The 72089-nt window shown below is 42.1% G+C and overlaps 3 protein-coding genes across 3 annotated transcripts; 2 read left to right on the top strand and 1 right to left on the bottom strand.

Annotated features, from left to right (window-relative positions):
* Positions 1-18: 18 nt before the first annotated feature.
* On the top strand, positions 19-1468 carry LOC122027732 (E3 ubiquitin-protein ligase SIRP1-like). The gene has a single exon (XM_042586741.1). The coding sequence runs from the start codon at positions 224-226 to the stop codon at positions 1247-1249; it is 1026 nt and encodes a 341-aa protein (XP_042442675.1). The 5' UTR covers positions 19-223; the 3' UTR covers positions 1250-1468.
* A 41758-nt stretch (positions 1469-43226) lies between these two features.
* LOC122028162 (glutathione transferase GST 23-like) lies at positions 43227-44341 on the bottom strand. The gene is made up of 2 exons (XM_042587194.1): positions 43947-44341; positions 43227-43874 (listed from the first exon to the last, which is right to left on the bottom strand). Exons 1-2 carry the CDS (start codon positions 44271-44273, stop codon positions 43503-43505), a joined length of 699 nt encoding a protein of 232 aa, XP_042443128.1. The 5' UTR covers positions 44274-44341; the 3' UTR covers positions 43227-43502.
* Positions 44342-44918: 577 nt separating this feature from the next.
* LOC122026613 (HMG1/2-like protein) lies at positions 44919-53506 on the top strand. The gene is made up of 6 exons (XM_042585346.1): positions 44919-45034; positions 52639-52749; positions 52995-53037; positions 53108-53188; positions 53271-53399; positions 53486-53506. The coding sequence occupies exons 1-6, from the start codon at positions 44919-44921 to the stop codon at positions 53504-53506; spliced, it is 501 nt and encodes a 166-aa protein (XP_042441280.1).
* Positions 53507-72089: the final 18583 nt, after the last annotated feature.

A 72089-nucleotide genomic window follows, 5' to 3' on the forward strand; every position in this document is an offset into this window, starting at 1 on the left:
CTCTTCCCGGGACATTGAACTGGTAAAGGAAGCTTCTTTTTGCTTTGTGTGTGTTTCATTTATCAACAAAAGGAACGTGATCTATGCATGGATTCGACCGTGGTTTTACTTGCAGATTCGCTCAGATCTGCTCTTCCAAGAACTAGTTTTTCTGTAGATTCATTTTGTTGAATCTTTAGGTTTTTGTTTAGGAATTCGTCGACTGTTTGCAAAAGTAATCAAGATGAGTGAAGGCCCTGGGGGAAGATACTGGTGCCATGCCTGCAATCAATTAGTTAACCCAGTCATGGAACCAGAACTCAAGTGCCCTCTTTGTGATGATGGGTTTGTGGAAGAGATGGAGAGCAGGGGACTAAATGACTCGGACTCTGATTCTGACTCTGCCGGATCCGATAGATCCCTCGCTCTTTGGGCTCCAATCTTGCGAGAAATGCTGGGCGGATCATCTCGGTCTAGAAGAGAGGCAGACCATGAAGACTCCGATCTGGATCGCGAGTTTGAAAACTTCGTTCGGCGAAGGCGCAGGAGGTCTGCCATTATACGCTTGCTTCAGAGCTTACAGGATGATCTAAGGTCAGGAATAAGCAGCTTGGAAGGTGGTGCAGAAAGGGAAAGGGATAGGGACAGGGAAGGCCTAATTGTCATCAACCACCCTTTCAACCAGGCCATAATTCTCCAAGGATCATTGGATGCGAACGGAAACGAAGGCCAAGAGTCGAATAACAGCGGCGTCGGTGCCGCCTCGCTGGGGGACTACTTCATCGGACCAGGATTGGACATCCTGTTGCAGCATTTAGCAGACAATGATCCAAATAAGTATGGCACTCCACCAGCTAAGAAAGAAGCCATAGATGCCTTACCAACAGTGAGGATTGAGGAAGAAGCTATAGGTTGCTCAATCTGTCTTGAGGACTTCGATGTCGGTTTGGAAGCTAAAGAGATGCCATGCAAACACAAATTCCACAGTGAATGTATCCTGCCATGGCTGCAACTCCACAGCTCGTGCCCACTTTGTAGGTCTCAGTTGCCTGCTGATGAATCAAAAATTTCAAATGGGGCTAGGAATAGCAATAGAATGGACATTACTGATGCTGATCGTCATAACAACTTATGGGTTCCTGTCCCATGGCCTTTCAATGGGCTCTTCTCATTATCAGCTTCTCAGAACAGCGCGAACTCAACCTCGAACCCACCACCATCGTCATCCTCTAACCCTGGAAACAGTAACTCCCACAGCGAGGAGAATTGAGTGTGTTGGATCTTTTCTATGGTGAAAGTGGACAACTTATAGGGTTAATTTCAAGGTGTCAATTCACGTTCTTTGTTTAACTTGTTTTGTTCAGGGAAGATGTAAGAATTGAACGTAAATTATGGTTGTATGCACCTTTTGTTTAACTTGTTTTGTTCAGGGAAGATGTAAGAAGTGAACGTAAATTATGGTTGTATGCACCTTTGCCACCGAGAGGTTTGTTGGAAAGATACATAGTAGATGATGTGAAGTATTGGGAATTTTGTGTTCAGGGATTTGGGAATTTGTTCATTATTTACTTTTGAAACAAAAAAGTTCACAAAGTCATTCTGTTTACGGTGAAAATTTCAATGGATCTATCAATGCCTCAAATTTTTTGAGATTGAGATTGTCTATAATCGTAAAGCTTTAAAGTTGTTTTACGTGTCAACTCGATTTTTTTACAAGAAATCTTCTTTTATTAGATATATAAAAATAAGTATGTTTTTAAGGATTTCAGTTTATCATTCTACGTTAAAAACACCGGATCAAATTAGAATTCAAATGAATAATAAGGGGCGTTTGGTTTAGAGGAATAGGAGTGGGGAATGAGAACGAGAATCATTGATTATCATTGTTAATGTTTGGATTATAGAAATAGGAATACAAATAAGGGAATGAATCCTTAAAATTGGGTAATAACTCATTCTCATGTACCTCCCCTTCAATGAGTCATTACCCTATTTTCATCAATCAAAATATTTCCTTATTTCAAAAATACCCTTGACCTAAAACTAAAATTTTCTACCTTAATATCAAATATCAAAATATATTTATTTATTTTTTCTTTCATATCACTTCTCTCCTTGTTCTCTCTCATCATATTTTCTCTCTCATCATTTTATCACACACTTTCTCTCTCCTTAATCTCTCCTATCACACTCTCTTTCCTCTTTTTTCTCATTACACTTTCTCTTTTATCATACTTTCTCTCTCCTCAATCTCTTCCATCACACTCTCTTCCTTTATTTTTTTTCTCATCATACTTTCTCTCTCTTCAATCTCTCCCATCACACTCTTTTTTCTTTTTTTTTCTCATCTCACTTTCGCTCTCATCACACTTTCTCTCTCCTCAATCTCTCTTGTGACACTCTCTCCTTTTTTTCCTCAACATACTTTCTCTTTCATCATATTTTCTCCCTCATCATACTTTCTCTCTTCTCAATCTCTCTTATCACACTCACTGTTCACTTTTTTTTTTCCATCACACTTTCTCTCTCATCATACTTTCTCTCTCCTCAATCTCTCTCATCCCACTCTCTCTCCTCTTTTTTCTCATTATATTTTCTCTCTCTTCATCCTCTCCCATCATACTTTCTCTCACATCATATTTTCTTTCTCATCTTCTCTCATCATGCTCTCTCCTATCACACTCTCTTTTCTCATTTTCTCTCATCACACTTTCTCTCTCTTTATTCTTTCTCATCACACTTTCTCTCTCATCATACTTTCTCTCTCATCATTCTCTTTCATCATATTTTTTTTCTCATATTCATCTTTCTCTCACATCTAATTTTTTTTCTTATTTTTCTTTAAGGGTAAAATAGGAAATTTTAATTTATTCCGATAGAAAATATGCAAGTAACCAAACATTGCTTTTAAGAGTGATATCCATGCTTATACTCATTCTCATTCCACAATACAATGATTCTCATTCCGATTCTTATTTCTAGGAAAGAACCAAACGCCCCCTAAGTTATTTTGGTTTTGTTGGATATAAGTGATATGAATGGAGAAGAGGCGGAAGAGGAAAAAGCTCCATTGTGAATGAATTTTAGTCTTATATTGGGAGTTTTTTGACATGTTGGTTGATTTATATTGATTCACATGCATTGATGATGTGAACAAATGCATGGGAAAAGACTCTCTATCACACGTGGGTGCGTAGGGAGGGTGTAAATCCAATGCCCGGATTGCACTGAATCAAGTTGACTCGTGTGCAAGCACGACCTGCGTGCGCTGAATGCCGGACCGATTGGGGCAAAATTTGCCCAAGTGAAACAACCAATATTTTGTCATGCTTGGCAGAATCACGGTTAACTGTTGTATCCTGGGAAACAAACGACCTGAGTAAACCTCGAACCACATTTGCAGGCCTTAGCCTATTCGTCTGATCGGATTCTTCGCCTGCTCGGCTTGTTCTGTCGCTTGGGCGACACTGTTCACAAATTGCTCTTCTCGATCTGCCCAGTCAGACGCTCGCCTGTTCGACCATTTGCTCACTTGAACGCCCGCTCGGCGTTTGACCTTTCTCTACTCACCCTGTCGACAGTCTCTCACTCAACCGCTCGGCTTCTCTGCCCGTTCGGCCGCTCACTCTTCATCCACTCGGATGCTCACCTGTCTGACCGCAAATTTGCTCGCTCGATCTTTTTCCCGGCTTGGCCTCTGTTTGCTTGACCGGCAACACACTCGCTCAACTTCTTCGTCTGTTAGGCTGCACGCCCGTTCGACCATTCTGCCTTCGGTCGATCTGCCAGGTCGGTCACTCCTCCTGGTCGACCAATCTACTGTTTACCGACCCGACCCTTTAGTCTGTTCGGCCATTCATCGACTGAGACTCGGAGATCGGCAGTCTCCACTGCTCAACCTGTTAACCGCCCGGGACATTAGGCCGCTCGGACTTTACTGCTCGGACACTCTTCTCACTCAGCCACTCTGTGATCAACATTTTGCAAAAACCAGTCCCTACTAGTTAGGGGTGTAATCAAGCCGAGTCGAGCCAAACTCTTGGATGTTTGAATTTGACTCGTTTATAATCGAGCCGAGCTCGAGCTTTATTTAAGGAATATATTCATGGCTCACGAGCTTATTCTAACTTTTATCGAGCCTAAATGAGCTTAATAAATATAAATTATAAATTTAAATATTCATTAAAAACTAAATTATATATTTTTAAAAAATTATAATATTCTTGTTAAAATTTATAATTTTATTATAATAAATAAATTTAATATATTTGTCTATGTTTTTCATAAGTAGAGTGTAAAATCTATAAATTTAATATCAAAATCATTATTATTTTTATTTAAAAGTTACTTCATGAGCTTAACGAACATATTCATGAGCTAACGAGCTGAATATTGTGAAGCTTGAGTTTGGTTTGTTTATCTTAACGAGCCTCATTAAATGAGCTTTTATTGAATCGAGCTTCGAATAACTCACGAGTAGCTTGACTCATTTATACCCCTACTATTGGTAGTCTGAGATTATCTGTTCAGGTTATTTCAATAAATGAATGAATTTAATTTGAATATTTAAATTCAGTTAATTTCAAAAATATCTCCGGATTGCTTGTCCAACGGGTTTGACAATAAGCGATGGGGGTTGATACACAACATGAACCTGAAGTAGGGGACGGCAAGGACGGAGAGCGCTAGTACAAGGACCAGAACCAGAATCACTAAGTCGATGGCAGAGAAAGCGGAGTGCTCGCAGAAGGGGTGGGATAGGGGATTCAAATTAAAGACTTGCTGCTCCTCCTCCTAGACTGGCCGTCCATGCGCTCAGCCAAAGCCTAGGAGTTGGACATGTTCCGGCCGGTCCTGTTCGAAGGTCCTGCAGAACTCGATCAAGCTTCGGCAGTCCACCATCGCATCCCTCAACGCCAGTCACGTAAATTTTCCCAACACGGAGAAAACACCGGAAAGATAGTATCGCACCCGGGAAGCAGCAGGTCCGATCTTTCGAAGAAGTATTGAGGTGGTCAAGTAGAGGAAGGATCAGATCTCAGAAACCGCATGGATTTACGTTTACCTGAATCAGCGAGCATAGGCTAGAAATAATTCTTTATTTTTAATTAATGTGAATTATTTATTATTTATATGTCTTAATTTTATTATGATTAAATAATAAGATTAAATAATTATAATTATTATTAATGTCTATATTTATATTGGACATAAGGAAATTCATATTCATGTAAATGAATTTAAAGAAAGATGAAATATTTTCATATTTATATAATATGAGAATTAATCAGATTACATTAAGGGGTACTTGCTGCAAAAGGTGGGTTCCGCCGCCCAGCGGCCCCCTACGCCTGTCCCATGGTATTGTAGGAGGAAGGTAAATCAGGGTGAATGCTGGGTTGGCAAGTTGATGGTTATTCGAGGCTTTAAGCCAGCAGACGGGAATATTATCCCACATTGCAACTGGCGACACTTGAACCGTCGCTCCATGCTGCAAACATACCACCAACTTACCAACTGATCCAGCCCCTGGGGGCACATTAAGGGGTACTTGGTTGGATGGAATGAGAGTAAGGAATGGGAAAGAGATTGAAAGTGTGTGTTTGGTTTGGGAGATTAGTTGTGGGTCCCATGGATTCATTACCCTAAACATGGGAATGAGTCATTCCCTAGTAAAAGGAGGGGAATGGGAAAGCCCCCATTTCCATTCCCTACTTCTATCAATCTCATTCTTATTTTCATTCCTTTCAATGAACCAAGCACCCCCTAAGAGATAATTGATAAAATCCGTAAATGAAAGACTATAAAATAGTCCTCCCTCTATTTAATATATAGGTCTTTGCTTCATTAAAGAACTGCAAAAGGTGAAATTACTTATCTCCAGTGCCCCCGTCACACCTAATTTAAGGTCATCACGAGAGAGATAAATCACGGTAGTCGAGAGGGCACGTGGAGGGTGGGATGAGGTACACAGGGTCCGGAGATTTATATCCCGACATCCCTATAGTTCGACACCGCGTTCTCAGCTGCAAACGTAACCACCACTTACTATCTCGAATAACAACGAAAATTTTTTTGCTCCATCAAAGAGGCTAAGTAAGAGGAGATGATGCGAACCTCGACGAACAATGTCGCGAGACCCAGCAACAATAAGATTGGAACTCAGTTCCGGGATCGTCCAAAGGAGGTTTCGGAGGGATGGAATATTGACCCGTTGATTATAGAGAATCAAGAACCAATATTATGAGAACAATGGAGAATATCGACCCAATGATTATAACAAAACCAAGAACCGATATTATAAAAGTGCTGAGAATTACAAGTGCTCACCCGTAATCCCTGCAGAGTTGCTGAAGAACAACAAGGAGGAAAACTCTCTCAAAATATAATGTTTGCTACCCTCTTTGATATCTACTCAAGACATTATATAGAACTGAAAATGGTAGTTTCCAAGGCAAGGAAAGAGAAGATAATGAATGCAAATCTTCATGCACACTCCCTTTCCAACAAATGGTAGTTTCCAATGCATGGAAAGAGAAGATGATGAATGCAAGTCTTTATGCACACTCCCTCTAGCGGTCCTCCAACTTGGGAATTCGTCCAAAATGTAGGTGGCATTACATGGCACACCAATTCCAACCAGAATGGTGTGTTTTCCCACCATTCTAGTATGGTATTTGGCTAGGAACATGTTGCATCATGATATTCCATTCTTCCGCAGCTAATTGGCCCATTTTAGGGTCGACTTGTATGAAGTTGATCATTCGGAATGACATCGACTGTAACTCCAAAGCCTGCCCTTCCAAGATACGAGATGTCAATGCTTGTACAACATGTTGAACTTGCTTGACCTCAGTTTTCATTATCAGCTCAGCTGGCATGTGCAAGTCCTCTTCATGCTCCTCGTGGTTCGAGATGTACATCTTGACTTGCAGTCTTGTCTCATTAGCTTGGAGCTGATCCGGAGTTGTATCAGGAGAGGTCAAGAGAGAAAAACACAATTGTCTAAGGGACTTCAAGGTCATTATGATTCAAGATATGTTTTATTTTTAAGTATCATATTGTGAAAATTATTTAGTTCAAAACATTAGGTATTGAGAAATATATAATAACTTAATTTACATATGCATATTCACATTCATGAAAATATATGTTATGATAACAACAGAATCTAACAAACTATAATTATTTTTGATGAATAATATTCCTGTCAAATCCTGTGGATTGCCAAGCTATCAATCAATGAACTTGTTAATTAACGTGTATGCGCTCTAGAGACTATCGATGAAGGAGATGATAAGGCCTGAGATGCACTCAAATAGTGTTAGATTAGCATCATCGTGGGAGCCAATGAGAGGATCATATCTGACAGTCATTGGTTGCCTCCCCATTCATTCAATGCCATGTGTTAATAGAGGGTATCTAGGAGACCATAGTTGACACCCTCATAACCTCTCCTCCAGTTTTCAGAAGTCATGCGTCCTAGAATATTCTCTGTCACTGTTAGTGAGCTCGTATATAGTCTAGTCCTGTCCTTAGGAGGAAAAAGGTGATATCCATGCAGAGTGGCCTTGGGAATATATGAAGTCTAGGTTTGAGACCGAGACAAAGATGATGTCAGAATCCCCTGTTGAGAAAGGGCGTCGATGACTGGGGCTAAGCCAGAGATGAAGTATGAAATTGTGAGACAGCCCTAGATTGAGGGAGAGTATGAGACTGAGAGGGATTCTGAAACTGAGAGAGAGTCTGTTGTCGAGATTGAGAGGGAGTCTGTTGCCGAGACTCAGATAGAGTTTGCTGCTGAAACTGTGAGGCAGTTTGAGACTGAGAGGCAATCTGAGACTGAGAGGCAATCTGAGACTGAGAGGGAGTATGTTGTCGAGACTAAGATAGAGTATGTTGTTGAGATCGAGAGGTAGACCCGACCCCAGGCCAGGTCTGGTCCGGACCCGGCCCGGGCCCGTAACCGGGTCAACGGGCCGGTTGCCCGTTGACCCGGTTCGCCGGGTCGAACCGGAACCGGCCCGGCAAGTTGCCGGGCCGGTTCCGGTTCATGGGCTGTAAACCCGGCGAGTTGAATCGGCGGTTCAGCCGCAAACAATTTTTTTTTTAAACGGCTTGAACCGCTGGTTAACCGGCGGTTCATAGCCGTTGGAACCGCCGGTTAACTGGAGGTTCGTAGCCGTTGGGAGGGTTTTTTGGGTATTTTTTTCAACGGTTAGGATCATTTGACCATTTTTTGATCAATGGCTATGATTTAGTGTCCGTTATTATCAAAACTCTATAAATAGAGAGCTCATTTCATCATTTTTCACACACATCTTCTCTACTCTTAATCTCATTTTCGTATTCTCTAATCTCTACATGCTTTCGTTTTCAATTTTCAATTACAATGGAAGGAGGTCGCGGAGGTGCATCATCTCGAGCTCGGAAGGGAAAGCAAATAATGAATCTGCGGGAGGAGGACCCCAACATTCAATCCACCGATGATGAGATCGAGCATCTTCCGAATCCGACACCCGAAACACAAGGAAGTACCGATACAATTACTTCTAAGGTTCAGGAACTTCCTCCTCTAAAGTCTTCTATTTTTACTAAACATTTTGAGAAGGTCACTCTTCCGTCGGAAGAAATGCGTGCAAAATGTAAGCACTGCAATGCTTCCTACAAATTCCAAGCCGGCGGCGGCTATGGGTCGTTGAAACGACATGTAGAAACGAAGCACCCGACGGAATATGGACTCGACCATTCTCAAACACAATTATCAAGATTTTCTTCAACTAGCGGTAGTACCGATTCCGATTTATTTTTATATTCGGATAATAAATTAAGAGAATCATTAGCTAAATTTGTTTCCGTAGAACATCTTTCTTTTATTTTTGGATCTAAATGTACATTTGAAGATTTTTGTAAATAATCTCTTAATCCATGTGCTAAACGTGTTCCTAGGACTACACTTACTCGTACAATTAAAAAATTAGTAAAACAAGGAAAAAAGAATTTAATTGATGAATTTAGTAAATTAGATAATAAAGTTTCTTTATGTTCCGATATTTGGAGTGATCATTAGTAAACACATTCGTATATGGGTGTGACTTGCCATTGGATCGATAACTCTTGGAACCTCCAAAAAAGATTATTAGCTTATAGAGTTTTTGATGAATCACATAATGCTCATAATATCGCACAATTATTATGTTTAATTTTAGAAGAATATGGTTTAACTCATAAAATATTTTCAATATCATTAGATAATGCTAGTTCTAATACCGCTTGCATAGATGATCTAAAATTTGTTTGTCAACCATTATTGGAGGTTTATTTTTTCATATTCGTTGTGTATGCCATGTTTTAAATTTATGTGTTCAAGATGGTTTAAAAATTTTAGAAAGTTATATTAAACCAATTAGAATTGCAATTTCTTATTTATGGTCTCATCCATCTATAATGAAACAATGGGGTAGGTTTTGTAAAATTAATGGAATGAGACCTAAAAAATTTCCACGTGATGTACCAACACGTTGGAATTCAACATACCAATTATTACAAGATTCATTTCAATATAAAGAATTATTATGTTCTTTTTTTGCACAAAATACTAATACTAATATATATTTATTTTCACAACAATGGAATATTTGTAGTAGTATTTGTGAAATTTTAAAAGTATTTAATGATGCAACTGAACAACTTTCCGGTGTTTATTATCCCACTGCTCAATTAGTTTTAGAAAATTTTTCTAATATAGTATTAGTTTTAAATGAACATATTAATAATGAATCTTTATCTCCTTGCATCTTAGCTATGAAAACTAAATGGGAAAAATATTTTTATTTAATTCCTAAAATTTATTTAATTGCATTTGCTTTAGATCCTAGATTTAAATTAGAAGTTTTACCAGAAATGTTAACTTTATATTATGATGCTTTAATTCCAATTAAAGATTCTTCTTCCATCCAATTAATATTATATATAATGTTAGAATTTATTTATATGATATTTATAATCAATATTATGCAAAATATGGAACACAAATTAATATTTCTGAAATTCAACAAACTACTAGTAGTAATTTAAAACTTACAAAAGCACAACTCTTATTAAAAGAATGGACAAAACGTCCACGAGGATCCTCAAGTTCCACACAGGAACTTGAGAATTATTTTACGACTTCTTTTGATTTTAATGAAGCAGATAGCGAAAACTCGATATCTTAAAGTGGTGGTCACAGAAGGCTCAAAGTTTTCCCGTTCTCTCCGTGATCGCAAAAGAAATTTTAGCTTGTCCAGTGTCAACTGTTGCTGTGGAGCAGACGTTCAGTGCCGGCGGCAACATATTAGATGAACGACGATCAACTTTGTCTCCCGACTCATTGGAAGCCCAAGCATTACTGGACGATTGGACCAGAGCGGAGAAAAGAATCCAAGGAATGCAACTTTCAGATGACGAAGTTGAAGATTTTGATACTGAAGGAACAAATACGACAGGAACAGGAAATGGAAGTGAATGAAAATGTAAAAGGATAAAAATGTAAAAGAACTACGTGGGCTTTGATTCCCCTAAAGGGATACGTAGGCAACTTAAATAAGTGCAAGCCCTTTTTTCAATAAATTTTAATTTCTAATTTTTAATGTTTAATGTTTAATTTTTAATTTTTAATTTTTTTTAACATATTAATCTTGAACCGTGATGAACCGTGACGAACCGTGAACCGAACCGTGAACCGGCGGTTTTGAACCGTGAACCGTAACCGTCTTGGGCGGTTAAGGTTAAGGGTCAACCTGCCTGGAACCGTCGAACCGGCGGTTCTGAACCGTCGAACCGGCCGTTCCGAACCGTGGTCAGGTCTATCGAGAGGTAGTTTGAGACTGAGAGAGAGTTTAAGACTGAGATAGAGTTTGTTACCGAGAGTGAGATATGGCTAGTGGTTTGTCCTTTGATTGTACTTGAACAATGAGGATGAGTGTACTAAGCATGTTCAATCAAGTATGAGTCTCATTTGAGTGGAGTTAACCTTCCTTTGGGTTAGGTTTAATCCATCTTGACTTTGACTGACAGATCAACATGACTCTTGTCCCGCGGGACACGTAAAGGCTGAAGGAAGCCATCACATAATAAGCTTTTCCTTTAAGTCATGTCGGAGGAGCCGTAGTTTGACTGGCTGGACTGTGCTGACTTGTCCATTACCCACCGCTCCAATCTTTTCAAAATATTAGTACAAGGTTGGTTGTTGGAGAGAGAAACCCTCACATTTAAGGGATGTTAAATGCTGGGGCATGTATCACGTTGATGGTTGGTGACCGAGATTGCAATTGAGACTGAGATAAAGGACGATCAAGTCAAAGGCCAAGGCACTAAGAGTGTTGGTGGTTGAGAATGCAGTTGGGATTGAGATAAAAGACTATCAAGTGAAAGGCGAAGGCATTGAGATGTTGACTACTAAGACTGCTACTAAGATTGGGATAAGAAATTGTCAAGTCAAAGGTCAAGGTACTGAGAGTGTTGACGACTAGGGGTGGTTGATGTGGTACAAACTGCAAGTGTACAGTTGTTGTCAACTAATAAAATATCAAATCTATAAGAATTGGTGGCTAAGTACTAGTCTACTAAATAAATGCAATTGTCTAGACTAATTGTGAGGTTTGAGTTGTGTAAGAGTAAGAAATCAAAGGAGAAAAATCAGAGAATATGGTGAGAAAAGAGTATTGAGTGAGACGAGAGAAGAGAAAGGTGATATGAGAGAATTCGATGGGAAAAGTGAATCTTGGATTTTAGTTTCACCACAATAATTGTAAATGCCTAATCTATATTTGGTTTCCTATCCTCAATGGTTATTTATGTAGATAGATGTCCTATAGATGTAAACTTTTGGGACCACATCGGCGTATTTGTTCTAATTCATTGTCTACTTTCAAAGCAACAGAGTTGAGGGATTGCATTGTTAAGGAGATCCCTGTCACGTGATCCCACAACTCCCGAGTTGTATTTTCTTACCGTGTGGTGATGAATTGGAACCGATCCATTAAGATCTATAATAGCCTATTACTCCTCGTGGCATACTGATCTACTTTCGTAGATGACTCTCTAGTCTCAAGTTTCTATGGGTCAGAGGATTGAGTTCTCCTTTTAGATCATCCCTACACCTCATGGGATGTAGGATTGATAACACTCGTGGCTTTTTCACTTGTTTCGGAAAATACAGAATAACGCAGCGGAATAAAGAACAAGTAAGACAAAAGCAATGCTAACACAATTTCTTTTACTTGATTCGGAGTCTATGACGACTCTTACTCCAAGGCCCACGATTGTTGATCGCTTTCGTTGGGCAATCACTATAGATCCGAAAATTCTTTACACGGAACAAGTACAAGTATGAAGCTTTACAAATATTGAAATACAACTTGTTACTAACAACTTGGTGAGATCAGTCTTCTCGCTTGGTCATCGTTGAAGCAGCATTTGGATGTTGTTGAAGTGTTCCGGAGCATCACACAAGAGCATAAGTTGTTCTGCATTCGTTGTCTTGAAGTGCTAACCGAGACCCCTTTTTATAACCACCTCAGACCTGATCCAGATCCACTAATCTCAGGATCAGGTTTGACCTGACTCTGATCGGTCGACTGATCCCCCAGATCGGTTGACCGATCCTGCTTGAATCGGCCCGACTTCTTGTCCAGGTTCTGCTGCTCGGATAGAAATCTCCATTCGGTCTACCAATCCCGTCGTTCGATCGACCGATCCCTAGCTTATCTAGTCCGATCAACTCGGCTGGACCACGTTGACGCCTATCCAATGTTCGGTCGACTAAACCCCAGGTTTGGTCGACCGATCTCTTGGTCAAACCTGATCAGCTCGCTGGAAATCTGATCCTTCTGTTTGAGTGTTCGGTCGACCAATCTAGACGTTCGATGGATCGATCGGGGCATTCAGTCGATCGATCTGGACGAGGCCATCGATGAAAAAATTGTAGGTCCCTTTGGAGGCCGGCAAGAGGGGAGGGGTGAATTTCCCTACAAAATAAAATCAAAAACCCTTCTCGGATATTCAACAAACTTAAAAGAACTTGTAATTAAAAAGGCAGAGACTAATTAAGACAGAAAATAGACACAGAGGAATTACTTGGTTTGCAATCAGAGGATTGCTAATCCAAGGCAAAGACGGCACACTAATTGATTCTCCTCTGGGCGGAGTAGCCTCTTACAGCGTTGAAAGCACAGAAATAAATAACACAAATGAAAGCACTGGATTACAAGTAGTTTTTCTTTATTGATCATTGCTTCTGGACCAAGGCTATATTTATAGTCTTGGTCCGGGCGCCTGGAAGGGTTCCGGGCGCCCCCGGGGGGATAAACTTTATCCCCCAACGGTCAGATTGCGAAAATCGCGATCCTGGTCAAAATCATGCTCCGGGCGCACGGAATGGTTCCGGGCGCCCCGGAGCAAAAAGTCAACTGTGGTTGACTTTTTGTCCGGGATCACTTCTCCGTCAAGTCCCAGTCTCGGTCCGGGTCTGTTCGCTCCGGCTCCGCTAGCTTGGGTGATCTCGGCCTTCCGGAATACGGCTCACCCGAACCCATGTTCCGGCCTTCTCCTTGAGCAGTCTTCCTTCCCGGTTTCTCGTCCCTCGAGCGCCGCGCACGCTCTTCTCGTCCACCGGTGTACTCTTCCGCGGACACCTCGTCCCTCAGACGCACCGAGCCCGTCAGCTCTCTCCCGTGTCGTCCTTCTCGCTAGCCACGTCTTCCGCTCGACTTCCTGTGTTCCTAAGCTCTTGCACACTTAGACACAAGGGTTAAACAAACGCAGGACCTAACTTAGTTTGTTTGATCACATCAAAACACCTTGGGGTTCCAACAATCTCCTCCTTTTTGATGTGAGCAACCCAAGTTAAGTTAGGGTAACCATATGCAATAAAAACAATTTATATTAAAATAAGTCCAAATATTTTTCAATTGAAAAATTATATAGTACCTCCCCCTAGACTTAACATACTTCTCCCCCTTTGATCACATAAAAATTGGGGTTATAAAAAAGTCTAAGGTAAATTCAAACAAGAACTTTTAAGTGTAAAATATTTAGTAAAGACACTCTTCAGAATTCTTCGTTTGAAAAAAAATATTTTTCAGATAAGAACAGTCATAAGTGTTAAAAATTTAAGTTTAAAACTTATCCCAGCATTCCCAAAAAAAATTTTCTAATTTTTTTTTTAAAAAAATCCTAAGAAACAATTCTAAGTCAATTTTTTTTTAAAAAAAAAATGATAAGGCAATTTTAAAAAAATAAGTTAACTTTTTTAAAAAAATTCTAAGTCAATTTTTTTTTTTTTTAAAAAAATGATAAGGTAATTTTAAAAAAATAAGTTAACTTTTTTAAAAAAAAATTCTAAGTCAATTTTCATGAAAATTTCTAAGATAATAACAAATTTCTAAGTTAAGTTAGAAAGTTTTTAACTATTTTCTAACACAAATTGAATAACTCTTTTAAAGCATTAAGTAATTTAAATTAATGCTTTTTCAGTTAGTCAATTAAACTTTTCATTTCCATAGTTGGCTTCCAGGTCGTGGTGAGGCACTAGGCCTTCTTGGTTATTGGAGCAACAACCACTTCCTTAGACAAAGCCTCATAAAGAAATTAGTTGTTTAATTTCCTTGCTGAAAATACTAAGTCTGACTTTAATTTTAAGTTAAACAGGTTTTTGGAATCCAGTAAAGGTTCCTACCTACAGGATTAACCAAGTATTTCCTAGGTATATAGATTTTTGAGATATTTCTAATTTGACTTTGATGAAATCTATAATACCAATTTAAATTTCTAAAAGTAGGAATATTTGAACCATTAGATTTTTTCAATCTTTCTATTTCTTCTTTTAGTTTTTCATTTTCAATTTTCAATTTTCAATTTTTCAAAATTCTCTATAAGACATGATTTTGCCAAAATTCTCTTTGTTTCTAAAATTTCATTTTCTAATTTGGCATTTTTATTTTCTAATTTATACATGGATTTAGTCATAGCTTTGATACCAGAGTAAAGCTGATCAGGGGGTAAGAGGCATACCTCACTTACCATGTCGGATTTGAAGCCTGAATCTCCCCCTGCTTCACTGCTTTCATCCGAGGTCGCTCCCCCTTCATCGATGCTAGGTTCTGATATACTTTGTCTATCGTAGCTTGCCATTAGTGCTATTCCGGCATATTCTTGAGCTTCTGATTCGGATGAAGAAGTGTTGTCCCAAGTTGCTTTTAGGTTGTGTTTCTTGGGAGACTTCCTTTTGGCCTTTTTGAGTTCTAGGTGTCCCTCCTTCCGACACTGGTAGCACCGCACCTTTCTTCTACCTTTTTGATTCCTTTTATTCTGCATTTTAAATTTATTAGATCTAAAAAACTTTTTAAAATTTCTTACCATGTATGCTTCTTGATCGTCTTCGGAGTCTGACTCGAGTTCATCCTTCTGGGTTACGTTCAGCGCCATAGTCTGGGTTGTATCCTTTGTCGTTCCTGCATACCTGGTTTCATGCAATTCAAGAGTAGAAAACAACTCTTCTAAAGTGCTTACCTCCAGGTCTTTTGAGATGTAGTAGGCGTCGACGATTGATGTCCATTCCGGAAATCTTGGAAACACGTTGAGCGTGTAGCGTATAGTGTCCCGGTTTGTTATCGTTTCACCGAGGTTCTCGAGACCAATAACTAGTTCTTTTACCTTTGCGTGTAAACCAGCTACTTTCTCACCTTTCTCCAGACGGATGTTCATCAGTTTGTTGCGGAGGATGTCCCTTCTAGCGAGCTTTGCTTCGGACGTGCCTTCGTGGAGTTCCAAGAACTTCTCCCAAAGTTCTTTAGCAGATAAATAGTTTCCGATGCGGTTGACCTCTTGAGGCGGTAACACGCTCAGCAGGTGATGTTCCGCACGGCTGTTTGCTACCGACTCATTCTGCTCCTTCTTTGTCCAATCGCTCTCTTCTTTTTATTTTCCATCTTTATCTATTGGAGCTACAAAACCATATTTCATAATAAATCGAATTTCAAAATCTGTTTTTAGGAATACCTCCATACGACGCTTCCAGTCTGCGAAGTTCCCCTCGAATTTTGGTGGGACGATGCTCGGTCCGGCCATCTTGTTGCTTCGATCGGCGGTTAGTCCTCCTGAAGCGTGCCTAGCTATGATACCACTTGTAGGTCCCTTTGGAGGCCGGCAAGAGGGGAGGGGTGAATTGCCCTACAAAATAAAACAAAAAACCCTTCTCGGATATTCAACTAACTTAAAAGAACTTGTAATTAAAAAGGCAGAGACTAATTAAGACAGAAAATAGACACAGAGGAATTACTTGGTTTGCAATCAGAGGATTGCTAATTCAAGGCAAAGACGACGTACTAATTGATTCTCCTCTGGGCGGAGTAGCCTCTTACAGCGTTGAAAGCACAGAAATAAATAACACAAATGAAAGCACTGGATTACAAGTAGTTTTTCTTTATTGATCATTGCTTCTGGACCAAGGCTATATTTATAGTCTTGGTCCGGGCGCCTGGAAGGGTTCCGGGCGCCCCCGGGGGGATAAACTTTATCCCCCAACGGTCAGATTGCGAAAATCGTGATCCTGGTCAAAATCATGCGCCGGGCGCCCGGAAGCATTCCGGGCACCCCGGACAGCTCCGGGCGCCCGGAATGGTTCCAGGCGCCCCGGAGCAAAAAGTCAACTGCGGTTGACTTTTTGTCTGGGATCACTTCTCCGTCAAGTCCCAGTCTCGGTCCGGGTCTGTTCGCTCCGGCTCCGCTAGCTTGGGTGATCTCGGCCTTCCGGAATAGGGCTCACCCGAACCCATGTTCCGGCCTTCTCCTCGAGCAGCCTTCCTTCCCGGTTTCTCGTCCCTCGAGCGCCGCGCACGCTCCTCTCGTCCACCGGTGTACTCTTCCGCGGACACCTCGTCCCTCAGACGCACCAAGCCCGTCGGCTCTCTCCCGTGCCGTCCTTCTCGCTAGTCGCGTCTTCCGCTCGACTTCCTGTGTTCCTAAGCTCCTGCACACTTAGACACAAGGGTTAAACAAACGCAGGACCTAACTTAGCTTGTTTGATCACATCAAAACACCTTGGGGTTCCAACAAAAATGACAAGGTCTGAGATGCAAATGGATTCGAGGTCATTCTAACCCTCAAGTTAGAATTATCTTGAGGTGGTATGTTGAAGAATGAAGAAGATAGAGCAGGAAGCTAGAATTGGTAGAGTTAAAGATAATTCGACCCCTGTCTTTATCTTTGTGAATGTCTACATAGTTATTTAAAGAGCATCTTCTAGTCAATCAGAATATCATTATTGTGGGAGCCGATAAGGGGATCAGAACTGATAGCTGTTAGTTACCTCATTCATTCAATGCCACATGTCAGTAGAGGGTACCTAGGAAACTAAATCTGACACCCTCATAACCGTTCTTCCAGTCTCTGTCTCTAGAAGCCACATGTCTTAGAATATTCTCTGTCATTGTTAGAGAGCCCATATAGGGTGTAGACATATCCTTAGGAGGAAAAGGTGATATCGATGCGGAGTGACCTTAGGAATACATGAACTAGATCTGAGACCGACACTAAGATGATGTCGAAATCCCTTGCTGAGAAAAGGTGTCGACGACTGGGGTTGAGTAAAGATGAAGTCTAGGACAGAGAGGCATTCTTAAATTGAGAGAAAGTCTGAGACTAAGATGCAGATTGTTGTTGAGACTAAGGGAGTCTAAGACTAAGAGAAAGGTTGAGACTAAGACACAGCCTGAGACTGAGTTATCGAGACTAAAATAAAGTCTGTTGCTGAGATTGAGATACAGTCTAATATCTTATATTGATAAGGTCTAAGACTAAGATAGAGTTGGAGACTGAAAGGAAGTCTATTGTCGAGACTAAGAGAGTCTATTGTCGAGACTAAATGACAGACTGAGATTGAGAAAGAGTTTAATATCGAGATGAAATCTGTCACCGAGAGTGAGATATGACCAATGATTTATCCTTTGATCAGACTTGAAGATGAGTATAATAAGCTTATTCAAGTATGAGTCTCATTTGAGCGGAGTTAACTTCTTTTGGATCAAATTTAATCCGTCTTGACTCTGACTCTTAAGGAACACATAAGGGCCAAAGTAAGCCACCTCATCAAATAGAATTATTGATTATCATCGGGACAGTCTAGTGGCCAACACATGAAATGCTGCCATCATGAAGTCTAATGTTCGAATCTTGACATAGCTGAGGTAAATGTCTCTCTTATTCGCTAGTCACTATTCCAAACGCTAGTAATCATCCGTGATTTACCTCCTCTGTGTTGACCCAATTATCCGTGATTTACCTCCTCATGTTGACCTTAGGACAGATTGAGGAGAGCACTAGGACGAGCGTAGCCATCTTTTACCACTGATCCGGTGGTAAGGTGGGGCCCGTCCGACAGGAGGTCAAAGTGGTCAACATCCGGGTTATGCGTTCGATTGGGCGAGCTACCTTCCCGATCAACAGGAAGAGTAGCCGACCCGACACTTCGACAGCTCGGCCTGACGCCGAGCTTCCGACGCTCATAAGGCAAAGCGAGAAGAGACGAAGGCCGAGCGGCCATCCCGCTCGGCTAAGCAAGGGACACGGCTTCGACCCTACAGTTAGGGCACCCTCGCTCGACAGGGTGGAGCCGGACAGCAGCTCATTGGTCGAGCGGGCGCTCGGCCCTGCCGTCGCATCACCTGAACAACGGACTGGCCGAGCGTCTCTCCTGCTCAGCCTAATAGCAGACAAAGGGAGCAGTTGACAATATCTTCCTAGGAACCAATGTCATCAACAGTCGGCATGATCAGTGGCATGGTCAGGCAGAGGATCGTACGGTGGAATCTTCCACTGTCATGCCAGGGATATACTCGGTCTGTTCAGGTATGGCGTCAGACACGCTTTTTTGACACGCCCTTTCCAGGTATGCTTTAGGAAGCGTGCACGTCTCGAGAAGCATGCGCGCGCCTCCTGGGAGCTCTATATAAGAAGCCCCAAAGCTTTATCGGAGGTATGTTTTGATCACTATAACTACAATTCCGCTGCTCCTTTCTACTTTATTCTTCATTCGCTTGCCGGTGATTGACTTGAGCGTCGGAGGGCCATCGCTGGGGAATCCCTCCCTGGCTCGGCACTAACGACTTGTGGTTGCAGGCTCAGCTCGTCGGAGGTGTTAGAGTGTATACTAAAAGCCTAGATTTTTATAAAAATTTATTTTGAAATAAAGAATCACATTGGTCAAATGTCTATATTTATATGTTAAGTGTAGTTGTTCAATTAATTGATATTGTAGATAACATGGTGTGTGGTGTCACACACAGAAGATCATGTTATCAGTTCCTTATAAGTTATAAAAAGTAGTTCACGACTAAGATGGAAAGGAACAAATCACTGGAATAGTCATAGTGTAATTTGGTATTAGTTTATCTAATTACACTAGTACACTCTGAGTGTATTGAGCAGGACCATTTGAGGTAGTTTCTTTTTATACTGATTATATAAAAGAACAATACCTCTGTTATTATGGAAGTGTGTACTCTAAATCATGATATAATAACAAGCACATATACTTAATACTTATTTCTTTAATTTATCAAATGGTGCGATTTAGCTAGTTAAATCAATAGGCTCGATAAGTTGGGAAATGATATTATTTATATGGTGTGTTATTGATTATAGAATGAAACTGTGTCCTAGTAATATAGGTTGATGATGTCCCCTTGAGGAGCTCATAAGGATTGTCATGTAAACCCTGCAGGTGGACTTAGTCCGACATGACGATAATGTTGAGTGGTACTACTCTTGGAGTTAGATATTAATTAAGTGAGTTGTCAGTAACTCATTTAATTAGTGGACATTCAATATCTTAAATACAGGGAAAATAACACACTCATGATAAGAAGGAGCTCATATAATAATATGGGATTGGTGCGATAGTGCAATAATAACTCTTTAGTGGAATGAGATATTATTGATGAACTCGAGTTGGTGTTCGGGGCGAACATGGGAAGCTCAAGTTTATCGGGAGACCAAAATCAATTCCTCCTCGCGGTCCCTGTCGTAGCCTCTTATTTATAAAGTATTATACTCATCTAAACTCACCTTCTTACCCATCCATAGGTGGCTGGCCAAGCCAAGCTTGGAGCCCAAGCAAGGGCCGGCCAAGATAAGCCTTGGATGGATTAAGTGGTGGTCGACCCTAGCTTGGAGCCCAAGATTAGGTGGCCGACCACAATAAAAATAAAAAGGATTTTATTTTAAAATCTTTCCTAATGTGGAAGACATGATTTTAAAAGAGAGTTTTAAAATTAAATTTTACCTTTTATAGTTTCAACAAAGGATTAAGAGAAAAGTTTGATATATTTCCTTATTTGTAGATTGAAAGGAACATTTTAATTTTGGAGAAAACTTTCCTTATTGTAATCATCCACATGTTTTAATAGAGAGATTTTAATTTATAAAAGTTTCCTTTTATAACCAACCATGAAGGAAATTTTTAAAAGAGAATTTTTTATTTTAAAAATTTCCGAAAACAAATTAGGAAGTTTTAATTTTGTGTTTAAAACTTTCCTAATTTAGAGAACTTGTAGGGGCCAACCATTAAAAGAATAAAAGAAAATTTTAGTTAAATTTTCCTTTTGTTCATTGGCAAGGGAAAATAAGGAAGTTTTAATTATGTTTTAAAACTTTCCTTATTTGCCAAGACCAAGTAATATAAAAGAGAGGGTAGAGGTGCCTCACCTCAGAACAACACATCTATTTCTCTCCTCTCCTTTCCTTGGTGGTGGTCGACCCTCTCCTCTCTTCTTTCTCTCTTCTCCTTTTGTTGAGGCCGGCGGCACTTGGAGCTCTTATTTCATCTTGGTGGCCAGTTGCTTGTGGAGAAGAAGAGAAAGAAAGCATCCCTTGGAGCTTGGTTGGTGGCCGAAGTTCTTCATCTCTAGGAGATTGTCGGTGGCCGAAACTTGCAAGGAGAAGAAGGAGGCTTGAGTGGATTCTCATCTTGGTAGATCGTCACCCACAGGACGTCCGAGATAAGAAGAGGAATACGACAGAAGAGTGTGAGGTCTATAAGCTACAAAGAAAGGTATAACTAGTTGTCTTGTTCCGCATCATACTAGTTTTTTTGTATGGATTTTGAAATACCAAATACAAGAGGCTAACGATTCTAGGTTTCGAATTTATGATTTGATTTTGTATTTCTTTTGTTTTTCGATCTTGTGATTCGATTGTTCTTAATGGTTAAACCTAGGGTTGCTATGAGGAGATTAAATATTGAATTTCGTTGAAAGACTTTGTCTAAGAAGTGGTGGATGATCCCAAACCCAAGAAGGCCTAGTGCCTCGCCATGTTTAACCTGGAAGCCGATCTCTGAAATAAATATTTAATCGAATTTGTAACATGGGTGGATTTGGATTAATAATGTTAAGCATCGCTTGCGATCCAAATCTAAACCTCTAAGAACAGATAAGTTGAATTTGGAATCAATAATGTTAAGTTCTGTTTGCGATTCTAAATTTAATTTCTAAAGAATATAATAGGTTGTTAGGAAAGGTTCGGGACTTGTACAAAATTTTTGTATAGGGGAACCGGTACGATATTCTGAGTAGCAACCAATAGGAGGATCACGTCATCTTTGGTCAACAGCCAGTCAACATGAGCATCGTCTACCCAGCATCAGTCTACTCACTCTCATACAGGATCAAATTTGGCGCTGTCTGTGGGAACACACCTGAATCCGAGCGTAAAAGATGGAGGAAGCTGGACGTCTCCACACCGTGATGCTCACTCCAGAAGAGCTCGACGCGCTCATTCAAGTATGAGCGGCAAAATTAGTCGAACAATAGTAATAAAAGATGCTGGTCGATCGGCTGGCACAGCAAGCTACATCGGCCTCGGGAGGCCGAGCGACGCATGAAGACCGGCCGGAGGAACTCTCTGTTGGTGCAACCTTAGGTCAAGGTTGACCTGGTTGACCCGACTCGAGTTGACCTGACTCGAGTTGTATTTTGATGTTTGACGAGAACATGATGGGAGATTGTTGGTGCAACCTTAGGTCAAGGTTGACCTGGTTGACCAGACTCGAGTTGACTTAACTCGAGTTGTATTTTGATGTTTGACGAGAACAAGCTTGGGAGATTGTGGGTGCAACCCATGGTCAAGGTTGACCTGGTTGACCCGAGGTGAGTTGACCTGACTCGGAAAAGTCCAAGCAGGGAGCTTGGCACGGGAAAAGTCCAAGCAAGGAGCTTGGCACGGGAAAAGTCCAAGCAAGGAGCTTGGCACGGGAAAAGTCCAAGGAAGGAGCTTGGCACGGGAAAAGTCCAAGTATGGAGACTTGGCACGGAGAAGTCCAAGTATGGAAGCTTGGCACATGGGAAGTCGGAGATGGCTCGGTAGCTCGTTCTCCGGACTGTGGTCAGAGAGGGCTCGGGAGCTCGTTCTCTGGACCAGATGGAAGTCGGAGAGGGCTCTGTAGCTCGTTCTCCGAACTGTGATCAAAGAGGGCTCGGTAGCTCGTTCTCTAGACCGGATGTGGAAAGTCCTGGTGAGTGAAGCCAGGCAGACGGATAAACCCTAGTGAGTGAAGCTAGGTGAAAGTCTTGGTGAGTGAAGCTAGGTAGTGGGGAAGTCCTGGTGAGTGAAGTCAGGCAGTTGGAAAGTCCTGGTGAGTGAAGCCAGGCAGTTGGAAAGTCCTGGTGAGTGAAGTCGGGCAGATTGGAAATCCTGGTGAGTGAAGCCAGGTGAAAACCCTAGTGAGTGAAGCTAGGTGAAAGTCCTGGTGAGTGAAGCCGGGCAAGGGAAAATCCAGATGGATCAAGGGTGATCAGACATCTGGTGTTGAGAAGGTCAAGTAGGTCAAGGGAGTGACCGGATACTTGACACGAAGAGAAAAGTCCAAGTGGATCAAAGGGATTGACCGGACACTTGGTGGGGAGTCTTAGCAGGTCAAGGGAGTGACCGGATGCTAAGCATGATGTACCAACAGGTCAAGGTTGACCGGATGTTGGTTTGGAAGGTTTGGGACTTGGTTTGGGCAAAACCAAGCTCTGGATCGATCGATCGGATCGATCAGTACTTCTCTGGATCGGTCCGGTGATCGATCGAGAACAAACAAAAGCTCATCCTGACAGTTATCTGTCGACCGATCGGGAAACAACGATCGGAAGGCAAGAAGTTCGGGAGAAGCATGCTGATCGGTCCCTCGACCAGAGCCTGATCGGTCCCCGTGACCGATCAGGTCTGATCGGTCCCCGTGACCGATCGGGTCCTGGACCGATCGAGATGTTACGATCGGTCAGCCGCTGCAACGGCTAGTCTTCTGTTCTTCGCTGCAGTGCAGTGAGTGCATTATAAAAGGAGTTCAAGGGCTACAGTGGCACACTCTCTTCTTGTTCTTCTTCTTGCTTCTGAGCTCCTTGTTCTTGAAGCTTCGCGTGAGCTTCCCTGCTGGTTTTCTAGCTGAGCTTAGATCCGAGAAGTTGCTGCTTCATCAGGATTCCAGTCGACAACGAGAAGGCAAGCAAAGGGTTTTACATTTCGATTGTTCTTGTTTGCTTTCTTTTCTATTGTACTCCTTATTGTTGTTGCAAAGATATTGTGGCGAGGTTTCTCCACCCACAAGGAGTATTTATTAGCCGGTTCTCCGGGGACTCATCCACCGACGGATTGATAGGGCTCGTCTACCTTACGGACACGCCGAGGAGTAGGAGTATCATCTCCGAACCTCGTTACATCTTCGTGTTGAGGTTTGCTTCTCCTTTTTCATTTCTATTTAGTTATTTCCGCTGCGCTAACCCTAATCGTAGGAAGAAACGAAAGAATTTGGGGTCGGCTATTCACACCCCCCCTCTCTAGCCGCGATCATCGATCCTAACACTCTCCATATGAGGGCAGAACAAGATGTCGACCAACACTCCTGCAGAAGTTCTGCCAGCGTCCATTCCATTTCACCGGCCGTTATTTCAGATGCCCTCAGAGATTGCTCAGGCCAACCAGGATAGGGGTTCCTCATATGAAGCCCCCACTCGGGACGAAAGAAAAGGCAAAGCGCCCTGAGCTGATTCGTCGCCCGAGCAGATCAACCGACAATTCTCTGAAGCCATTTTGCAAGATTCGCTGCTGAGGCACTACACTCCCTTGGCAATCGGGGAGTATAACGGGTCGACTGACCCAGACCACCACCTCGGTAAGTTTGATAATGCCGCCACTCTTCATCAGTATACAGATGGAGTCGAGTGCCGGGGGGGTCCTCACCACTCTCTCTAGCTTGGCTCAACGGTGGTTTTGGAGGTTGTCGGACGGGTCTATCCGAAGCTTCAAAGACTTCCGAACGACTTTCCTTCACCACTTCGCGAGCAGCAGGCGCTATCAGAAAACAAGCGTCAGCCTATTTTCTATGAAGCAAGGCCAGAGGGAAACTCTACGAGCCTACATCCAACGCTTCAACCAGGTGGCGATGGATATCCCCTCGGTCTCGTCCGAGACCATGATGAACGCGTTCACTCAAGGGCTCGTGGACGGGGACTTCTTCCGATCGTTCATTAGGAAGCCACCTCGTGACTACAATGACATGCTAAAGAAGGTCAATGAGTACATAAATGTGGAAGAAGCCCAGGTGGCCCGGAGGAAGGAGGCTCCATCCGAACCATCGACACCGACTGAGCGACGACCGCCGTCTAGCCACCAACCTCCAAGAGGGCCCAAGCCAAGGGAGTACACCCACACCAGGAAGCAAAGCCACATGTCATCCAGCATGTTGCCGCAGAACGACCAAAGCTTAAGGGGAAGGTATGGACCCCCTTTGCTCTGCTCATTCCATCAGTCTGCATCTCACAACACTCGCGACTATCGCGGGTTTGATCCGGTCGCCCAACCGGTGCCTAGGAGTTATCGGCGTCGATCCCCTTCTCTCGACCGACGACACGAGCATCATCGGGCTGATCGACGAGAAAAAGCAAGGCGATCACTAAGGCGGCCTCATTAGAGAAGCGCGGAGCTGACAAGAGTCGGGCGCAAACGAACCTGGCCGCCCACTCGGGAGGAGGAAAACCAGAGCAATGTTGCTCGAGGCGAGATCAACATCATAGCTGGCGGGCCGACCGGCGAGCATTCCAACCGGCCCCGGAAGTCGAACGTCGGGCGATTAGAAATCCATGCGGTGGGCTGCAGTCGGGAGCAGGCCAGTGGACCCGAGATCAGCTTCGGTCCCCGTGATCTCAAAGGAGTCGAAGTGCCACATGAGGACACACTCATTATCCGAGCGGTAATCGCTAATTACACTATTCATCGTATATTCGTTGACACAGGCAGCTCGGTCAACATCATTTTCAAGAAGGTGTTCGACCAGCTCCAAATTGATAGAGGAAAACTGTTGCCAATGACGACCCCTTTATACGGGTTCATCAGCAATGAAGTCTTGCCAATCGGCCAGATCAAGATGGTCATCTCGCGCGGGGAGGAACCACTCCGAAGGACAAGGGCCACCAACTTCATCGTAGTAGATGCCCCCTCAGCCTACAATGTCATTTTGGATCGTTCGGGCCTCAATGAATTCCGAGCAGTCGTTTTAACCTTCTGCCAGAAGATTAAGTTCTCGGTAGAAGATTGAGTTGGAGAAGTAAAGCGGGATCAGCTGGCTGCTCGGAGATGCTATGTCGAGATGGTCAAGAACGAGGCTAAGACCGCTCGGAAGACACCCCGAATGGAGGTAAACACCATAACCGAGAAACCCCCTACTTTAATTTATAAAGAAAAGGAGGAAGTACAGATACATCTGAGCTGAGCAGAGGCGACGACTTTCATAGCGTCTGACTTGGAGGCCGAACAGAAAACCGAGCTGATCAGATGCCTTCAACAGAATCATGACATGTTCGCCTGGTCTACCCATAAGCTGCCCGACATTTCCCCGAACGTCTCACAGCATGAGCTCCACGTCCGATCGGACGCTCGACCGGTGAAGCAGAGAAAGAGGGACTTCAGCACCGAGCAAAACCTGATCATCCGGGCGGAGATTGAGAAATTGTTGGAGGCCGACAACATACGCGAGGTCCAGTTTCCAAGCTGGCTCGCCAATGTGGTGCTGGTCTCCAAGCCAGGCAACAAGTGGAGGGTCTGCATCGACTTTCGGGATCTTAACAAGGTATGCCCAAAGGACTTCTATCACTTACATAGCATCGATCAGATGGTAGATTCCACGGTCGGGTGCGAACTGATATACATGTTGGACGCCTACCAGGGGTATCATCAAGTGTCGCTCGTCCGTGAAGACCAAGAGAAAGTCACCTTCATCATCGCCGACGGCACGTACTACTACAACGTAATGTCGTTTGGCTTGAAGAATGTGGAAGCCACCTACCAGGGCTGATGAACAAAGTCTTCCGGCGGCAAATCGGCTGCAACATGGAGGTATATGTCGACGACATATTAATTAAATCCCTCCGAGCCGTCGATCTCTGTGTAGACATCAAGGAGTCATGCCAAACCCTTCGGACATTCGGAATAAAATTAAATCCTCAGAAGTGTCTGTTCGCCACTAAAAATGGGCGCTTCCTAGGGTATATCGTCACCAAATGGGGCATTGAGGCAAACCCCAGCAAGGTAAAAGCACTCCAAGATATGCCACCACCAAAAAAACTTGAAGGAAGTGCAACACCTTACTGGGCGGATAACAGCATTGTCAATTCATCTCCAAGTCGTCCGATCGGAGCCTTCCCTTTTTCAAAATTCTGCACCGAACCACCAAGTTTCAGTGGGACGAAAAGTGTGACCGGGCTTTCGAGGAACTCAAAGTATATCTGAACTCACTACCTGTGCTAGCTAAGCCTACTGCCGGTGAGCATCTCCGGATTTATTTGTCTTCAACCGAACACGATGTTGGCTCGGCGTTGGTTCGACAGAATGATGAAGAATAGCCAGTGTACTTCTTGAGTCATATATTAAAGGATGCTGAATCTCGCTACACCGGTCTTGAGAAGCTAGCATTTGCATTGGTACTCGCCACTCGGAGACTTCGTCCATATTTCCTCGCTCACACTATCGTTGTGATGACCAACATCCCTCTGGGAAGAGTCATGCTTAACCCAGAGGCATCCGGCCGGCTGATCAAATGGACAACGGAACTCAGCGAGTTTGATATCCAATATCATCCCCGAATGGCCATCAAAACACAGGCCTTAGCCGACTTTGTCACGGAGGTGCAAAACCCTGAGCCCGACTCAGTATGGAAAATATATGTGGATGGGTCGTCCACTTAGCAAGGTAGTGGGATTGACATACTGCTTATCTCCCCACAAGAAGATCGGGTGCAGTTGTCCGTTCGACTAGAGTACTGGGCAACTAACAATGAAGCCGAGTACGAGGCTCTTATAGCTGGCTTACAAGCCGCTCGGCACATCGGCGCGGGCAGAGTTCTTATCCAATCTGATTCTCAATTAGCCGCTCAGCAACTAGTCAGTGCATTCGAGATCAGTAACACACGGCTCAAGTTGTACGCCGAAGCCTTCGAGAAGCTGAAGGCAAGCTTTCAGGAGGTAATCATCCAGAAAATCCCCCGAGCGGAGAACCAAGTAGCAGACGAGATGGCCAAATTAGCGAGCTCACTCACGCATATCGTCATTACTCAACCGATCGAGCAAGTATCCTTGGTGGCGCACGTCGATCGGATGGAGGGGCTCACTTTCCCCGGCGATTGAAGAACGACCATAATAGAGTTTCTACGATCGGGAGCTACGCCTTCCGATCGGGAGGAAGCTCGCTTATTGAGAAGAAGGGCCGTCGCTTCACCTTAGTCAGGGACCAGCTCTACAAGAAGGTCTTCTCCAGGTCATTGCTTAAATGTGTCGGATCAGAGGATGCCGACTATATATTACAAGAAGCACACCAAGGCTCCTGTGAAGGGCATCCGGGCGGTCGGTCGCTGGCAAGGAAGATCCTACTGGCCGGGTACTCCTGACCGACTCTATAGGAAGATGCCGCTCGGACAGTAGCCAACTGTCTATCCTTCCAGAAGTATCACCCCCTTTCCCACCAGCCGACCGAAGAGATGAAGGCCTCCACTGTGTCGTGCTCGTTTGACCAATGGGGCATGGATATTGTGGGACCCTTCCCCGTGGCGACCGGGCAGTGAAAGTTCTTGCTCTTCGCGGTGGACTATTTATCCAAGTGGGTCAAAGTCGAGCCACTGGCCAAAATAACTGAGCAGATGGTCCAAATGTTCATCTGGCAGCATATCATCTGTCAGTTCGGCATTCCGCGTCGACTCGTCTCAGATAATGTTAGACAGTTCGCCAGACGGAAACTCAGAGAGTGGTGTGAGGAGTATGACATCCAGCAGGCCTTCACCTCCGTAGCATACTCTTAGAGCAATGGGCAAGCTGAAGTCGCCAATCGGGAGATCTTGCGAATTTTACGAGTTCGACTCGACCACATCGGAGGGAGCTGGGTGGACAAGCTCCCTGGCGTGTTATGGGCAATCCGAACGACCCCTAATGAAGGCATGGGTGTAACCCCGTTCCACCTCGTATACGGCGGTGAGGTGGTCGTCCCGGTCGCGGTGAGAGTCGAGTCCAATCGAATACAACACTATGGTGAAGACAACGTCGAGCGAAGGCTTCTAGAGCTGGACTTTGTGGATGAGACACGTGACAAAGTAGCCATTCGGCCGATGACTTATAGGCAGAGGATGAGGCAGAACTACAATCGACGAGTGATCCCGAGGTCATTCCAAGTCGGCGACCTCGTGTGGAAGAAGGTGAAGCCAGTCGACGATGTCACTAAATTAGAAGCTCCGTGGACCGAACCATTCAAAGTCGTGGAGAAGCTTCGCTCGGGCGCCTACTACCTAGAAGATGAAGACAGACGGCAACTAGAACGTCCTTGGAGCGTGAACCACCTCCAGCCGTACCGAGTTGGATGAAAGGTGCGCAAATGTAATTGAAATGTACTTTCTGTTCTTCCTATGCCCTTTGATTGCAGGATTGAAATGAAAAATGAAAGGTTACCCAAATAATCGTCGAGCGGCGACGTTAAACTCATGTCTCCATCGACGGTCGAGCGGTCATCTTAAACCCCGATTGTCACCAAGTCGTCGAGCGGCGACGTTAAACCCATGTCTCCATCGACGGTTGAGCGACGACCTTAAACCCCGGTCTTCACCAAATCGTCGAGCGGCGACGTTAAACCCATGTCTTCATCGACGGTCGAGCGGCAACCTTAAACCCCGGTCTTCACCAAATCGTCGAGCGACGACGTTAAAATCATGTCTCCATTGGCGGTCGAGCGACGACCTTAAACTCCGGCGCGGACGTTAAGACGTAGAGTCAAGCAGCAACTATAAACCCTGGAGGTATGATCCTAGTGAATATTTCAATAATGAAAGTACAGGAGTAACAACCGATCGAAACTATACAGCCAAATACTTAGCAAACAGATGGCATATGAAGGAAAAACGCAAAAGGATCATTGATAATAGGTCACTGCCGAACGGCAGGAGTACATTCAAAATCTTACAAAAATATTCTCTACTAACCCTCGCTCACTCGATGTATTCGAAGGCCTCATCGGGAATGAATTCAAGGAGTTGGACGCGGTTCACGTCTTTATTAGATAGGGCCTCAGAGACATGGTTGTTCGCCTTCAGTTGGCTGAGCGTCGCATCGATCGCCAGCTCAAACGATCGGACGATCTAATCGGTCGCCTTCTCCAAGAATTGGTCCGAGCGGAGGTACTGTTGCTTCAGGGCCACAAAACGACCCGGCTCGGCCTCTTGATAGGTAGTCAGAGAGCACGGGAGGCTGCCGGCTCCTCTTTAAGACACTTCACTTGGCCCTGCAGCTCCACCTCCTTGGCTGAGCGACTCTCTCGCTCGGCAACCAAGGAGTCCTCTGCCTTCTTCAGATCCTCGGCTAGCTGTCGGGTCTCCTTGTTCTTTTCCTCCAGATTGGCGATGACCCGTCATTTCCTTGTGGAAGCTAGATCAAGTTTCCGGTCGTAAGTCTTCAATTGTGCCTCGATCTAGCCCAGCCTACTGGCCTGCTCGACCGATTTTTGCTGCTCTGCTGCAAGAAGTTGTTGGGTCTTTGTCAGATCGACCTGCATACGAGCGACTGGTGGCCCCTGGGAGGAGGCTTCGCCAGAAATTTTGAGCTTCTTCAGCTCGTCCTCCACTTGTGCCAGCCGCTGGTACATGACAATATTCTCCACCCAGTACTGCAAGTAAATATTAGTGTCGAACGGTGGTAACTTATGAATTGATTGTTGAAAATATTAACCCCGATGGACATCTCCAGATGGCTATCAGCAAGCGCGCCCGGGGGTTTCATGGTCGTTCGGGCCCTCGCTTCTTCCCAGATGCGAGCGAGTTAACTACGAAAATAGAGTTGATGCTGGGGAGAGCTAGGATGGTCGCCTGGCGCAAGAAAGTCCTCCGTCGGCAGGCGAAGAGTGGCAGTGACAAATCGTCGCTCGCTCGACTTCCGAGTGAGAAGAAGCGCTCGATCCTAAAGCGTGGGCAGGGGGAACTGGAAGGACAGCGGAGCGGGTTATCTTCTGGCTGGTGGCAAGAAAGCAATCAGCTGCACAGCGAGCGACTCTGGTAACTCAGCCACAGACGGAGTATAATCAGAAGAAGTAGTCTCCATTGTTGTGGGAGCTGGGGATAGGGTGCCTCCCCATGCAGAGGCTTGAACGGCCGAAGTAGCGGAACGGGAAGGTGCGTCCATTCGGCGTCTCTTGCGGGAAAGCGGCACTTCATCGCTCGAGGACCCCGAACCCTCAGCAGGGATGACGGGTGGCGCTGCTCGAGCCGATCCTGGGTCGGTCGTCCCTCCCGCGTTGGGCATCCGCTCGGTGGTCTCGTCGCCCGGAGTTGTTGTTTCCTCAGCTGTGCCCTCCTGTGAGTCAACAGGAGGCAGGCTGAGCCGTTCCATCTGTTGGTGCAATCTTAGGTCAAGGTTGACCTGGTTGACCAGACTCGAGTTGACTTGACTCGAGTTGTGTTTTGATGTTTGACGAGTTATGTTTGACGATGTTTGACGAGAAGAGAAGTTCTATTCTTGATATGGGACAAGAATAGATGTTTGGGAGATTATTGGTGCAACCGTAGGTCAAGGTTGACCTGATTCGGGAAAAAGTCCAAGCAGGGAGCTTGGCACGCGAAAAGTCCAAGTGTGGAGACTTGGCACGGGAAAAGTCCAAGTATGGAGACTTGGCAACTGGAAAAGTCCAAGTATGGAGACTTGGCACGGAGAAGTCCAAGCAGGGAGCTTGGCACGTGGGAAAGTCCTAACTGGGATGTTAGGCAGTGTGGAAAGTCCTGGTGAGTGAAGCCAGGCAGTGGGAAAGTCCTAACTGGGATGTTAGGCAGTTGGAAAGTCCTGGTGAGTGAAGCCAGGCAATGGGAAAGTCCTAACTGGGATGTTAGGCAGTTGGAAAGTCCTGGTGAGTGAAGCCAGGCAGTGGCAAAGTCCTAACAGGGATGTTAGGCAGTGTGGAAATCCTGGTGAGTAAAGCCAGGTGAAAACCCTAGTGAGTGAAGCTAGGTGAAAGTCCTGGTGAGTGAAGCCAGGCAAGGGAAAATCCAGATGGATCAAGGGTGATCGGACATCTGGTGTTGGAAAGTCCAAGTAGATCAAGGGAGTGATCGGATACTTGGCACGAAGAGGAAAATCCAGATGGATCAGAGATGATCGGACATCTGGTGTGGAAAAGTCTAAGTGGGTCAAAGGGATTGACCGGACACTTAGCGAGGAGTGCTAGCAGGTCAAGGGAGTGACCAGATGCTAGACATGATGTACCAACAGGTCAAGGTTGACCGGATGTTGGTGTGGAAGCCTTAGGTTTAGGGTGAGAAGTTTGGATCGGGCCGCATCGATCCAATGACATTGCTCATCCGATCGGTCCGGTGACCGATCGGTGATCGATCAAGATGCTATCGATGGTTATCATCGATCGGTCCGAGACCGATCGGCGAGATCGATGGCAAACTAGCGAGAAGAGAAGCTCGATCGGTCTACGGACCGATCGAAGGTTCCTGATCGATGCGTGGACCGATCAGATGTTCTGATCGGTGCGTGGACCGATCAGATGTTTCTGATCGGTCTATGGACCGATCAGGGACGGAACAAGCGAGCTTCTTCCTGATCGACAGATGTCTCCCGATCGCGTGGATACGATCGAGGTTCTAGCTGCCAGACGCAACGGCTAGTTTCTTCATTTTCTTCTTCGCAGTTATAAAGGAGGTGCGAGCCTCCTTCTTCTTCTTCTTCTTCCTTCTTCCTGTTCTTGCTGCTGTGCTCTTGAGCTTTGTTGAGTTCCGAAGCTTCGTGTGAGCTTCTTCGACTGGGTTCCTGCTGTTGTAGGCGTCTCGTGAAGTTGCTGCTTCAACCAGTCGACGAGAAGGCAAGCGTGTTTGTTTTTACATTCATATTGTCTTGTGCTTCTTTGTATTTTGTGTACTTCTATCTTGCTGTTGCAAGAGTTATTGTGGCGAGGTTTCTCCACCCACAAGGAGTATATATTAGCCGGTTCTCCGGGGACTCATCCACCGACGGATTGATAGGCTTCGTCCACCTTACGGACACGCCGAGGAGTAGGAGTTTCATCTCCGAACCTCGTTACATCGCTGCGTCTAAGGTTTGATTTCTCCATTTACGTTTCTGTTGTTATTTTTCCGCTGCGCTAACCTGATTTGTAGAAAGAAACGAGCGATTTGGGGCAGCTATTCACACCCCCCCTCTCTAGCCGAGTACGTAGGATCCTAACAAGTGGTATCAGAGCAAGATCGCTCTTCATCGGATCAACACCCGGGGGAGCACGGGCTAGAGATGGATCTCTATGGAGAAGATGTCACGGTTCAACCCTTCTACGAGTCTCACGACAACTTCACATATTGGAAGGTAAGGATGATGTATTTTCTTAGGACTAATATGTTAAATTGGTTTTGTGTACAAGAAGGGTTTTCCCCTCCGATGGATGAGGAAGGAAAACCTATCAAGAAGAAGGAGTGGACGAAGGAGCAAATCCACCAATCAACCATCAATGATGAGGTAACGAAAATCATTGAATTCTCTTTACCTAATGATGTGTTGTGTAGGATAGGTGAATACAATAATGCCAAGGAGTTGTGGAACAACTTGGCCAAACTCCATGAGGAGAGCCCCACTTCAAGCCATGAAGAGGAGCCTAGTGAGCCAAGTAGCTCACATCGTGGAGGTGAGGAATTAGAAGTTGAGGGCTACTCAACATCTAAAGAAGAAGAGGAGGTGAGTTCTTCTTCAAGATCGGAGCACGAAGAAGAAGCTTCTACCTCCGGGAGGGATGAAGAAGAGAGCATCCATCCATCCTCGACCCTAGGTAACTCAAACACTTTAAGTTCAAGTAAATTGCATATAATGTGTTTTGAGTGTAGGGAATTTGGACATTACAAGAGTAAATGTCCAAAGAAGACTAAGAAGACTCCACCGGCGCCAAAGATCAAGGAAGTCGGAGTCCCAAAACGCAAGGGCAAGGAGCACGTGGTGTGCTTCCAATGCAAGCAACGAGGACACTATAGGAGTCAATGTCCAAGGGGGAGGCAATCTCACAAGGACAAAAGACCAAGCACGTGTAAAGGGGGAGCGAAGGCAAACCCTAAGGTATCTTTTAAGGCTCATTCGTGTAATTCTAGTAGGATACATGCTAGTAATTTTATTGCATTAGTCAATAATGATAAGCATGTTAACACTAGAAATCAATACATGTGCTTAGGTGCTAAACATGTCAACCTAGATAGGGATACTACTAGGAATGCTAACCCTAGGATTAACACTTCTAAGGTTAAGGAAAACCTAGGTAGAAACCCTAAATCAACTAGACACATGCCTAGGAACACCTCAAGAAAGAATGACAAATCAAAACTTGAGGTATTAGAGAGGGAAAATCAAGTCTTGAGGTCAAGACTTGATAATTTAGAAAAGGCTCTTAAAAACATGGAGAAGTCATCTCTAGGGTTTAAGGGTCAAAAACTAATGTCCAAGGACAAGAAAGGTTTGGGTCACAAACCTAAGTCCCAAATGGTCAAGCCCACCTATCATAATGTTCCATTCGATTATGGAACAAAACCTAGGGCTAGGAAGACCACCACCAGGGTCACAAGGGGAGTCACCCCTAGAGTTGATCTTGATGAGTCCCAAATGACCAAGGCTTCAAAGCCTAAGAGGGTCATTAGGAGGGTTGCTAGGGAAGTTATCCCTAGTGAATATTTAGTGAACCCAATGAGCTCAAATAGGTATTGGGTTCCTAGGAGCATCTTCTCTATCCCATAGATGGGTTAGAGAGTGTCAACTCCAATTAGAAGGGTAGTTAACCCAACTTTGAGGAAATTGATACTCAAGGAGCATTTTCAAGGTTTTGATAACCTTTGAAAATGAAAAAGAATTATTATTTACTCCTTGAATAGTAAATTGTGCCATATTTGAAAAATATCGATTTTAATCTTATTTGGCACAATTTAAGAAAACCTAGAGAAATACCATAATTGGGATTTTGGTTTTCTCTTAGGGATATATGGGCAATCTAGGGTTAGATTTTAAGTTAGCTAAGGCTAAGGATACTTAGATAGAGAATTTAGGTATTTTATTTATGCTAACTTGCCATGATTGGTTACCATATGCCATGCCATGACATCATATTTATTTATGTCATGATAATACTTAGGCTAGTTTATATGTCATGCTTTATTTAAGTTTTCAAACTTTATGCCATGACATCATGACATTGGCACATGTTTTTACTTATGATATCATTATATGTCATGTCATCATCTCTTGCATTATAATCAATGAAATTGATTTGAGGACAAACATATAATTTGATATTGAGATCAAATTGGTGTTTAGAAAATGCATGAGAACTTAGCCTAAGTTGACCTTAACCCATATCTCACATCAAATTGACTTGAATGTGGTTTGATACACCTTAGATGTGTGTGAGATATTAGGATCATGAGTTAGGATCAAGGTGCATTGTCCTTGTACCTAGATGACCATAATTCAAGAAATTAAGGATCATAGGGAAAGCTTGTGTACAAGTCATGTACATCTAGCCCTAAGATTATGGTCCTAAATTCAAATGGTTTTAAAAGAATTTTAAAATTGATTTGAAAAACCTTGATGAAGCTTTCCTAGTGATAGCATTCATCATTGAACATTGTGATACAAAGTTGAGTTAAATTTGAACGATTTCAAAGTTTTTGAACTTTGTATCAAGATTGAAAAATGGAAGTTATTTTCATAGAAAACTATTTTTCCATGATAGTATATGTTATGAGGAATGTATCCTCAAAATTTCATAATTTTTCAAATTTTCTGGAATTTTCTAGGAGTTTCTGAATTTCGGGAAGGAAATTTCAGAAATCTGCCTATCAGAGTCTGGATCGGTCTGGGGACCGATCCAGGTAAGTCCTGATCGGTCTGTGGACCGATCCAGTGAAGCATGGATCGGTCTGCAGACCGATCCAGTAAGAACCAGAGAGCTTGGTGCGATCTGGTGAATGCCTGATCGGTCTGGGGACCGATCCATGGGGTTTCTGATCGGTCTGGGGACCGATCAGAGCGTGCCAGTTTCTGATTTTCAGCTGTTGTCTGAAATTTCAGTTATGGAAATGGTGTTTTTGGATTTCTAAAGGTTTGGAACTCACAAAGACATTGTTGGTGCAATGGTCAAGGGGGAGTTGACCTTTAGGGGGAGTTTTACCTAATTGTCAAGGGGGAGTTGACTTTTAGGGGGAGTTTTTACTCCTTAAGACTTTTGAGGATTAGTGATATGGGATTATCACTAAGTTGATTGTTGAGTTTAGTATCAAGGGGAAATTAAGAGTTTCAATGAAAGGAATGGGACTTTCATTAGGAAGAAACTCTTGACCTCGATTCCTCTTTTTGATGTGTGTCAAAAGGGAGAGTGTTCATTGGAGAATTATTGGAGAACCCAAGTTAGGTTATCGGGTTAACCTAAGCTAGGGGAAGAATGTCAAGGAATGTTCGAGGAAGAACATTGGAATTCTTTTTGATGTGTGTCAAAAAGGGGGAGAATTATTGGAGAACCCAAGTTAGGTTATCGGGTTAACCTAAGGGGAGAATGTCCAGAGAATGTTCAAGGAAAGAACATTAGACATTGGAAGATGGTTGGAAAACCTAAGTTAGGTTATCGGGTTAACCTAACTTGATTTTGGATTTTGTCAAACATCAAAAAGGGGGAGATTGTTGGTGCAATCTTAGGTCAAGGTTGACCTGGTTGACCAGACTCGAGTTGACTTGACTCGAGTTGTGTTTTGATATTTGACGAGTTATGTTTGACGATGTTTGACGAGAAGAGAAGTTCTATTCTTGATATGGGACAATAATAGATGTTTGGGAGATTATTGGTGCAACCGTAGGTCAAGGTTGACCTGATTCGGGAAAAAGTCCAAGCAGGGAGCTTGGCACGCGAAAAGTCCAAGTGTGGAGACTTGGCACGGGAAAAGTCCAAGTATGGAGACTTGGCAACTGGAAAAGTCCAAGTATGGAGACTTGGCACGGAGAAGTCCAAGCAGGGAGCTTGGCACGTGGGAAAGTCCTAACTGGGATGTTAGGCAGTGTGGAAAGTCCTGGTGAGTGAAGCCAGGCAGTGGGAAAGTCCTAACTGGGATGTTAGGCAGTTGGAAAGTCCTGGTGAGTGAAGCCAGGCAATGGGAAAGTCCTAACTGGGATGTTAGGCAGTTGGAAAGTCCTGGTGAGTGAAGCCAGGCAGTGGCAAAGTCCTAACAGGGATGTTAGGCAGTGTGGAAATCCTGGTGAGTAAAGTCAGGTGAAAACCCTAGTGAGTGAAGCTAGGTGAAAGTCCTGGTGAGTGAAGCCAGGCAAGGGAAAATCCAGATGGATCAAGGGTGATCGGACATCTGGTGTTGGAAAGTCCAAGTAGATCAAGGGAGTGATCGGATACTTGGCACGAAGAGGAAAATCCAGATGGATCAGAGATGATCGGACATCTGGTGTGGAAAAGTCTAAGTGGGTCAAAGGGATTGACCGGACACTTAGCGAGGAGTGCTAGCAGGTCAAGGGAGTGACCAGATGCTAGGCATGATGTACCAACAGGTCAAGGTTGACCGGATGTTGGTGTGGAAGCCTTAGGTTTAGGGCTGAGAAGTTTGGATCGGGCTGCAGACCGATCCAATGATACATGGCTCATCTGATCGGTCTGGTGACCGATCAGTGACCGATCAGTATGCTACTGATGGTTATCTGATCGGTCTGGAGACCGATCAGAAGGAGATCAGTGGCAAACTAGCAGAGAAGAGAAGCCTGATCGGTCTACGGACCGATCAGAAGGTTCCCTGATCGGTCTGTGGACCGATCAGGATGTTTCCTGATCGGTCTGCAGACCGATCAGGATGTTTCCTGATCGGTCTGTGGACCGATCAGGGTTCTAGCCGTTGTGACGCAACGGCTAGTTTCTTCGCTGTTTCTTCTTCGCAGGTTATAAAAGGAGGGCTGCTGCTGCGAGCCTCCTCCTTCTTCTTCTTCTTCCTTCTTCCTGTTCTTGGAGCTGCTGCTGTGCTCTTGAGCTTTGTTGAGTTCCGAAGCTTCGTGTGAGCTTCTTCGACTGGGTTCCTGCTGTTGTAGGCGTCTCGTGAAGTTGCTGCTTCAACCAGTCGACGAGAAGGCAAGCGTGTTTGTTTTTACATTCATATTGTCTTGTGCTTCTTTGTATTTTGTGTACTTCTATCTTGCTGTTGCAAGAGTTATTGTGGCGAGGTTTCTCCACCCACAAGGAGTATATATTAGCCGGTTCTCCGGGGACTCATCCACCGACGGATTGATAGGCTTCGTCCACCTTACGGACACGCCGAGGAGTAGGAGTTTCATCTCCGAACCTCGTTACATCGCTGCGTCTAAGGTTTGATTTCTCCATTTACGTTTCTGTTGTTATTTTTCCGTTGCGCTAACCTGATTTGTAGAAAGAAACGAGCGATTTGGGGCGGCTATTCACACCCCCCCTCTCTAGCCGAGTACGTAGGATCCTAACACCATCTCCTTGGCCCCAGCTGCTTCAATTTTGGCTTGCTTGGCCTTCATAATGCCGGTTGCTCGGGCCCGCATCATGATGTCGGTTGCAAAAGACAACAGAATCAGTTAGACTCAAAGGAAGAAGGTTGAGAAATTCCATACCTAGGTTGCTCGGGAGTTTCGTTCAGATCGAACTTAGCCCGAACGTGTACATCACACCCTCTGGCAACAGCTTGTGAATGTCGAACTTCAGGCCGACCAGCATATTAGTAGCACAAAGGTAATCCGGTCGGGTCTTGTACTTCTTCAGATCTGGTTGAGTGGGAAGCCCGACCTGCCATTTCGTCCGGAAGCTTGGCCGCTCGGGGAGTCTCAGGAAGAAGAAGTACTCCTTCCAGTGCTTATTGGATGTAGGCATTTTGTCGAAGAAGACTAGACCGATCCAAGATTGGAAAAGGTATGTTCCCAACTCATACTGCTTGGGATAGTAGAAGTAGTGGAAGACCTGAGGGGTCAGTGGAATGTTGTACACTCGGAACAACACTACCACGCCGCACAGCAGGCGAAAAGAGTTGGGGACGAGTTGAGCGAGCGGGACGAGGAAGTAGTTGCAAACCTCGGTTATGAAGGGGTGGATGGAAAATCGAAGAACGGCCACGAACTGATCCCGAAAGAAAGAAACTGTGTCGACCAGCAGGTCATTGGGCCAATCGGATGAGGAGGATAAATGTAACGACCACCCTTCTTACTACTACTATTCTCTAAGGATGACCGTTACTTAACTACTAACTCTACTTAACCGGTATGATTAAAAATCATATGGAAACCCTACCAAAAAATTTCGGCAAAGTCTCCCCTGTACCGGTGACCTTAAACTGACATACATAACATAATATACACAGCCACAGCCGGCTGGAACACATATCAAACACACAAAAGGAATAACATCACCACGCAGTTTAATGAAATCAAATCATGCAAGTAATGAATAGCGGAAACAAAATAAAAACATACAATTAACTAACAGCGGAAGACTAAATGACTCATCTAATACATTCTTAATAAATGACAATCTTAATAAATTCTTAAACTAAGTCCCAAGGCTTCCATAGTCCTGGCATCACACACCATCCGCGCCACCTTGTCGCCTTCCTTCCTATATCTTTTCCTTTCCTGTATCTGCAATAAGAGGAAGTGTAGTCTATAAGCAAAATTTGCTTAGTAAGCGCTATCTAACTCACAAAATCACGAATGTGCATGTATACGAAAAGAACTAAAAACTATATGCTCTAAAAAGAAATAAAGCATAAACATAACTGCTCATGTCAAACTAATAGCAAAGAAAAGCTAAGAAATCTACTCATGTAATTCTACTCGCTAATCATGCTACTCATCTAATAGGTAAACATGTAACTACTCATCCACTAGATAAACATGGTAGAATAAAGAACTAAACTTACTGAATTCTAAACACCTTCTGAATCTTATTCCACTTGTTTAAAGACTTATTCTTTAATAGTTTATGTAAAATTCGTTTTACTTGTTCAAAAACTTATACTTATAATACTTCAAAATAATAATCAACTTCTCTTGGGCCCGGCAACTGTGCTTTTACTTTTGTAACGACCCGACCCATTCGGCGGCCCATTTGGCGACCCTATGGTCGTCGACCGTCGGCCGAGCCGTTACTACTAGGTTATCTAAACCTAGGGACGACTATGGGAGCCCAGCCCAAGGACAGAGAGTCCAACACAGTGCCACTGATAAAAGTAAAATACTTGTTATCTTTTAATACTTCTATATAATGCCTCGGCATTTTCTTTAGCACCTTGTGTGCCAAAATCCCTAAAGTCTTGACTTTGGGATTTACTTAAGGCCTTGGCCTTTTTCTTTCTTTTCTTAATCTTTCTTATACTTTTCTTATAAAAGAATGCTTCTTACAAAACTGAAATGTTTAAACAAATTCTAACATTGCAATGCTTAAACAAAATCTGCATACAAGTTTAAACAGAAATCTGCATATTAAGCTTATCTAAAATCTGCATACTAAGCTTAACAAAATCTGCATACTAAGCTTATCTAAGGTCTGCATACTAAGCTTATCAAAAATCTGCATCTTAAGCTTAACTCATAGCAAACAAAACTGGAAAATAAATCTGCATATTCAAGAACAATAACTCAATAAATCTACACATCCTAAATTATTTCCAACTAAGCAAAGCAATAAGAAAGATTACTGCTGCTAATAAAAGAGAATAATCCTTATACAAATTAGATATGAAGAACAAACCTAATAACCTTCTCTAACAAAGTACTCGAACAGAAAAGATACAGGAAATAGAATCACTTGCTCATTATCCTTAAGTTACCATTCCAAACTCGGAGAACAAGGAAAATTCAAACAACTACTAACCTTTTCGATACAAAGGAATAGACAATCATGCAAAGATAGGGCTACATAGCTCCAACATTCTAACTTCCAAAAAGAATTAGAAATCAAGCGATAACCTATAGAACACTCACGGCAGAAATCTTCAAAGACAAAACTCCTTACAGCATGCTTCAACAATCAAGAAGAACAAGCATAATCTTTACAGCATGATTCGAAATCAAGAAGAACAAGTCCGAAAACTACTCCTACTACATGCTTCAGAAATCTAACTCACGCCAATAAGCATAAAACCAAAATCCTTAAACCACGGCAGCAAGGAAAGAAAATCTCGGAGCAATCCTACTGCAGGTGAGTAGCAACTTACCTTGCTTCTTGGACTCACAACCGAACAAAAAGGGCTTCTAGGACCTTGGCCGTCCGCCGGAAATGATGCCCTAACTCCCTTTCGTTTTCTGCCCGAGCTCCGCCATCGTACGCAGAAGAGAAGGAGAGAATGGTTTAAGTCACCGGAAAACAGAGCATCAACTTATCCCTTTTTATAACTTAATATTTCTGTTAACTCCTTAAATAAATTCGCTATCTTTTCTAAACAGACAAATCCAACATCAACTTATCCCTTTTATAATCCAATATTCTGTTAATTATTTTAAATAAATTCGCTACTTTTTCTAAACAAACAAATCCAACTTAACTTATCCCTTTTATAATATTCTGTTAACTATCTTAAATAAATTCGCTATCTTTTCTAAACAAACAAATCCAAGATCAACTTATCTCTTTTATAATATTCTGTTAACTATCTTAAATAAATTCGCTACCTTTTCTAAACAGAAAAATCTATTTGCCCACTTGGTCAGCTGGGTTTTGACCGAGTCAAAGGTTGTGGGTTCAATTCTCGGCTTGGACATTTTTTTGTCGAAACTTCCTTCGTTTAGTAAAAATACCAAACGACCTCCAAAAATTACATAAAAATACTCTAAAAATTTCTAAAAATCCCTAGAATATTTCTATAGCATTTTTAAATATTTTTAAATTACTTTTAGGACTCTAATTGAGGAAATTTGGGGTGTTACAATAAAATTATTCCGTGGTTAGAGGGGATGTCGTAGACATTTATGAGACTCACGACGTCGCCCGCGTCGAATAGAGTCTCCATGGTAGTGTACTAGAGACCGAGAGCGGGGTCAGACGGCTGCAAGGAGCTCGCCATTGCCGAAAAACAAAAAGGCAGAGGATACGAAAGGAAAGATGACCTGAAGACACAAGACTGAAAAGTATGGTGACTGAAAAGGAGCAACAGGAAAGCAACAATGGGGATGGAAAGGGAGAGCTTACAAGAGGGAGGAGATCGCCGGAGCACTGAACACGGAAGAACCGCCGGTGCACTGGACGCAGAAGAATCGCCGGAGCAGAACTGTTGGAGAACATGGAGAAAATGTAAAGGAGGAAATAGCGACGCTGAGGCTTTATAAAGATAGGCGCGGTCGACCGGAGCCGTCCGATCTAGGGCACAAGAATCGGAGTGCACATCCGACCGTTAAATTCGAACTACCAAATGTCACATCAGCAGCTATCATCTCGAACGTGCGATGGCTGCGCCGGTGACACGTGGCATCCTCCCATAGGGAAGCATTTAATGGGTGCGTGTTCGACCTTAATGGAGGTTATTTGTGCATATCACGAGGAGATTCGGGCGGTGTCAGCATTGACTGTCCGCCTCGCACCCCTCCAAAAGCGATGAGGAAAAATATCCAAGTACAAAAGCTCGAGGCACCTATCGGGAGAGAAAGATTAGTCCTACAGAGACCAAGCGGGATCCAACTCACCTATTAGTCGATCGGCCAACCGTTCACCAAGCTACTTGTCCAGTCAGTCGGACTTGCAGCCTCCTTCGACTAGACTTGAGGGGGAGGTACGTGATTCGGTGGTAAGGTGGGACCCGCCCGACAGAAGGTCAAAGTGGTCAACATCCGGGGTATACATCCAATCGGACGAGCTACCTTCCCGATCAGTAGGAAGAGTAGCCGGTCCGACACTTCGATAGTTTGGCCTAACGCCGAGTTTCCGACGCTCATAAGGCAAAGCGGGAAGAGACGAAGGCCGAGCGGCCATCCCGCCCGAGCGGACACCCAACCTCAAAACTAGGAGCGGAGCCTCGAACAAGCAGATTACATTAGGTGGAGCTCGACCGTGGAGCATCCACCGGAACAGCGGACTAGTCGAGTGGCTCTCCCGCTCGGCCTAATAGCAGACAAAGGGAGCAGTTGGTAATATCTTCCTAGGGACCAGTGTCATCAACAGCCGACATGATCAGCGGCATGGCCAAGCAGAGGATCATGCGGTGGAAGCTTCCACTGTCATGCAGGGATATGCTCGGTCTGCTCAGGTATGGCATCAGACACGCTTTTTTGACACGACCTTTCTATGTATGCTTTGGGAAGCATGCACGTCTCGAGAAGCGTGCACGCACCTCCTAGGAGCTCTATATAAGAAGCCCCAAAGCTTTATCGGAGGTATGTTTTGATCACTGTAGCTACAGTTCCGCTGCTCCTTTCTACTTCATTCTTCATTCGCTTGCCGGTGATTGACTTGAGTATCGGAGGGTCATCGCCGGGGAACCCCTCCTTGGCTCGGTACTAACGACTTATGATTGCAAACTCAGCTCGTCAGAGGATCACGTCATCTTCAATCGACAGTCAATCAACATGAGTGTCATCTACCCAGCGTCCGTCTACTCGCTCTCGGAGAAGATCGACCACTATTAATTATTATCGGACAGATTGAGGCAAAAGCTAAAAGTGATTATAATAGTTTTCAAGAATACTGATCACTTTCTCAAAATAAAATATATTAGAAAGGAAAAGATTTTTTGGTACTTGTACGAATCAGTAGGGATCCTCTGATCTGTAAATTATGGATTAGAGATGGTCCATTACATAAGAACCCTTGATTTAGATAAACTTCATCTTTAAATAGATGGGGTCCTTCCAAATCAGGGTCTAAAAAAATAGACCATCCAATTTACAGACAAGAGGATCCGTCCTCCGAATTTACAGACAAGAGGATCCGTCCTCCGCAAGAACAGCAAAGATTTAACTGAATCAGAATCACTGCTGCTCAGGTCGTTTCGCTTTCGCCAAGAATGCTTCGCGCATCGCAGCATACCTGGGCAGCAACATATCCTTCGGTGGCAAAGTGCCTTCCACCGCCGGCGAGCTCAAGAACTCCTCCATCCATCTGCAGAGCCGTGGAAGCTTTCTCTGCTCCACCAGCTTCAATCCAGTGATCTCCTCATAAATCGGAATTATGTACGCCAGGGCACCGAACCAAACGTCCACGAGACCAATAGTTTGCCCTCCGAAGAATTTCTTCCCTTCGAGTTCATTCTCCAATAGCCCGAGGCTCTCGATCGCCGACGCGTGCGCTTCCCTCTGCTCCTCTGCTTGTGTGGTCAAAACGCGCCACAGCGGAGGCGATAACTAGAGACGGAAAACCATTCACAGTGATAGAATCGGCAAAAACAGGACATAAGAGTACTGATGAATCTGTACCTTGTCGTCCTCGAATTTGCACCAGAAGCGTGCCATGGCCTTCTCGTAGGGGTGGTGGGGCAGCAAGGGGTGGTGCGGCCAAGCTTCGTCGATGTAGTGGAGGATGACAGAGGACTCTGCGATGGCTCTTCCCCTGTGCACCAGCACCGGCACCTTCTTGTGGACGGGATTGTACTGCAACAGCTGAGGGCTCTTGTTGCGGAGGTCTTCTTCGACGTAGGTGTACTCGACTCCCTTGATTCTGAGGGCCCATTTGACTCTGAGAACGAAGGGGCTCGACCATGTTCCCAGAAGCGTCACTTCCTTCTCCCCTTCTTCTTCTGCCATGATTGCAGAAGAACCGAAGAGGTGAGTCGAAGCTCAGATTCGAGTGGCTGTGGCCGAGAATTAATGAGGAAATCAAAGAATTTCAGTTTATTATTTCATTTAGGGAGTGAGAAGCTTCCCCGAAGCTTCGTTGGTTGGTACTATATGCTTAAGTTTCTTCCTAATTAATGGCAGTGACTCTCAAGTCTCAGAACGATAAATTTTAGAAATCAAAATTTTTCAGTTTATTAATTCATTTGGGGAGTGAGACGGGGAGTTCCACGTAGGATCGAAAGATCTAAGTAAACACATGAACACCAAGGGTCCTATACTTTTATTTGATTTGAAGTTATAACTCCTATTTTAAAGTTCACGTTAGTTAAATATTTATTTTAGACCATTACTATCAATTTAAAAATTATAATTTTGAATTATAATATTAAAGCAATAAAGAAAATTATACCGACGACTTAGAAAAGTAAACTTGAAGTTTTTGATCGTCGGGGTTGAGTTACAGTTTTGTCGGATCAATTTTTGAGCACACACGGAAGAATGATTGTCAGATTTTGTTGTATTTCTTGTTGTTGCTCGAGACAGGCTTATATAGCCCGTTGAGGGCGCCCTCAATATCATGGAGGACGCCTCCAACCCCGCCGGATCCGTAACATGGATAAGCTTCGCTTCGCCCGCAGCCTATCCGCCCGAGGGTGTCTCCAAGCCCATGGAGGGCACCCTCCATCTAGCGTCCAGGGCGCTCTCAAGCTCTATGAAGGGCGCCTGATGTGCGTAGATTATATATACCTTTATGCATGCTTTGACGCACATCTACTTATACTTCATTAACATAATCTATGTTTATTGCACTCTATTTCATTGTGATGTCATACTTCCATTATATTTTGTTCAGAGATCTGCTCTTTGCTTGTTTTGATTGATAGGACGTGATTTAGAGCAAAAACAGAGCTTAAATGAAGTCTAGAGCTTCCAGAGTGTCACGGACATACAAAAACTAAGTTCTTCCAAGTTCTGGTCGTGTGGAGACCACATGGGCATGTCAAGGCCGTGTAGGGGGCATGTTGGGGTCGTGTGAACCTCACACGGCCGTGTGAAGGCCGTGTGAGGTTTTCTGCACTATAGACCAAAAGTAAAATGGCCATAACTTTGTACTCAGTTGGAGTTTTAGGCTGTTCTTTATATTGATTTGTAGATAACTTCAAGATCTACAACTTTGATGAAGACTTCAACTGGATAAAACCCCATCTTGGTGGTCTCAAAGACGTTGCAATGAAACACATCCATTCAAAGCCAAGACACGGGGTGTGCAAGGGCCATGCAAGGGGGTGTGAGCTCCACACGGTCGTGTGAGGCACATGGCCCATGGTCGTGTGAGGCACATGGCCCATGGCCGTGTGAGCCACACAGCCATGTAATGTTTCCAGAGGAGAAGAATGGCATGGCTGTGTGAATCCACACGACCGTGTAACTTTGACAGAGAAGGAGAAGAATATAGCCATGTCCCAGACACGACCGTGTAAGGGTACTAGAACTGGAGGCAGTGCAGGCCGTGTAGATCTACATGGCCATGCAAGGGGGCAGTGGTAGAGCAGGCCATGCAAGGGGGCAGTGGTAGAGCAGGGCATGCTCGTGCCAACCTCACACGGTCGTGTGAGGTTGGCAGAGAAGGAAGTGGTGCAGGTCGTGTGAGCCTCACACGGCCGTGCCACGGGGCCGTGTGGCGCCCGTACCAAGCCTATAAAAGCGGCTTTCTTCCCCTTTTCTCAGATCTTTGGCTGGTCTTTGGCTTGGGGATCTTCCCCATTGCTTGGGGAAGGGTTCTCCATCTTGGGGGAACCCTAGATCTTCCATCCTTCACTGATCCGCCCACCTCCGGAGTAAGGATTGCATCCAAGAAGACCGACGCTACATGGATAAGCTTTCTCTTCTCTTCTCCTTATATTTTGAGTTGTAGATTGCTTTATTTCTTGTCTCTTGATTGTAATTCCTTTGTTATGGAGTAGATCTCTAGATCTAGGATGTAGGGAGTATTTGTGATGTGATTGTGATGTAAAACCCTTGTGGATTTGCCAATTTCCTATTTCTATGATTTTGTCATGTTTGTATCTTTTTGATCTTGTGTGGATTGTTGTGATTGGACTTAATAACCATGCTCGATTGAATGTTTGAATATCTTGTGGATCTTGTAGAGGTAATTCCTCACTCGATTTTCTGAGGGATGTACGTGACAGGTATAAGCCCGTGTAAGGACGTTTGAGGGAATATCTTGAAGGTAAAATAAGGTCATTCAAGGGGGTAGGATAGAACTCATGAGCATTCATATTTTATATCTTAATGGGTTGAAGAGTGATGATTTCTATGTTGATTATCTAAGGGAAGCACGTGACAGGTGCAAGCCTGTGTAAGGACAACATAGGATTCATTCCTAATTGATCACATTCGGTATAGATTTCAGTCCTAGGCCGGTTGTCTATTGCAAGAGAGAACCGGCGATCTTCTATAAATTATGGACAATTGAGGAATAAGATTTGGTGGATCATTTACATTTCCTAGCATTACAAGGAAACCGAAATCCTAGAATCTATCATTCCTCCATTCACTATGCTCATTCTTTCTCTTTTTTTTTCTATTTCTCTTTAGAGTTTGTTAACAACTTTAGATTGTCTAGATAATTCACCGTGTGAAGTTAACTAGTGTTTAATCAACAGTCCCTGTGGATACGATGATCTTTTATATTACTTGCGACATTTCCGTACACTTGCGGAGATCAACAGCGCCCTCGGCCTACTTCTTGTGTGCTTCGGCCAAGGCACCTGAGGCGCCTCCAAACTCTATGGAAGATGCCTTGGATACTGTTCATCCTGGCTTTTAGTCCTTTTCATTCCCTGCAAGATACGTTAGAACAAAATATAAAACATATCCTGCAAAATAGAGTTAGCACAAATAAAACAAGATTAATATAAGAATTTGACAGCCACCGGACTGTCCGATTCTGACTTCGAATTTCTATCCGGAAATCCTAGGTTGAATCGACGCCTACTGTTCCCTCACCGGAGAATACGTCCTCACCTACTCTACTCAGGAGAGTTTACTTGTTGCCAGACCGATCTTCCAGACCGACTGGACTTTTGTTAAGCGCCCGATGCTCCAGGACTTTCTGCTGGACGTTCGCTCCATGACCCATCCAGTCTTCCACCCAGTTCGCGATACCATGACTTTCCACCTAGAGTCCCCGACTCTAAGGTTTTTTTCCCGAAGCCCTCGACCCGCCAAAACTTTTCGCCTAGGGTTACCACCCCCTAGGACATAGGGTTAGTGGGTTACCACCCCCAAGGGTTTTCCCTTTGCTTAACCGCAACTAGGACTTTTGCCTAAGTACACTTAGGACTTTTCTTCAAACTCATTCAAATATGTTAGACAACAAATAACCTTAACTTTGAACCCTTTGTCATTATCAAAACTCAGGTTCGATCGTTCAATGCTTCCCGCACCAACAATTTCTCCCCTTTTGATTATGGCAAAAAAATTCAAAGTTAAGTAAAATATGAGAGTAGTATAAATGCGTACAAGTATAAAATCAAGATTTAAGTGCAATCAAGTGAAAAAAAACATGTAGGTGCAAAAAATATAAACATTTAGTTGCAACTTGTTTGTATCTCCCCTTTAATCACTTATTTACTTAACTTTCATTTTTCCTCTCTCTCTTTACCATATATCAAAAATATTACTTAAAAAGGAGAAAAAAAATGGAAAGATAGGAAATATTTAACTCCCCTAAAAGGTAGCTCTTACTTAAATATAATTTTGCAAGAAGAAGCAAAAATTTGAAAGAGACTTTAATTAAATATTGAAAATACCTTAGCTTTAAAGGATTTTAAATATAGGTAAGTACAAGCTTTAAAAGAAGTTGATTAAACACTTAGCTTTAAAAGTACTCATCTTAATAAAAGTTCTGATAAAAACGTTAGCTTAGTTAAGTAAAAAAATATTTTTGATAAACACTAAGCTTAAAAACTAATTTTAATTCAACATTAAGCTTAATAATAATAAAAAATTTGATATTAATTCAACATTAAGCTTAAAAATAATTTAAATTTTGAATAAACACTAAGTTGAATAATAATTTGTTTAAACACGAAAAATAATTTCATTTTAACACCAAGTTTTAAAAATAATTTTAAGTAAAGTTTAATAAAAAACTTATGTTTGAAAAATACTTTTTAAAAACATGAACTTGGGTTAATTTGAAAAATCTTTCTTTTACTCCCCCTTGATTAATGTCAATCAATTTTTGTTAACAAAAATTTTACAGTCCTAGAGTCCAAGCATGAGTAACAAAATATCTATTTTCAAATAAATATCTAACCTTTAGTTACTAGTTATTTTACCAAGAGATAGTAGCTTTCACTTGGTTAGTCAAATTAGGAAAGTGTTCCAGTTAGTTTGACTAAGCATGGATAACTTAATTTGATTAATATGAATTTGGTATTTAATGCCCAGACTTATGTTGATGCACAGACATAAGCATTCTGAAGTCCAGACAATACCCTATGCATCTCACACCATTCTAAGTGTCTTTTATACACAAGCAATGTAATTCTAGTGTGCTTGTGAGATGCTCTGGCTGAAACCTAGGGGTACATGCTTTCTAGGGGGTAGATACCTAGGCTAAGTCCAAATTTTGAAATACAAACAAAATTGAAATTTTGAAAATATTTTTCCTAGAATTTAAAACCAAGATAGCAATTAAAGAAGAACTAATTTTAAAAGTAAACTCTATTCTACTAAGCATGTTCATCAAACAAACCAAAACAAACTGTCTATAGATATCATGCCAATCATATACAATGCATAGGAGTGTATATAGTCTGATCATCGTCAGTAGGTGGTGGTAGTAGTCGCTCAAGGGTGCGCAAAGTTTGAAGGATCTGCTTAAGTCTGGAAGTCATGTCATCCCGAAGAGTAGTCATCTCCCCTCGGAGTGCGCTGAACCCATCCAAGACGGACCGTTGTAACTGCGCGGAGCACTCCTCGAGTCGAGTGAGTCGATCCTCGATGAACAGTGAAGTCGAGGGTTGGGTCGAGGTTGAGGGTTGTGCCGGAGAAGGAGGATGCCCAAAGATCTCTGCCTCCGTAAGCTCTAACCACTCCTCTCCCTCAGCTGGGACATAAAACTCATCTCTTGCTAGAGTAGCAGGTTGTGACCCACCTCTCCAGGCTACGATCCCCTGAGCGGTAATGTCTATATGCACTAAGGCTAATTGACGCTGACCGAACTCGTCATAAGGACTAAGGGATGTAACCCTCCCCTGGGTCGTGTCTATCTCTAAGGTCGAAAACATATATATCAAGACATGACAATAGGGCATATGGACCTCGAGTCAAGTGACAAGACCAGATGCATGTATGATGTTATGAAACATATGTAATGTTATATCTATATCTAAACGCTGACTGAGGGCATAAAAAAAGGAGTGAGAAGGTCGCATCGTCGGAATGTTCCGAGACGCGATCGACAAAATGCAGGCAGTCAGGACCCGATACATGATATAGTCCTGGACTCTAAGAGAGAGTGACCTGAAGTCAGTCACTACAAGTGGTCTCTCCTCTCCAAAAAGATACATATAGATATTATTTAAGGTAATATGGGAGTAGGGCTCACCAAATGGCAGGACCCTACTAGGGTAACACCAAAATGAACATGTGGATGACCTAAGTCCTAGACTAGTGCATAAGAGGGTGGGAGAAAACTGAAAATCCTTTCCACCAACTCTGGTGGAGTAAGTCAGATCATCTACTCTATCTAGGTTGCTATAAAACTGAGCACACAAGTCGTGATTAACTACATGGCTACAGTAAACCAACCTATCTAATTAGTAATGCTCAATCATCTGGGTAATAGGAGTATAATATTTAGCAAAAAAAAGATTTGCTTAAATATCTACACTTTAATGGGGAAAAGGTATGCCTAATGAACTCTAGCCTATGCCGCTCAGTAGGAAACCTAGCATCGGTGGATGGGGTACTACTGGAAGCAGGGTCTATGATCCATCTTTTGCTATTTTTATACATGCACATATATATAAAAAATGTACAGAAAATACATACAAACAAATATAATGTAATGGGGTATACCTAGGAGGTATCTTGAGGTGTTAGTGGGGTTAAAGGGGAGAAACTCGGGCTGAGAGGGCACCTCGGCATGACTAGAATCGTGAAAAAGGCGAACAGAAGAATCTCTGTTTGCTGGAAAAATTGGTGTTGAGGGCACCCTCAACCGCATTGAGGGTACCCTCAATGCGGTATGGGGGCGCCTCCTATCGGTGGGAGGCGCCCTCCATACCTTTTGGCGGGAAAATTCCTGCCGCTCTCGAGGGCACCTCCTTTCATTTGGAGGCGTCTTCGGGAGGCGTCCTACAATGTTTATTATTATTATTATTATTATTATTATTATTATTATTATTATTATTTATTTAAGTTTAGTTTTAGGTTTTAAATTAGAGTTTTTGTTAGTTTTAATTAGGATTAGTTGAGTTAAGTTTAAGTTTGTGTTGATTTGATTAAGTTAAATTAATTTGGAATTACACTAGTTAAAGATTGGAAAGTTTTATTAATTTAGGTTAATTAAGAATTTAATCAATTATTTAGTAGATTAATTTAGTAATTGATTAGATTAATTAAATACTTAATTGATTAGTTTGATTAAATATTAATTAGGTAGATTTATAAATTGATTAAATTAATTAATTGAATTGATTAGATTTATAAATTGATTAGATTAATCAATTGAATTGATTAGATTAGATTTAGGTAAATTGATTAGATTAGATTAATTAATTGAATTGATTAGATTTATAAATTGATTAGATTAATTAATTGAATTGATTAGATATTAATTAGGTAAATTAATTAGATTAGATTAATTAATTGAATTGATTAGATCTAAATTTTACCTAAGTCCATCTCACCCTTTTCTAAGTTATCAATTAGGAACCTTATAGGTTTTTGTGAGATGGTTAATTTCATCTTTGATTTAGGTTATCATCTAAGGATTAATTTATATTTGAGTTAGACTCAAGTTTTTCAATTAGTCAATTCAATATTCATTTCAAAGATTGACTTCCAGGCTATGGTGAGACACTAGACCTTCTTGGGTATGAGATCATCCACCACTTCTAGACAAAGCCTTTCAAAGAAATTGAATATTTAATTTTCTTTTTGAAACCCCTAGGTCTAACTAGTCAAGTGTAAATCACGCCTAGGTCCTTATCTAGCCTAATCTAAGCATGTATAATAAGAGCAAGAAAAACAAGCATCAAATAATTCTATTTATACAAATAATTTTTCTATTGGCTCCCCCTGGATCATAGCCTTGATAAGGTCTATTAAGGTAGCGGATTTGATCCTTGGGGACCCAATATTGTTCAAGTCCAACTTGATTAATCAAGTTTGACTTGGGCACCCATGCTTGGACTACTTTTATATTTGTTCTATTTATAATTGATAAATAAGACTTGTATTTTTGTTTACACTACAAGAAAATCCTCATTCAACAACACTCAAACAACAACGGTTTTATACCAAATCATTATTTTTTTTTCCGTTTAACAATGGTTTTAACAAAAATCATTGTCTTTTAGTAGTTATTTTGTCCTATGGCAACGATTTTTAAAAATCGTTGTCTATTTATGCTTTTTTAGGGCTATGACAATAGTTTTTAAAGGATACGACAATAATTTTTGAAAACTATTATCTATGCATGCTTTTTTAGGAATTACGACAACGATTTTTGAAAATCGTTGTCTATTAAGCGTTGTTTAATACCATTGTTTTTTTTTCCTTCGCTGTTTTTTCCACTTCACCATATTTTGCTACAGTGTTTTTTCTTTCTCAACCCCCAAAATTTTTTACCGCCACATTCTCCTCCTTTACCTTATCCAACTTACAATCTCTTCACCTACTTTGCGTTTTTCTTTCTTGATCTCTTCACACTGGCGACCCCATCTATGTCGACGAACCCCTCCTCGCCTTCTCTTCTATCCTCTTCGCTTTCGCCTCCACATCCCATCGATCGATCGCTCCTCCTCTCCTATGCCGTAGAACCCTAATCTCAAGGTAAACTTTACGATTTCTCATGATTTATGTGATTTGTGTGTGTGTGTGTGTTTTTTTTTTTTTTACTTTTCTAGACGGATCTGATTGTCTTTGTTGTAGATCTCACCATGAAGAGGGAGAAATCGAAGACTAACGCTTCAAGAAAACTGATACCAAGTGAGATTCCGTTTCACCTTTTAATGTTCTTAGCAGATCGATCGGTGTTGAAAAAGTTTGATTTTGTGGGGATTGGATGCTTGTTTTCTTCTCTTTAAAGGCTTTTGGTGAAGAAGGGACCGGAACGAGCGGCGAAGAAGCCAAGGAAGTCCAAAGTTGGCAAGGATCCCAACATGCCCAAGAGGCCTCAGAGTGCCTTCTTCGTCTTCATGTGAGATCCTCTCTTATCGGCTCATCAATTTGCTTTACCCTTCTTTGTACGTCGTTGCTCACTCGATTAGCTCGGTAGGGAAGAATTTTGGAAGACGTTCAAGGAAAAGAACCCTAATAACAAGTCGGTCACAACGGTTAGTTTTCCTCTTCCTTTCCCCTACAGATCTTTCTACTCCTTAACTGATTTTTTTCTCTCTTCGATTTTTTACCACCATAATAAACATATCAATTTGATCTGAATAGGTTGCTAGCTGGAGGAGACAAGTGGAAATCTTTGACGGAAGAAGTAAGTAATCAATAGCAGCACATGATTTGCTAATTCAATCGAACAACCTTTAACAAACTCTCCTTTGCAGGAGAAAGCTCCATACATAGCTAAAGCAGCAAAGCTCAAAGCCGATTACACCAAAACCATGGCTGCCTACAATAAAGGTCAGGTACTGATCACAAACTCACTGCTTTTTGTGGAACAACTCTAGTATCGAATCACTTAATCATTCACCTTTATCTGATTCATAGTCTGGTGGAGGAGAAGGAAGTCGTGCTACTGCCACAGATGAAGAAGAAGAAGAAGAAGAAGAAGGCGAGGAATCCGACAAGTCAAAATCTGAGGTGAATGATGACGATGAGGATGATGAAGAAGAAGAGGTCTGAAATCTAATAATAATAAAAAAAAAAGAAGCTATTTTCCACATTATGTCTTTATAATTAAAGCATTATTGAACGATGAACAGGATGAAGAGGATGATGAATAAGGGAATTGCATCTACAGCTCAAGATTATCTCTTTTCCTTTCCGCTTTTTCCCTTGTTGTAGTTTCTATTTGGACTCGAAGAAATTGTAAAAATTATCAACTTTTCATTATCTTCTCTAATGGAAAAAGTCCGCACTATCATAATGTACTTAACTTTTGTCTAACATGATCTAATCTAGTTCCAATTTATCTTGCTCTAAGTGCAGTGATCTTTGATTAAAACAATGCTTTCAGTCCTTGAAAGGAAAGGCAGTGCAGAGGTTTGTCATATTTCTAATTTACTTGAGTGGTTGTTGATTGTCTCAAATAAGGCAGTTTGTTAGGTTTGCTAACCTGATTGTGTCAAACGGTTGACTTTATTCTAACTCAACTTATCTTGTTTTTATTTAGTTACTATAATTGGTAGAATCTCATCATACATTATGAAAATAATAGATTTGGCTTTATTTTTGGGAATTAATAGATTTAGCATAGTTTCATGCCCAAAATGATTGTTTATTCTCTTGAATATTACTACTCTGACTTCTTTTCCATGTGAAGATTGTAAGTATGTTCATTATGCAAATATGTTCATATTTATTTGATTCTCATGTAGATTCTCAAGTATTTATATTATACAAGAATCCAATATTTTTTACACATGTGAAAAAAGAGTACATTGCATGTCTCAAATCTTTTGATTACCAACCAAAAAAATGCAAGCACTTATCAAAGAAATACTTGCAATGCTGAATGAAAAGGTTAGTTTTCATCTAGTTTAGCTTTTTTCCTCTTCATGGAACATTCTTGAGATAGAAATGAGTGCAAAATAAATCTATTAATATCTTAGTTGTCTTGGAAGAAGTCTATTGTGTCGCTTGTGCTGGGCTACTGTATAATTTGAATACTTAATTCTATATTTTTTTCCCTCTGCTTGACGTTATAATTGTTCCTCTTTGAAAGTGCCCTTGATCTTAGTCCTTCATCTTCTATTAACTTTATTCACAAATTATTAGTCTTGATGAAGCTCATACCTCTTGGGTGCTTGACAGATGAGTATATTAGAAATCTTTGTTTTCTTAAACACACTAATGGCTTTATTTTGTTTCCAGAAACTTGATGGCGAAACAAGACCTATTAGAGCTTAGTTTTCGCAATGCTACAATAGATTTATCCGAGAAGCCCTTGATCCCTCCTTTGAGATAATAATTGTTGATCAAGTTGTATCTGTTATTGCTTGAATCAGTTGATTAAGGTTGATTAAGGTTGCAAGTTGAGCCTGTACTTTCAATAAGACTAGAAATTTTATCCTTTAATCAAGTAGTAGCTTTTTGATGGAGTTTATTTAGAATATGAAACTCATTTAAGATTTATGGTTTGTTGTTCAATTTACCTCATACTTGTTATAATTTTTGGTTTATAAAGCATTAAACCTTATTTAACATTGTTTAAATTTTAAAGTGTGTATTTAAATACATATATAACAAGTAGCCTTATTCAAGAAAATACAGTGCCAAAGAGGGACTTTATTGCAGTCATTCAAAGGTTTAATATCCAAGTTAGCAATTTGACTCAAGTAAATTTTACAATAACTTCTTTATATAACTATACTTACATGTTAGATTTTCCCTTGAATTGTTGTCAATCAATAGCTTTTGAAATATTCTATGAACTTATTGAAAAAGTTACTTTGTTGGATGATAGATAATATAAATGATGAAGCTACCAAATATTTTATCTTGATTTTGTTTGCAAACTGTATTGCATGTGTATTGTGGCATCTAGTAGAATTTGCATTTTGGTACTCCACACTCAATCAAGAATTGGTACAATAGCATGTTCCATTTTTCATGTACTAGGAGAAAATTACTTAGCATATTAGTTTCTTTGGTATATCCTATGAAATGCTCAGTCCTTATTCAGTCAGAAGTTGCATTTTTCTGATATTTTTGATACATATACTTGCCTGGTTTTCCACGCAACATTAGATTCTGGTTTAATACATACACAGAGATTGCTCATTTATCAAATCATTGCATATTTCTTTAACTCCAATAAGACATTGACGGTGCATGTATTGGCACAACTTTTCCTCACCTGTTTCTGATGGCATTCCCTTTAGCAAAATCATCAACAAACTTTGTGTGTTTCCTTGCATGCTATTTTAAGTTTTCTAATGTAATTGTGTTGAACTCTATGAAACAGGGAGTGAAGTGTTACTCTGTGAAGTTGATGAAGACTACATATTAAGGATTGGATTTATTATGGAACTGATGATCAACAATGCTGGAAAAGGCTGACATGGAAGAATTAGCAAGTGAGAAAGAGGAGTCCAATGAAATCCTACAAGTTGAAGATTGTGATGAGACTTGGGTTGACAATAATTAAGTGCAATCCTACTTGGCATGAACCACCATCACAAATGTCTAGTCTTATAGCTTTCATTAGTTGTAAATGAAATTTATTTGTTTATTTGTATTGGGATAAATTTTATTTGAATATAAGACATGTTTCTTCTTTTGTGATTGTAATTCTTGTATAAGTAACATTTTGAATGATATTGATGTAGAGAATATTTTTTCTTTTATGATTATGATTTTTTATTATATATTTATATTGAAATATGATATATATATTAGTATTAAAGGACAATAATTTAAAAGATAACGGTTTAAAACCGTTGTTGTTGTCTATCGCCCTCAAAGACAACGGTTAAAAACCCTTATCGTAGCCCCAAAAATTGTTGTAATGGGCAGTGTTATTAAAAGTGCTCTAAACAACAACAATTTTAAACCGTTATCTTTTCATTCAAAGACAACGGTTTTAAACCGTTGTTGTAGCCCCCACTTTTAACAACACAGTTAATTACAACGGTTTTAAAGGGCCTACGACAACGGATAAAATCCATTGTCTTTTAACGTTTTTGTTGTAGTGTTAGCTTTAAATCCAAGTCCGGATCGGTTATAAACGACTCTCTATTTTCCAAGAATCAGATTAAGATTCTTGGAACCCAAAGTGAACCGTTTCAACGTGTTTTTGAGTTCTTTAACTTGAGTTTTCAAATTGGAATTTTCTTCCTCAAGTTGTTGGACTTGAGTTGAACTTTCAATTTGAACTGACTCAATCAAAGGACTCAATTTAAATATCTTCCTTAAGGATTATTACCTCTTTTTGAAGTGACTTGACTCGGAGGTTGGATTTGGCTAATTTACGCATAAGGTAATTAACTAAATTATACAGTTTACTTAATTGAGAAATACTTACAGTGGGCTTAGGCCTTTCAGAAATGGATACAGATCTGTGGCTTCGCTCGGACTCGATTTCTGATTCACTCTCGATTTCTGTTCTTTGAGTTGTTCCTGAGCCGTTAAAGCGAGGAAACTCGTCTGCTCGAGTTCTTCGTCGGAGTCTTCTGAAGAAGACTCATCCCATGTTGCTTGTAGTGCTTTCTTCTTCCTTTGCTTTTTTGCTTCCTTTTGATTCGGACAGTTGGATTTGATGTATCCCTTTTGGTTGCAGCCGTAGCAGGTAACTTTGAACTTTACTTTTGGACTGGTTAACACTATCTTGGACTGAATCGTCTTCTTGAGTCCTTCATCATGAATCCTTTCTTCTTTTTGTAGAGTTTGCGTACTAGGTTGACGATCTCGGCTGTGATCTCGTCATCGTCATCTTCTGAGTCCGATTCGTTTATGGACTCGGGTTCGGTTCTGCGCTTTGCTTTTGGTTCTCGGGTTCTGCTTGTACCTGCAACCAAAGTAATACCTTTCTCGAATTAATGTGCATTAGTCTATTCGTGCAATTCAAATTCTGAAAATAACTCATCTAACTTAATTGATGAAAGATCTTGGATACTTTGTAAGCATCTACCATGGATACCCACAAAGTATTCTTCGGAAAGGCGATCAGTGCGTAGCTTATTATGTCTCGATTCTCCATCTTTTGTTCGATCTTGTTGAGTTCGTTCAGTAGATCTTGTATCCGCACGTGAAGTTGGGTAGCCGTCTCACATTCTTGCATTTTTATATTATATAACTTGTTTAAAATTAGATAGCACTTACTTACTTTCGTATATGAGGTGCCTTCGTGCATCTCGATCAGCTTCTCCCATAGTTTTTTCACGCTTGAGAATGGACCAACTCGGTTCAGCTCTTCCTTTGTTAGACCACATTGAAGAGTACACGTTTCTTTGGCGTTGGCCTCGACCTCATTTATTATACTTGCGTCCTAGTTCTCACATGATACTGGTTTTCCCGTGCTGTCGAGTGGAATTGAGATGCTGGTTTTGATAATCATCCACATCTCGAACTAGGTTTGGAGGTAGGACTCCATTCGGCCCTTCCAGTAGCCGAAATTCTCGCCGGAGAAGAGAGGCGGGCGGGCGGGCTGTGTTGTAGCCTTCTTGATAGGTCATAAGAAGTAAAATCTCGCACAAACAAAAACAAGAAACTTTGTTCCAAGACTTGATCTTGGATTAGTAGTGCGGGATTAAAAATAAATACGCGAACTCGAATGGTGTTGCACCAGCTTTGAGGGAAAATTTCGATTGCAATAAAAAAGATCGAAAGGCAACAATTTTATCGATTCCGATCGATTCCGAAAAATAAAAAATTGCCACAAAAAATTACTTGAATGATGATTTCACTAATTCGAAGCGATTCCACTCTGATACTAATTGTAGGATCGAAAGCGCTAGAGGGGGTGAATAGTGCTCGTGGATTTCACTTTCATTTCGGAAAACTTTCGAGTAATACGCAACGAAAATAAAATAATAATGCAAACACATGAACACCAAGAGTTTTACTTGATTCGGAGCCTGTGACGACTCCTACTCCAAAGTTCACGCTCGTTGAGCATTTACTTTGGACAATTACTATCAATTTGGAAAATTATAGCTTTGAATTACAATATTAAAGTAATAAAGAAAGTTATACCGACGACTTAGAACATTATACTTGAAGCTTATGGTTGTCAAGGTTAAGTTACAACTTTGTCGGATCGATCTTTGAGTAGCACACAGAAGAATGATTGTCAGATTTCGTTGTATTTCTTGCTGCTGCTCGAGACAGGCTTATATAGCCCGTTGAGAGCGCCCTCAACAACATGGAGGGTGCCTCCAACCCCATCGGATCCGTAGCGTGGATAAGCTCCGCTTCGCTCGCAGTCTATCCGCCCCAGGGTGCCTCCATGCCCATGGAGGGAGTCCTCCATCCAACGTCCAGGGCACCCTCGGCCTGCTTCATGCGCTGCTTCGGCCAAGGCACCCGTGGCTCCTCCAAGCTCTATGGAAGGCGTCTCGGACACTGTTCATCCGAGCTTTTAGTACTTTTTCATTCCCTGCAAGATACGTTAGAGAAAAATACAAAACATATCCAACACAATAGAGTTAGCACAAATAAAACAAGATTAATATAAAAATTTGATAACCACTGGACTGCCCGATTTTGACTTCGGATTTCCATCCGGAAACCTTAGGTCGAACCGACGCCTATTGTTCCCTCACCGAGGAACACATCCTCACCTACTCCACTCAGGAGAATTTACCTGTTGCCAGATCGGTCCTCCAGATCGACTGGACTTTTGCTCAGCGCTCGAGACTCCAGAACTTTCTACTGGACGTTCAATCCACGACCCGTCCAATCTTCCACCCGATTCGCGATACCAGGACTTTCCACCTAAAATCCCCGACTCTAGGGTTTTTTTTTCCCAAGCACTCGACCCGCCAAAACTTTCCGCGCAGGGTTATCACCTCGTAGGACCTAGGGTTACCACCCCTAAGATTTTCCTTTTGTCTAACCATAACTAAAACTTTTACCTAAGTATACTTAGGATTTTCCTGCAAATTCAGTCAAATATGTTAGACCACAGATAACATTAACTTTGAACTCTTTACCATTATTAAAACTCAGGTTCGATCGTCGGATGTTTTCCGCACCAACACTCCATGTTAAAATAATATATTCAAAATGAAAGTTAAAATTTTAAATTTAATTACAACTTTGTTGTTTTAAAATAATTTTCATCACTTTTAATAAAATTTAAATAATTTTGATTACATTAATAAAAAAATATTTTTCATATATAATAATGAATTATATATAATTATTTTAATTAAAATAAAATAATATTTTTTTAATTGCAATTAAATTTTAAATCTTAAATAATATTAAATTTTAAATATTATTATATTAAAATATTTTTTATTAATAAAATTATTTAAATTTCTTCAAAATTATTTTAAATTATTCATAATTATTTAAAATAATTATAAAAATTATTAAATAACTATTAAAATAATTCAATAATATTATATTAAATTAATTATAAAATATAACAAATAATCTATATATGTTATAACGGATAAGTACTATAATAAAGCGGAAATAAAAAAAATATATACATCACCTTTTTAATTTTTTTTGTAATATACTCTTATAATAATTTAGATAATTCGAGACGGGCTATTAATTTTTACGCAATATAATTTACCCTTCGCAACATAATAACTTACCCTTCCCAAAATAATAATTTACCGGGTGTAAAAATAACTCGTTCGTGTTTTGTAAGGTGGGACTGCTTCGCTAGACTAAAACATCCCCATAATCTATCCGGAAAGTAAATAATCGAACATATTAGCTTTCAAACTTCAACTATTTTAGTGTGAAAAAAACAGCAAAGATCAAAGACTTTCCTCTTGTATTTGAACTCTGAACTCTGAGAAGGTACCTCGGCTATACCTCATCATCCCCCCTCTTCGCTTATGCAGCAGCGTCATCGTCGCCGATCAAAGGCCCGTCATGGAAGGGGAGGGGCGCATGGAAACTATTGGAATGGGAGGAATTGGAAGACACCAATTTTGAGTCCATCTCCATCCGAGATACACATCAAGGATGGATTTTTCCAACCCAACCCCATGCCAACAGCTTCCAGGAACCCTTCTCCCGTTCCATCTTGCCTCGCCGCCGCTTGGTTTGCCCCTTCGCTAATCACCATTGATGCTCTTTTATAGATAGGGCTGAGGGCTATTGTCATTTTGGCCCTGCGATTTCATGTGTATCTCAATTTCAAGGGAGGTGGCGTGGGCTGGCCCTGGCCCACATATTATTTGCCTTGCCTGCCAGGTAAGCCAGCGAGAAACCAGACCAAAAAACGAGAGAGATGGCGTCGTCGTCGGCCATCGCATTTCTCCTGGCGACGCCGCTTCGGCCGGCTAGTGGATTCATTAAAGGGGGAGGAGGAAGGCGGCGGGGGCGATGGTGTGAGGTGGAATTCTTCAGGTAACAAAACACCAAATTATATGATGATCGCACCCAGTACTTTCTAATTTTGTCACTGTGATCTTTAGCAAAAACTAGTGGCTGATTGAAGTAGTTTATACCTGCATGAGCATGAGTGTTTGTTTTAATAGGTTGTGAGTTCAATGGATGTAAATTGTCTGAACTATCTCATGCATAGGATCGCTACACGCTAGAGCAAAATACTCTCCTTGATTTATCTTTCTGTATTTCATAGTGTGATCGACAATACTAAACTGTTTAAAATGAATGATATTACCTTTCGCTCCAAAAATTAAGACCTCTTTTTCCCATTGATTTCACAGAAAACAATTGAGAATGGAAACGACTTGTGAAAAGGATAAAAAGGAAATGAAACGATAGGGAAGCAATTTCTAATAGCAACGTGTTTGGATTTGCCTTTTCACGGCTGAGAATTTAGTGAACGGCCATGGCCATGTCCTTCAATAGAATACCTCCAAGTGAAATTTGATAACTTAGTTGAAAAAAAAAAAAAAGTTTGCAGATGCCTTCAAGGGTAAATTCTCTGTTTCATAAAGTCTTATGGAATTAACTTTCTACCTTAACTAATTCCTCCTGATTGATTCATGGTAACAATTCAACATTAAAGTATTTATTGATTGATTCATAGTCCCAAATCAATTTATGTGAACATTTCCTCAAATATGTTCCAAGCATTGAATGGACCTCAATTCCATCTGTCAACTCAATCTCGTTCCATAGAAGAAAAAGATGAAATCAAGATGAACATAAAATTGAGATCACAAGAGCTTCTGAATAGAAGTAAATGTTTGGCTAAAATCGAAACGAATATGATACGACAATGAAAATAAGCCCCTCAAAAGTAGGTCAAAGTAGTGAAGACCGATTGATATGGTGGTCAAAGTGAAACGGTCAAAGTCGCAAGGTTAGGTGGATGACGAAATTATGGACTGTGGAAGACTGAGCAGGTCTCTAGAACCGGTCGGGCAAATCGTCCGGTCGGGGGGACCGTCCAGTCGGGCAAATCGTTCGATCGAGCAGACTGCCCTTCGCACTTGCAGTTGAGGGCCAAAGCTAAATACCAAGATGCCCGGTCCACCGCCCAGGCCGATCGGACCTTACTTCTGATTTGGCATTATGTACCTCTCCATCAATAGTAAGGTCGAGTGAAGAATAGGCCGATAACTTCATCCAATACGGTCGAGCTGGTGATGTCCCCGCTGAGCAACCTCCGACTTAACCTGTAGTGGGACCCACACACGTATCTTATCATACTCTTTTAAAATTTTGTGCCGCTGATAATAGAGAATGTTCAGCTAACAAACAGTACTTTAGAAGCTTCTAGCCTGTCACGTCAGAGATTTACGTACTCTCTTAAGAAAATGTATCAGTGACAATTTTTGACTTGTCTTTTCCTAGACGCTTTAGAAAACGTGCACCTACTTTGGAATGTGTGCACAGACACTACAGTGCCACTATAAAAGGAGGTCTTCCTCCATAGACGGAGATATGCGATACTTCATTATTCTACACTCTTTAGCCTAGTATTCATTTCTATTATTCTTCTCCACTGAACACAAGGACTGACTTCAGCGTTTGAGTGTCAACGTCGGGGACTTCTTCCCTGGCCTGACACTAACGCTCCTGGTTTTACAGGATATCACAGAGTCTTCATCCAGTCAATTGTAGAGTCGCATGCCCAACAAGTCGTCTTCTAAGCTTTCGAACGAGATCATATTTGGCACCATTTGTGGGAACTTCACCTGAATTTGAAACGTGAAGATGGAAGACGTTGGACGACTCACTACAGTAACGCTAACCCAAGAAGAGCTAGAGATGCGAATAAACGTCCGAGCTATAGAAATGGTGGAACATCAACAAACAACAATCGACTGTCGAGCGCCGAACGACCCAGCTATTTCAGTGACAGGTCAGAGATCCTGAGCGAAAGACCCTGCCGGTTGCAAGTCAAACCACTGGTCGACGGGCGCCTTCCAGGAAGCACCTAACGCTTCGATCTCGTACAACCGGGAGTTATTTCGCACGCCCTTAGAAGAGGACGGCCGAGCTGAACGGACTCAAGGATCCTCTTCCAAAAATACACTCGTCTAGGATGGGTGAAAAGGCAAAGCACCCTTACTCGATAACTCTCCTGAGTGGATCAATAGGCAGTTCTCCCAAAAAATTCTTGACGATCAGTTGCCACCTCACTTCAGACCTTTGACGATCGGAGAGTATACAGGGTCAACTGACCCCCAAGACCATCTACTAAAATTCGACAACATAACTAGGCTCCACCAATCCAATGACGGAGTTAAGTGCCGAGTGTTCCTCACCACGCTCTCTGGGTGGCGCAGAGGTGATTCAAAAGCTTGTTGATCGACTCCATTTGTAGTTTCAAGGACTTTTGAGCGGCCTTTCTTCAACATTATGCTAACAGTCACCATTATCAGAAGACAAGCGTGAACCTATTTGCGATCAAACAAGGGCCCAAGGAAGTACTGCGAGCCTACATCAAGAGATTTAATCAAGTGGCTATGGACGGCCCAAGGAACTTCTTTCGCTCATTTATCAGGAAGTTTCTGAGAGACTTTGATCATCTTCTTAGATGAGCGACGAAGTACATCAACGTCGAAGAGACCCAGTCAGCTCAGAAAAAGGAAGTGATTCCCGAGCCGGCGACTATCCCAGAGCGCCGAGCGGCCCACACCCAACAACCGCCAAAAGGTCCCTGAGTGGGGGCAGCACAGCATCATCAGGAGCCCTGAGCCCATGCAGTTCAGCATGTGCAAGCTGAGGAGGCGAAATTCACCGAACACCGAGAGTGGACCCCGCTCTTCTACTCTTATCATTGCTCGGCAACACACAATACAAAGAATTGTTATCATCTTAACCCGAAGCCGCGTCAACCAACTCCCCAAGAAATTCGTTGTCGATCGCCCTCTCCCGATCGCCATCACTACTGCCGATCAGATAGACAACATGATCAAAGTCATGCGCCTGCCGAGCAACACCGACAGCAGCCCCAACAAAGAGATAACCAGTGGCCAGCTCGGGTATCTGCCCAACGGCCTCCTTATCAGCCCGGGAGGAAGAAAATTATGGCAACGCCGCTCGGGGTGACATCGACATAATTGCAAGAGGCTCGACCGATGGTGATTCCAATCGTGCTCAGAAGTCATATGCCAGACAGTTGGAGATCCACGCAATCAGGTGCAGCAAAGAAAAAGCACAATGACCATAAATCTGTTTTGGTCCTCAAGATCTGGAGGGAGTAGAAGTCTTTCACGATGATACCTTGATCATCAAGACAATAATTGCTAACTATTACATTCACTGCACTTTTGTCAATATAGGCAGTTCGATGAATATTATCTTCAAGAAGGTATTTGATTAGCTCGAGATCAATTAAAGCGAACTCTAGCCCATGACGACTCCATTATATAGCTTCACAAGCAACGAAGTGCTACCGATCCACCAGGTTCAGCTGACCATATCACTCAGAGAAGAGTCACTCATGAGGATAAGGATGATAAATTTTATTGTAGTGGATGCTCCGTCCACTTATAATGTTATATTGGGCCGACCGACGCTGAACGAGTTTCGAGCGGTCGTCTCCACCTTCTTCCAAAAGATCAAGTTTCCTGTGGACAACTCGGTCGATGAAGTTAAGGGTGACCAACTCGTAGCTCGACGATGTACGTGGAGATGGTGAAGATTGAGTCATGAGCCACTCGGAAGGTCCAACGGCTGGAAGTCAATGCAATCCTGGAGGAGTCTCTTGCACTGGTCTATGAAGAAAAAGAGGAGGTTCAAGTGCACCCTAGCTGATCGGAGGCCACTACATTTATCGCGACCAATCTGAGCGCAGAAAAGAAGGCTGAACTGGTTTCCTGTCTAAGGCAAAATCATGATGTGTTCGCTGAAGGATTGAAAAAAATTTAGATATCTCTAGAATCGTATAATATTATCCACTTTGGATCTAAACCCTCATGGTTTTGCTCTTGAGCTCTACCCAAAAGGCTTCATGCCAATGGAGATATCTTTTTCTTATAAACTCATAATCTTTCCCATGTGTTTTCAAAGTGGGACTATGTTTGCGACCTTTCAACTCCAACAATCCCCCCTTAAACAAAGGACCACAGGGTCCCCCTCAAGCATCAGGTCATTCTTGACCTGCTTAGGGCCTCCCTTTAAGCATCGAGTCACCTTAACCTACTTAGGGTCTCCCCTACGTTGTTCAAGGTTTCACCCACATGGTTCGATCTTGGATCATGGCTCTGGCTCGTGCTTCTTTCGGCGGTTAGTCCGGTGAAGAGCAACCTCGCTCTGATACCAATTGAAGGATCAAAAAGAATTTAGATATCTCCATAATGGTATGATATTGTCCACTTTGGGCCTAAGCCCTCATGGTTTTGCTCTTAGGCTCTACCTAAAAGGTCTTATGCCAATAGAGATATCTTTTTCTTATAAACCCATGATTTTTCCCATATATTTCCAATGTGGGACTATGTTTGCAACCTTGTAACCCCAACATTCACGTGGGCAACTCATGAGCTCCCAGGTATCTCATCCACTATAGCGCAGCATGAGTTGCACGTCTGACCAGACGCTCGGCCAGTAAAGCAGAAGAAAAGGGATTTCAACTCCGAACAAAATCAAATTATCCAAGCAGAGGTGGAAAGCTGCTAGAGGCAGGGCATATCTGGGAAGTACAGTTCTTGAGTTAGCTCGCCAATGTGGTGTCGGTCTCCAAGACGGATAATAAGTGGTGGGTCTGTATCAACTTCAGTGATATAAATAAGGTCTACCTAAAGGACTACTACCCTTTGCTGCACATCGATCAGATGGTTGACTCCATAGCGAGTTGTGAGTTGATATGCATGCTAGACGCATATCAGGGCTACCATCAAGTTCCACTTGCCAAAGAAGATCAAGAAAAGGTGAGCTTCATCATGGCAGATAGAATCTTCTGCTATAGCGTCATGCCATTCGAGTTGAATAATGCTAGGGCCACCTACCAAAGATTAATGAACAAAGTGTTCTGGAGGCAGATCGACAGAAATATAGAGGTATATGTCGACGACATATTGATAAAATCCCTCCGAGCTACTAACTTGTGTGGAGATATCAAAGAAACATGTCAGACCTTAAGGAAATACAGAGTTAACCACAATCCCGGCAAGTGCTTGTTCGGAGCAAGGAGTGGACACTTCCTCAGTTACATCATGAACGAGTGAGGAATCGAAGCTAATCTCGTCAAAGTGAAAGCATTGCAGTGTTAGGGTCGAAATGTAGCTAGAGGGAGGGTGAATAGCTCGTTGTGCTCGTTGTTGCTTGCTTCTTGGTGATGATATGCAGTAAAAAATACAAGAAACACAATTACAATGCTAACACAAGGATTTACTTGGTATCCACCTCAAGAAGAGGTGACTAATCCAAGGATCTACAATGACACACACTCTCCACTATGAAAGCACTTCTCTACGGTAACTACCGAAGGCGGAGAAGCCTGTACAGGACTCACACACCAAGATACACAAGAAGAACAAACTACAAGCTGATAAAACAGTAAACCTTACAAGATTTACACGGTAGAAACCCTAGCTTGCCTTTCTTCTTGCTTGTTGTTGCCTCTTGAAACCTTGGAAGTGCACCAACACTTGTTTCTAAGAGCCTCCAAGAACTGGTTGTGAGCTGTGGAGAGATCGCTGTGAAGCTCGGAGATGAATCGGGTGCTGCCTATGTGAGTCGTGCAAAGAAGAATGCTTGCAACGGCTTTATCCAGCACCAACGGTTGGTTCCCAATCGATTGGATTGCTCCCAATCGATTGAGGAGGCTTTGGATCGATTGGTCGATCGATCCAGAGCGCCTTTGTGCTCTCTGAAACTCACCTAAATCGATTAGCTGACTGATTCATTAACCCTCGCGACTTTCCAGCGCTCCAATCGATCACTCGATCGATTGGAGGCTCTAAATCGATTGGGTGATCAATTGGAGGCTCCCAATCGATCGGGTGATCGATTGGGAGGCATTCTGTGCGACGCCGATTCTTCCCCAATCAATCACCTGATTGATTGGTAAGAGTCTTTTGTCACGGGACTCACCTAATCGATCAACCGATCGATTGGGCATGAGCCAATCGATCAGTTGATCGATTTGGCCCATTAGTGACTTGCCAAATCAAGTCTAAAGTCCCTAGAACCAACATCAGGTCAACCATGACCTGTTGGAACATTATGCCTAGCATCCGGTCACCCTCGACCTGCTAGGACTTCCTCACCAAGTGTCTGGTCAATCCCTTTGATCAACTTGGACTTTTCACCTCGTGCCAAGTATCCGGTCAATCGTTTGACCTACTTGGACTTCTCAATACCAGGTGTTCGGTCAACCTTGACCCACCTGGATTTCCACGTGCCTGGCTTCAGTCACCAAGACTTCCCTTCTACTTAGCTTCACTCACTAGGACTTACCATCTGCCTAGCTTTACTCACTAGGACTTTCACCTAGCTTCACTCACTAAGATTTTCCATCTGTCTGGCTTTACTCACCAGGACTTTCACCTAGCTTCACTCACTAGGATTTCCCATCTGCCTGGCTTCACTCACCAGGACTTTCGCCTAGCTTCACTCACTAGGGTTTTCATACTACCTAGCTTCACTCACTAGGTCTTTTCACCTGGCTTCACTCACCAGGATTTTCCAACTGCCTGGCTTCACTCACCAAGATTTCTCAGTCAAGTATCCAGTCAGTCTTGACCTACTTGACTCTTCTTCACATCTAACTAACCAACCTTGACCAGAGGAGAATTGTATCAACAATCTACCCAACTAAACAATTGCACATGTAATCTCCATGTATTATAAATGTATTGTCAAACATCGAAACCCAAACATCAAGACTCATGCTTGAGCCTTCTCAAACTTAGTCAACCAGGTTAACCTTGACCTAGGAAATATTACACCAACAATCTCCCCCTTTTTGATGTTTGACAATATCTTTAAGTTAGGCTAATCTCATAGCCTCAACTTTCTTCATGTCAAGGCATGAATGAGGGTTTCCTTCACTCTCCCTCTTTCCTAGAGGGCAAACTCCCTCTTTAAGTAATGAATGTCTAACTTAAATCATACATTCTCTCCCTATTGGCACACATCAAAAAGAACTCTCCCCTTGAAGAGTTACTCACCATTGTTCACAACTTCACTCGTTGTTCACAACACTATAACGAAGGTCTCATATCCTTCATTATCTTCAACGCTCACCCTTGAGCGTTAATCAATTCAACAATGAAGGTCTCATACCCATCATTGTATTAAATGCTCTCCCTGGAGCAGTACTCCACGTTATGATGCTCATCCTAGAGCATCCATAACCCCTCAATGAAGATATCTACTCTCTATTGTTTTTCAGCGCTCAACCTTGAGCATTATTTTTCTAAACGAAGGTTTAACCACCTTCAAAGGTTTTGGAAAAATATGTTTCATGTCCTTAAAGAGTAATTCCCCTAAAGACATACTTCAAACTTCTGTCATTGCACCAACAATGACTTGGAATTCCCAAATATTTAGGAAATCCAAAATTAGAAGTTTTGAGGTTCAAAAATTCAATAATGAAACCAAACCTCAACCTAAAACTTCTACTTAGTCTTCCTTAACCAATCCAATCTTGTTTTCATTATGAAAACTCCCCCTAAATATAAACAAATATGTTTTGAGGGGTTAGGAATAGTTACCTAGACTCAACATGGTCTAAAATGTTGAAAACAGGTTTCCACAGCCAAATCCAACACTTCAATCGATCAATGGATCGATTAAAGTAGTGTGGATCGATCCACTACGTTTCTGTTTGCGTAACTTGCCTTCTCAATCGATCGATTGAGGCACTTCAATTGATCGGGTGATCGATTGAATGCCTGATATCCTGAAATTTGATTTCCGTAAAATTCAGAAACTCCCCAAAAATTTTTTAAAATTCTAAAAATCATGAAAATTCGTGTAGACATTACTTAGGGTATACACTATCAAAGAAAAATAGTTTTCTATGAAAATACTTCCTATTTTCAAATATTGACACTAATTTAAAAATTTATAAAAACTTTAGTGTTTTCTTCAAGTTTATGTCTAACTTTTCAATGATGATTACAATCAAAAGATAGTTTTCACCAAGGTTTTCTAAAAGAATTTTAAAATGATTTTCAAAACCAATATCCAACCATATTTTTTGGGCTCAATGCACATGACTTGTACATTAGCTTTCCAATGATTGGAAAACACATAACTATGTGTTTTAATGAACATAAAACTCAAAAGAATGCACTAAATCAACATCTTGAGTTTTGTTCATCGTCCTAACATCTCACTTGTATCTAATGTGCACTAAAACACATACAATTCACCTTATAAGTCTTTGAGAGATGTAAAGTTTGGTTTTGCCCTAAACTAGGGATCATGCATTTCTATCTAGGCATTTTAAGAATTTTGAACATCCACCAAGGATGTTACTTGTTATTAAATGTCATTAGTCCTTAATTGCAAGCTTAAGAAATTAAAAGCGATGCATGATGAGTTATGAAATACATCAAAAATAAATGATTATTCAAAAGAAAAATTTGCTATGACTATATGATGTATGTATGACATGACATGGTATTTTTATATTTTTTCATAATAGAGCATGAATGCAAAAATAATGTCATGGCATGTGATGGGCAAACAAAGCATGGTAGTTTAGCTTAAGTAAAGTACCTAGATTATCTATCTAAGTGTCCTTAAATCCTTACTAAACCTAAAATTAACCTAGATTGCCCCTTATCTACTCATGAAAATGTCAAAATCCAAATTGGCATTTCTTTAACCGATGATTAAATTATGCCAATTAAAATTAAGTATATTCCTTAAATCTTTGGCACATTTTACTCTTTCAAAGAGTAAACACTTTAAATTAAGGCTTAGATTTGCCTTTAAATCCCTAAGAAAATACCAAAACCCCAACTTGGTATTTCTTATGTTTTCCCAATTTGTGTCAATTTAAGATAAGGTCAAAATTTTTAAATTATAACACATTTTACTCTTTTAAAGAGTAAATGAAAGTCCACTTCATTTTCAAAGGTTAATAATAACCTTGAAAATGCTCTCCGAGTGTCAACTTCATCAAGGTTGGATTAACTACCTTTCCAATTTGAGTTGACACTCTCTAACCCATCTAAGGGGTAGAGAAAATGCTCCTAGGAACCCAAAACCTATTGGTGCTCCTTGGATGCTCTAGGTACTCACTAGGGATAACTTCCATAGTTACCTTCTTAATGACCTTGTTAGGTTTCTTAGAAGCCTTGGTCACCTTTTTTAGGTCAACTCTAAGGATTGCCTCCCTTGTAACCTTCTTAGTGACTTTCTTAGACCTCTTAGAAGTCTTAGTCACATTTGTTGTTGCAAAGATACTCCTAGGAATAACTTCCCTTGTATCCTTGACTTGACCGCTAGACCTAGGGTTGGTTCCATAGCTATATGGAACCCTATGATAAGAAGGCACATCCTTCTTGGTTTTAAGTTTGTATCCCAAATCCCTATGACCATTGGATGACTTATGTGCTCCTAGACCTATTTTATGCTCATTTTGCCTTTTTAGGATATTTTTCATCTTTTTTAGGGTCTTTTCCATTTTATCAAGCCTTGACCTCAAGACTTAATTTTCTTCCCATAAATCCCTATATTTTGGGTTTTCATTAAATCCTCGAGCATTTTTATTTCTACGCTTATAACTACAATCCTTAATTTTCTTGCCTAGATTTTTATCCACCTTCCTAATCCTAGGTGTAGTAGTTTTAGCATGAAGAGCTACATGTTTTTCCTTAATGCTATCTTGCTTTCTATTTTTATGGTAAATAGCATTAAAATGAAATAAACTAGAATTAGCATGCTTTTTACCATTTTTTAAAGGGGTAGGCTCAATAAATGATACCTTGAGTTTTACCTTGGAATCTCCCCCTTGACTTGTGCTTCTTCCCTTGACTTTGACCGTCTTCTTCCCCTTAGGACATTTGTTGGTGCAATATCCCTAGGTCAAGGTTGACCTGGTTGACTGAGCTTGAATTGAGTCAAGCTCGAGTCTTGATGTTTGGCTTTCGATGTTTGACAATACATGTAGACAACACATGAAGATTGCAGGTGCAATTGTTCATGTGGTGAGATTGTGAAGGAGAGGCAAGTAGGTCAAGGTTGACTGGATACTTGACGGGAAATCCTAGTGAGTGAAGCTAGGTGAAAGTCCTTGTGAGTGAAGTCAGGCAGATGGAAAGTCCTAACTGGGAAGTTAGGCAATGGGAAGTCCTGGTGAGTGAAGCCAGGCAGATGGAAATTCTGGTGAGTGAAGCCAGGTGAAAGACCTAGTGAGTGAAGCTAAGCAGTTGAAAGTCCTGGTGAGTGAAGCCAAGCAGAAGGAAAATCCTGGTGAGTGAAGCCAGGTGGAAGACCTAGTGAGTGAAGCTAGGCAGCTGAAAATCCTAGTGAGTGAAGCTAGGTGAAAGACCTAGTGAGTGAAGCTAGACAGTTGGAAGTCTTGGTGAGTGAAGCCAGGCACGAGAAAATCCAGATGGATCAAGGCTGATCGGACATCTGGTGTTGGAAAGACCAAGTAGGTCAAAGGGATTGACCGGATACTTGGCATGATGTGGAAAGTCCAAACAGGTCAAAGGGATTGACTGGATACTTGGCACGAGGAGAAAAGTCCAAGTGGGTCAAAGGGATTGACCGGACACTTGGTGAGCGAGTCCTAGCAGGTCAAGGGTGACCGGATGCTAAGCATGATGAACCAACAGGTCATGGTTGACCAGATGTTGGTTTAGGGGACTTTGGACTTATTTTTGGGCAAAAACAAGAAGCTGGATCGATCAGCCGATCGATTGGCACATGCCCAATCGACGCGACAAGCTTTCTCCCAATCGATCAGTGGATCGATTGGGGAGAAGTGTCGCGCGAACAGAAGAGCTCTGGATCGATTGGTCGATCGATCCAGAGTCCCCCAATCGATCAGGCGATCGATTGGGAGGTGCGATTTCGCACGATAAGCCCTGGATCGATCAGCCGATCAATCCAGGCAATTCCCGAGAGCACAGAGGCGCTTTGGATCGATCGACCGATCGATTCAAAGCCTCCCCGATCGATTGGGAGCAATCCAATCGATCAGGATCCGACCGTTAGCGTCGTATGTAACTGCCGGCGAGCTATTCTCTCGGTAGAGAACTTACAGCCTTCTTCTCCAGTGAGCACAGATCTTCACAGTAGCTTCTCCACAGCGTTTTCTACTCTCACCGCCAGTTCTTGAAAGATCTT

This window comes from Zingiber officinale, chromosome 10A (assembly GCF_018446385.1).
Source record: "Zingiber officinale cultivar Zhangliang chromosome 10A, Zo_v1.1, whole genome shotgun sequence".
Classification (NCBI taxonomy): domain Eukaryota; kingdom Viridiplantae; phylum Streptophyta; class Magnoliopsida; order Zingiberales; family Zingiberaceae; genus Zingiber; species Zingiber officinale.

What these genes read in the sequence shown, in the direction of transcription:
- LOC122028162 (XM_042587194.1), bottom strand. Translation starts at nt 44,273, where the DNA reads ATGGCAGAAGAAGAAGGGGAGAAGGAAGTGACGCTTCTGGGAACATGG. An exon ending in GCAAATTCGAGGACGACAAG is followed by an intron (nt 43,875 to 43,946) that starts GTACAGATTCAT and finishes TTCCGTCTCTAG; the next exon opens with TTATCGCCTCCGCTGTGGCG.
- LOC122026613 (XM_042585346.1), top strand. Translation starts at nt 44,919, where the DNA reads ATGGATAAGCTTCGCTTCGCCCGCAGCCTATCCGCCCGAGGGTGTCTC. An exon ending in CTCTATGAAGGGCGCCTGAT is followed by an intron (nt 45,035 to 52,638) that starts GTGCGTAGATTA and finishes TTCTCTTTAAAG; the next exon opens with GCTTTTGGTGAAGAAGGGAC. An exon ending in GGAAATCTTTGACGGAAGAA is followed by an intron (nt 53,038 to 53,107) that starts GTAAGTAATCAA and finishes TCTCCTTTGCAG; the next exon opens with GAGAAAGCTCCATACATAGC.
- LOC122027732 (XM_042586741.1), top strand. Translation starts at nt 224, where the DNA reads ATGAGTGAAGGCCCTGGGGGAAGATACTGGTGCCATGCCTGCAATCAA.